This window comes from Triticum urartu, chromosome 6A, assembly GCF_056163025.1.
Source record: "Triticum urartu cultivar PI428250 chromosome 6A, HENAU_Tu73, whole genome shotgun sequence".
NCBI classification, from domain to species: domain Eukaryota; kingdom Viridiplantae; phylum Streptophyta; class Magnoliopsida; order Poales; family Poaceae; genus Triticum; species Triticum urartu.
The window spans coordinates 502,860,549-502,928,661 of NC_141878.1; the positions used below are offsets into that span (position 1 = coordinate 502,860,549).

The 68,113-nt window shown below is 46.2% G+C and overlaps 1 protein-coding gene across 10 annotated transcripts; it reads left to right on the forward strand.

The window, feature by feature from the left end:
• The first annotated feature begins 25,389 nt into the window (after positions 1 to 25,389).
• Positions 25,390 to 40,100, forward strand: LOC125514415 (putative amino acid permease 7). Of its 10 annotated transcripts, none has more exons than XM_048679730.2 (8): positions 25,397 to 25,547; positions 26,401 to 26,455; positions 27,486 to 27,728; positions 28,146 to 28,239; positions 38,719 to 38,948; positions 39,024 to 39,157; positions 39,251 to 39,472; positions 39,558 to 40,100. In XM_048679730.2, exons 2-8 carry the CDS (start codon positions 26,425 to 26,427, stop codon positions 39,939 to 39,941), a joined length of 1,338 nt encoding a protein of 445 aa, XP_048535687.1. In that variant the 5' UTR covers positions 25,397 to 25,547; positions 26,401 to 26,424; the 3' UTR covers positions 39,942 to 40,100. The 10 variants fall into 10 exon arrangements, with proteins under 10 accessions (XP_048535686.1, XP_048535687.1, XP_048535690.1 ...); XM_048679733.2 differs by having other exon boundaries at positions 25,415 to 25,547; positions 26,401 to 26,864; XM_087528489.1 differs by lacking the exon at positions 26,401 to 26,455 and adding an exon at positions 26,613 to 26,864 and having other exon boundaries at positions 25,416 to 25,547.
• Positions 40,101 to 68,113: the final 28,013 nt, after the last annotated feature.

Genomic DNA, 68,113 nt, shown 5'->3' on the forward strand with positions numbered 1-68,113 from the left:
CAAGCGTCACGAAGAATTGTCCGGTGGCGCCTGTGGTTCATGGCACTCTCCACCTCAGAGTTGGTGGCCGACAACCCGTCCGCATCCTCCGTCGGAGGAGCGTCTGGCACGCGCCTTGCGTTTGCCTCCACCTCGGACCAGGCTTTGGAGCCTGGCTGGTGGAGGCGCGATTGGCAGCCTCTCCGGATATAGTCCGGCGAGGTCTCTTTGTCCTAAAGAAAGCACAAGTGTCAAATGTTCCTTGAAGGTATAATACCTAGGATAGGGGGGCGCGCCATACCTTTGCGCTGATGCCTCGGTCCGGACTGCACTTCTTTTCTGCCCACGGGGCCCTGCGGCCCCTCGTTGGCTTGTCGCCGCAGGTTCGACCTTCCGCCTCAGAAACCTCCCCTGCAAAGTTCGGTTGTAATCCGGAAACTGAAAACACGAGAGGGCGGACACCTATTCAGGGTACTGGGACTTCGATCTCAGTTACCTGGGAGGCCGGAATTAGCCCTGGGTAATCAGCCGTAATGGCCACCAAGGCGTTGTCCATACTCAATTGATGGAACACTCCATCAATTAGCTCCACAGATATGTCCGGATCCTCTTGAGAGGCCGGGTCGAGGGACCGTCCTGGGTCCTTGGGTTGTGGAGGAGGGCTGCTTATTTCCTTAACAGCCCGGTGCAGTTCCTGCGTTGAAGTCGTTAAACTGAATATTTAACAATGGGAATACGAAACGGATGAGCAAGTAAATGCGACCACTTACCCAGCTTGGGGGATTGTGCATAGAGAATCCACCCCGTGGGTTGACGCGGAGAAAGTCCTCCTCTTCTCCCTTATACAAAGTGGACAAGATCTTTAGTAGAGCGGCAGCCGAATCTGGCCCCTTACGGCCGTAGCGGGTGGCGTCGTCCTCCCCGTTGAAGTCCCACATGGGGTGGCTTCTATACTGAAGCGGCTGCACCCCCCGCATGATGCATTCGGCCATAACCCCGATCATGGTTAGTCCGGAATGGGCCAACAATCTTATTCAGCCCATCAGGTAAATGATGTCCCTGTCACTTTCCCTCTAAGGGCTCCGCGGACGCCAGCTTTGACGCTTCTTTAAGGGAGCACCGTCGAATTCAGGGAGGCCGACCCGGACAGGATCCGGCAGCAGGACGTCTTCTATATAGAACCATTCCAAGGGCCAGTCTTCGGACGCCTTCTTTGGGGTTCCGGGCAGATATCCGGTCCCGGCGATGCGCCATACTTCGGCTCCGCCCACTTGATACATTGACCCCTCCTTAGAGCGGGGCACAAGGCAGAATAAACTTTTCCATAGCCCGAAATGAGCCTCGATGCCTAAAAACAGCTCGTAGAGGGCTACGTAGCCCGCGATATGCAATACGGAGGCTGGCGTGAGATTGTGTAGCTGGAGGCCGTAGAACTCCAGCAGCCCCCAGAGGAATGGATGGATTGGAAACCCGAGCCCCCTTATTAAATAAGGGACAAGGCACACCCGCTCTCCTTTGGAGGGATTGGGGGCACTCTCCACTTGCTTTCCGCCGTTATAGATGGCAAGACCGGCTCGAACCGGGACCATGTAGGCCGGGGGGAGAAATCCCTTGGTCTGGAGCTTCACCAGCTCACTCTGCGGGATGGAGCATCTCTCCCAATACCCGGGCTAAGGTCTGGAAGGGCGAGGGGAGGAGTTGTGACGACTGGCCATGGTGGAATGGACCTTCGTCGGATGCGCTCTGATGAACACTCACGAAGGGGGGAAGATGTGGTTTGGATCTAAATCCTCGTCCCCTTAAATAGGGCAGCTCATTTACGCGGCTAGGGGTGTGAATGTAAAAGCACTCAGACTTTTCATATTCATTTGACACGTGGGAAGCGGCCATTATTGGGCGTAGAAGCCAAGGAGCGCAACATCTACAAGAAACCAGACTTTATTCAACAGGTACACGGAATTTGGGGTAGAACCCGCCTTGCAATGCCGAAGACAATCTACGCGCCGGACTCATCGTCATTGAAGCCTGGTTCGGGGGCTACTGAGGGAGTCCTGGATTAGGGGGTGTTCGGATAGCTGAACTATACCTTCAGCCGGACTCCTGGACTATGAAGATACAAGATTAAAGACTTCATCCCGTGTCCGGAAAGGACTTTCCTTGGCATGGAAGGCAAGCTTGGCGATACGGATATACAGATCTCCTACCATTGTAACCGACTTTGTGTAACCCTAACCCTCTCCAGTGTCTATATAAACCGGAGGGTTTTAGTCCGTAGGACAACATAGACAACAACAATCATACCATAGGCTAGCTTCTAGGGTTTAGCCTCTCCGATCTCGTGGTAGATCCACTCTTGTACTACCCATGTCATCAATATTAATCAAGCGGGACGTAGGGTTTTACCTCCATCAAGAGGGCCCGAACCTGGGTAAAACTTCGTGTCCCTTGCCTCCTGTTACCATCCAGCCTAGGCACACAGTTCGGGACCCCCTACCCGAGATCCGCCGGTTTTGACACCAACAATCATGTTTTGTAACCAAGTTATCGGCAACTGGCAGGAGCCATATGGTTGTCGCTTTATTGTATGCAATGCAATTGCGCTGTAATGCTTTACTTTATCACTAAGCGGTTGCGATAGTCGTGGAAGCATAAGATTGGCGAGACGACAATGATGCTACGATGGTGATCAAGGTGTTGCGCCGGTGACGCTGGTAATCATGACGGTGCTTCAGAGATGGAGATCACAAGCACAAGATGATGATGACCATATCATATCACTTATATTGATTGCATGTGATGTTTATCTTTTATGCATCTTATCTTGCTTTGATTGACGGTAGCATTATAAGATGATCTCTCACTAAATTTCAAGATAAAAGTGTTCTCCCTGAGTATGCACCGTTGCCAAAGTTCATCGTGCCCAGACACCACGTGATGATCGGGTGTGATAAGCTCTATGTCCATCTACAACGGGTGCAAGCCAGTTTTGCACACGCAGAATACTCAGGTTAAACTTGACGAGCCTAGCATATGAAGATATGGCCTCGGAACACTGAGACCGAAAGGTCGAGCGTGAATCATATAGTAGATATGATCAACATATTGATGTTCACCATTGAAGGCTACTCCATTTCACGTGATGATCGGTTATGGTTTAGTTGATTTGGATCACGTGATCACTTAGAAGATTAGAGGGATGTCTTTCTAAGTGGGAGTTCCTAAGTAATATGATTAATTGAACTTAAATTTATCATGAACTTAGTACCTGATAGTATCTTGCTTGTCTATGTTTGATTGTAGATAGATGGCCCGTGCTGTTGTTCCATTGAATTTTAGTGCGTTCCTTGAGAAAGCAAAGTTGAAAGATGATGGTAGCAATTACACGGACTGGGTCCGTAACTTGAGGATTAACCTCATTGCTGCACAGAAGAATTACGTCCTGGAAGCACCGCTAGGTGCCAGGTCTGCTGCTGGAGCAACACCAGATGTTATGAACGTCTGGCAGAGCAAAGCTGATGACTACTCGATAGTTCAGTGTGCCATGCTTTATGGCTTAGAATCGGGACTTCAACGACGTTTTGAACGTCATGGAGCATATGAGATGTTGCAGGAGTTGAAGTTAATATTTCAAGCAAATGCCCGGATTGAGAGATATGAAGTCTCCAATAAATTCTATAGCTGCAAGATGGAGGAGAATAGTTCTGTCAGTGAACATATACTCAAAATGTCTGGGCATCATAATCACTTGACTCAACTAGGAGTTAATCTTCCTGTTGATAGTGTCATTGACAGAGTTCTTCAATCACTGCCACCAAGCTACAAGAGCTTCGTGATGAACTATAACATGCAAGTGATGGATAATACAATTCCCGAGCTCTTCGCAATGCTAAAGGCTGCGGAGTTAGAAATCAAGAAGGAGCATCAAGTGTTGATGGTCAACAAGACTGCCAGTTTCAAGAAAAAGGGCAAAGGGAAGAAGAAGGGGAACTTCAAGAAGAACAGTAAGCAAGTTACTGCTCAGGAGAAGAAACCCAAATCTGGACCTAAGCCTGAAACTGAGTGCTTCTACTGCAAGCAGACTGGACACTGGAAGCGGAACTGCCCCATGTATTTGGCGGATAATAAGGATGGCAAGGTGAACAAAGGTATATGTGATATACATGTTATTGATGTGTACCTTACTAGAGCTCGCAGTAGCACCTGGGTATTTGATACTGGTTCTGTTGCTAACATTTGCAACTCGAAACAGGGACTACAGATTAAGCGAACACTGGCAAAGGACGAGGTGACGATGCGCGTGGGAAATGGTTCCAAAGTCGATGTGATCTCGGTCGGCACGCTACCTCTACATCTACCTTCGGGATTAGTTTTAGACCTAAATAATTGTTATTTGGTGCCAGCGTTGAGCATGAACATTATATCTGGATCTTGTTTGATGCGAGACGGTTATTCATTTAAATCAGAGAATAATGGTTGTTCTATTTATATGAGTAATATCTTTTATGGTCATGCACCCTTGAAGAGTGGTCTATTTTTGATGAATCTTGATAGTAGTGATACACATATTCATAATGTTGAAGCCAAAAGATGCAGAGTTGATAATGATAGTGCAACTTATTTGTGGCACTGCCATTTAGGTCATATCGGTGTAAAGCGCATGAAGAAACTCCATACTGATGGACTTTTGGAATCACTTGATTATGAATCACTTGGTACTTGCGAACCGTGCCTCATGGGCAAGATGACTAAAACGCCGTTCTCCGGTACTATGGAGAGAGCAACGGATTTGTTGGAAATCATACATACAGATGTATGTGGTCTGATGAATATTGAGGCTCGTGGCGGATATCGTTATTTTCTCACCTTCACAGATGATTTAAGCAGATATGGGTATATCTACTTAATGAAACATAAGTTTGAAACATTTGAAAAGTTCAAAGAATTTCAGAGTGAAGTTGAAAATCATTGTAACAAGAAAATAAAGTTTCTACGATCTGATCGTGGAGGAGAATATTTGAGTTACGAGTTTGGTCTACATTTGAAACAATGTGGAATAGTTTCGCAACTCACGCCACCCGGAACACCACAACGTAATGGTGTGTCCGAACATCGAAATAGTACTTTACTAGATATGGTGCGATCTATGATGTCTCTTACATATTTACCGCTATCATTTTGGGGTTATGCTTTAGAGACGGCTGCATTCACGTTAAATAGGGCACCATCGAAATCCGTTGAGACGACACCTTATGAACTGTGGTTTGGCAAGAAACCAAAGTTGTCGTTTCTGAAAGTTTGGGGCTGCGATGCTTATGTGAAAAAGCTTCAACCTGATAAGCTCGAACCCAAATCGAAGAAATGTGTCTTCATAGGATACCCAAAGGAAACTGTTGGGTACACCTTCTATCACAGATCCGAAGGCAAGACTTTCGTTGCTAAGAATGGATCCTTTCTAGAGAAGGAGTTTCTCTCGAAAGAAGTGAGTGGGAGAAAAGTAGAACTTGATGAGGTAACTGTACCTGCTCCCTTATTGGAAAGTAGTACATCACAGAAACCGGTTTCTGTGACACCTACACCAATTAGTGAGGAAGCTAATGATAATGATCATGAAACTTCAGATCAAGTTACTACCGAACCTCGTATATCAACCAGAGTAAGATCCGCACCAGACTGGTACGGTAATCCTGTTCTGGAAGTCATGCTACTAGATCATGATGAACCTACGAACGAAGCGATGGTGAGCCCAGATTCCGCAAAGTGGCTAGAAGCCATGAAATCTGAGATGGGATCCATGTATGAGAACAAAGTGTGGACTTTGGTTGACTCGCCCGTTGATCGGCAAGCAATTGAGAATAAATGGATCTTCAAGAAGAAGACTGACGCCGATGGTAATGTTACAGTCTACAAAGCTCGACTTGTTGCGAAAGGTTTTCGACAAGTTCAAGGGATTGACTACGATGAGACCTTCTCACCCGCAGTGATGCTTAAGTCTGTCCGAATCATGTTAGCAATTGCCGCATTTTATGATTATGAAATTTGGCAAATGGATGTCAAAACTGCATTCCTGAATGGATTTCTGGAAGAAGAGTTGTATATGATGCAACCAGAAGGTTTTGTCGATCCAAAGGGAGCTAACAAAGTGTGCAAGCTCCAGCGATCCATTTATGGACTGGTGCAAGCCTCTCGGAGTTGGAATAAACGCTTTGATAGTGTGATCAAAGCATTTGGTTTTGTACAGACTTTTGGAGAAGCCTGTATTTACAAGAAAGTGAGTGGGAGCTCTGTAGCATTTCTGATATTATATGTGGATGACATATTATTGATTGGAAATGATATAGAATTTCTGGATAGCATAAAGGGATACTTTAATAAGAGTTTTTCAATGAAAGACCTCGGTGAAGCTGCTTACATATTGGGCATTAAGATCTATAGAGATAGATCAAGACGCTTAATTGGACTTTCACAAAGCACATACCTTGACAAGGTTTTGAAGAACTTCAAAATGGATCAAGCAAAGAAAGGGTTCTTGCCTGTGTTACAAGGTGTGAAGTTGAGTAAGACTCAATGTCCGACCACCGCAGAAGATAGAGAGAAAATGAAAGATGTTCCCTATGCTTCAGCCATAGGTTCTATCATGTATGCAATGCTGTGTACCAGACCTGATGTGTGCCTTGCTATAAGTCTAGCAGGGAGGTACCAAAGTAATCCAGGAGTGATTCACTGGACAGCGGTCAAGAACATCCTAAAATACCTGAAAAGGACTAAGGATATGTTTCTCGTATATGGAGGCGACAAAGAGCTCATCGTAAATGTTTACGTTGATGCAAGCTTTGACACTGATCCGGATGATTCTAAATCGCAAACCGGATACGTCTTTATACTGAACGGTGGAGCTGTCAGTTGGTGCAGTTCTAAACAAAGCGTCGTGGAGGGATCTACATGTGAAGCGGAGTACATAGCTGCTTGGGAAGCAGCAAATGAAGGAGTCTGGATGAAGGAATTCATATCCAATCTAGGTGTCATACCTAGTGCATCGGGTCCAATGAAAATCTTTTGTGACAATACTGGTGGAATTGCCTTGGCGAAGGAATCCAGATTTCACAAGAGAACCAAGCACATCAAGAGACGCTTCAATTCCATTCAGGATTTAGTCCAAGTGGGAGACATAGAAATTTGCAAGATACATACGGATCTGAATGTTGCAGACCCACTGACTAAGCCTCTTCCACGAGCAAAACATGATCAGCACCAAGGCTCCATGGGTGTTAGAATCATTACTGTGTAATCTAGATTATTGACTCTAGTGCAAGTGGGAGACTGAAGGAAATATGCCCTAGACGCAATAATAAAGTTATTGTTTATTTCCTTATATCATGATAAATGTTTATTATTCATGCTAGAATTGTATTAACCGGAGACATAATACATGTGTGAATACATAGACAAACAGAGTGTCACTAGTATGCCTCTACTTGACTAGCTCGTTGATCGAAGATGGTTATGTTTCCTAACCATAGACATGAGTTGTCATTTGATTAACGGGATCACATCATTAGGAGAATGATGTGATTGACTTGACCCATTCCATTAGCTTAGCACTTGATCGTTTAGTTTGTTGCTATTGCTATCTTCATAACTTATACATGTTCCTATGACTATGAGATTATGCAACTCCCATTTACCGAAGGAACACTTTGTGTGCTACCAAACGTCACAACATAACTGGGTGATTATAAAGGTGCTCTACAGGTGTCTCCGAAGGTACTTGTTGGGTTGGCGTATTTCGAGATTAGGATTTGTCACTCCGATTGTGGGAGAGGTATCTCTGGGCCCTCTCGGTAATGCACATCACTCAAGCCTTGCAAGCATTGCAACTAACAAGTTAGTTGCGGGATGATGTATTACGGAACGAGTAAAGAGACTTGCCGGTAACGAGATTGGACTAGGTATTGAGATACCGACGATCGAATCTCGGGCAAGTAACATACCGATGACAAAGGGAACAACGTATGTTGTTATGCGGTCTGACCGATAAAGATCTTCGTAGAATATGTAGGAGCCAATATGAGCATCGAGGTTCCGCTATTGGTTATTGACCGGAGACATGTCTCGGTCATGTCTACATAGTTCTCGAACCCGTAGGGTCCGCACGCTTAAAGTTCGGTGACGATCGTAATTAGGGTTTTTGTGTTTTGATGTACCGAAGGTTGTTCGGAGTCCTGGATGTGATCACGGACATGACGAGGAGTCTCAAAATGGTCGAGACATAAAGATTGATATATTGGAAGCCTATATTTGGATATCGGAAACGTTCCGGGTGAAATCGGGATTTTACCGAAGTACCGGGGGGTTACCGGAACCCCCCCAGGGGTTATTGGGCCTACATGGGCCATAAGGGAGAAGAGGAGAGCCAGCCAGTGCAGGCCGCGCACCCCCTCCCCCCTAGTCCGAATAGGACAAGGAAGGGGGGCGGCGCCCCCCTTTCCTCTTTCTCCCTTCCTCCTTCCTTTTCCAACAAGGCAAGAGGGGGGAGTCCTACTCCCGGTTGGAGTAGGACTCCTCCAGGCGCACCCATAGGGCCGGCCGCACCTCCCCCTCTCCCTCCTTTATATACTGAGGCAAGGGGGCACCCCATGACACACACATTGATCCTCGTGATCGTTCCTTAGCCGTGTGCGGTGCCCCCTTCCACCATATTCCACCTCGGTCATATCGTAGCGGTGCTTAGGCGAAGCCCTGCGTCGGTAGAACATCATCACCGTCATCATGCCGTTGTGCTAACGGAACTCTCCCTCAACGTTTTGCTGGATCGGAGCTCGAGGGACGTCACCGAATTGAACGTGTGCAGAACTCGGAGGTGCCATACGTTCGGTACTTGGATCGGTCGGATCGGGAAGACGTACGACTACTTCCTCTATGTTGTGTCAATGCTTCCGTTGCCGGTCTACGAGGGTACGTAGACAACACTCACCCCTCTTGTTGCTATGCATCACCATGATCTTGCGTGTGTGTAGGAAAATTTTGAAATTACTACTTTCCCCAATAGGGGCCTCCGAGCCTAGGTTTTATGCGTTGATGTTGTGCACGAGTAGAACACAAGTGAGTTGTGGGCGATATAAGTCATACTGCTTACCAGCATGTCATACTTTGGTTTGACGGTATTGTTGGATGAAGCGGCCCGGACCGACATTACGCGTATGCTTACGCGAGACTGGTTCTACCGACGTGCTTTGCACATAGGTGGCTGGCGGGTGTCAGTTTCTCCAACTTTAGTTGAACCAAGTGTGGCTACGCCCGGTCCTTGCGAAGGTTAAAACAGCACCAACTTGACAAACTATCGTTGTGGTTTTGATGCGTAGGTAAGAACGGTTCTTGCTAAGCCCGTAGCATCCACGTAAAACTTGCAACAACAAAGTAGAGGACGGCTAACTTGTTTTTGCAGGGCATGTGGTGATGTGATATGGTCAAGACATGATGCTAAATTTTATTGTATGACATGATCATGTTTTGTAACCGAGTTATCGGCAACTGGCAGGAGCCATATGGTTGTCGCTTTATTGTATGCAATGCAATTGTGCTGTAATGCTTTACTTTATCACTAAGTGGTAGCGATAGTCGTGGAAGCATAAGATTGGCGAGACGACAACGATGCTACACTGGTGATCAAGGTGTCGCGCCGGTGACGATGGTGATCATGAAGGTGCTTCGGAGATGGAGATCACAAGCACAAGATGATGATGGCCATATCATATCACTTATATTGATTGCATGTGATGTTTATCTTTTATGCATCTTATCTTGCTTTGATTGACGGTAGCATTATAAGATGATCCCTCACTAAATTATCAAAGTATAAGTGTTCTCCCTGAGTATGCACCGTTGCGAAAGTTCTTCGTGCTGAGACACCACTTGATGATCGGGTGTGATAGGCTCTACATTCAAATACAATGGGTGCAAAACAGTTGCACACGCGGGATACTCAGGTTTAACTTGACGAGCATAGCATATAACAGATATGGCCTCGGAACACGGAGACCAAAAGGTCGAGCGTGAATCATATAGTAGATATGATCAACATATTGATGTTCACCATTGATACTACTCCATCTCACGTGATGATCGGACATGGTTTAGTTGATTTGGATCACGTGATCACTTAGAGGATTAGAAGGATATCTTTCTAAGTGGGAGTTCTTAAGTAATATGATTAATTGAACTTAAATTTATCATGAACTTAGTACCTGATAGTATCTTGCTTGTCTATGTTTGATTGTAGATAGATGGCGCGTGATGTTGTTCCGTTGAATTTTAATGCGTTCCTTGAGAAAGCAAAGTTGAAATATGATGGTAGCAATTACACGGACTGGGTCCGTAACTTGGGGATTATCCTCATTGCTGCACAGAAGAATTACGTCCTGGAAGCACCGCTAAGTGCCAAGCCTGTTGCAGGAGCAACACCAGATGTTATGAATGTCTGGCAGAGCAAAGCTGATGACTACTCGATAGTTCAGTGTGCCATGCTTTACGGCTTATAACCGGGTCTTCAACGATGTTTTGAATGTCATGGAGCATATGAGATGTTCCAGGAGTTGAAGTTAATATTTCAAGCAAATGCCCGGATTGAGAGATATGAAGTCTCCAATAAGTTCTATAGCTGCAAGATGGAGGAGAATAGTTCTGTCAGTGAACATATACTCAAAATGTCTGGGTATCATAATCACTTGACTCAACTAGGGGTTAATCTTCCTGTTGATAGTGTCATTGACAGAGTTCTTCAATCACTGCCATGAAGCTACAAAAGCTTCGTGATGAACTATAATATGCAAGGGATGAATAAAACTATTCCTGAGCTCTTCGCGATGCTAAAAGCCACGGAGGTAGAAATCAAGAAGGAGCATCAAGTGTTGATGGTCAATAAGACCACCAGTTTCAAGAAAAAAGGCAGAGGGAAGAAGAAAGGGAACTTCAAGAAGAACAGCAAACAAGTTGCTGCTCAAGAGAAGAAACCCAAGTGTGGACCTAAGCCTGAGACTGAGTGCTTCTACTGCAAGCAGACTGGTCACTAGAAGCGGCACTGCCACAAGTATTTGGCGGATAAGAAAGATGGCAAAGTGAACAAAGGTATATGTGATATACATGTTATTGATGTGTACCTTACTAATGCTCGCAGTAGCACCTGGGTATTTGATACTGGTTCTGTTGCTAACATTTGCAACTCGAAACAGGGGCTACGGATTAAGCGAAGATTGGCTAAGGACGAGGTGACGATGCGCGTGGGAAATGGTTCCAAAGTCGATGTGATCGCGGTCGGCACGCTACCTCTACATCTACATTTGGGATTAGTATTAGACCTAAATAATTGTTATTTGGTGCCAGCGTTGAGCATGAACATTATATCTGGATCTTGTTTGATGCGAGACGGTTATTCATTTAAATCAGAGAATAATGGTTGTTCTATTTATATGAGTAATATCTTTTATGGTCATGCACCCTTGAAGAGTGCTCTATTTTTGATGAATCTCGATAGTAGTGATACACATATTCATAATGTTGAAATCAAAAGATGCAGAGTTGATAATGATAGTGCAACTTATTTGTGGCACTGCTGTTTAGGTCATATCGGTGTAAAGCGCATGAAGAAACTCCATACTGATGGACTTTTGGAACCACTTGATTATGAATCACTTGGTACTTGCGAACCGTGCCTCATGGGTAAGATGACTAAAACGCCGTTCTCCGGTACTATGGAGAGAGCAACGGATTTGTTGGAAATCATACATATAGATGTATGTGGTCCAATGAATGTTGAGGCTCGTGGCGGATATTGTTATTTTCTTACCTTCACAGATGATTTAAGCAGATATGGGTATATCTACTTAATGAAACATAAGTCTGAAACATTTGAAAAGTTCAAAGAATTTCAGAGTGAAGTTGAAAATCATCGTAACAAGAAAATAAAGTTTCTACGATCTGATCGTGAGGAGAATATTTGAGTTACGAGTTTGGTCTACATTTGAAACAATGCGGAATAGTTTCACAACTCACGCCACCCGAAACACCACAGCGTAATGGTGTGTCCAAACGTCATAATCATACTTTATTAGATATGGTGTGATCTATGATGTCTCTTACTGATTTACTGTTATCGTTTTGGGGTTATGCTTTAGAGACGGCTGCATTCACGTTAAATAGGACACCATCGAAATCCGTTGAGACGACGCCTTATGAACTGTGGTTTGGCAAGAAACGAAAGTTGTCGTTTCTGAAAGTTTGGGGCTGCGATGCTTATGTGAAAAGCTTCAACCTGATAAGCTTAAACCCAAATCAGAGAAATGTGTCTTCATAGGATACCCAAAGGAGACTGTTGGGTACACCTTCTATCACAGATCCGAAGGCAAGACTTTTGTTGCTAAATTCAGATTTTTTCTAGAGAAGGAGTTTCTCTCGAAAGAAGTGAGTGGGAGAAAAGTAGAACTTGATGAGGTAACTGTACCTGCTCCCTTATTGGAAAGTAGTACATCACAGAAACCGGTTTCTGTGACACCTACACCAATTAGTGATGAAGCTAATGATAATGATCATGAAACTTCAGATCAAGTTACTACCGAACCTCGTAGATCAACTAGAGTAAGATCCGCACCAGAGTGGTACGGTAATCCTGTTCTGGAAGTCATGCTACTAGATCATGATGAACCTACGAACTATGAAGAAGCGATGGTGAGCCCAGATTCCGCAAAATGGTTAGAAGCCATGAAATCTGAGATGGGGTCCATGTATGAGAACAAAGTCTGGACTTTGGTTGACTTGCCCGTTGATCGGCAAGCAATTGAGAATAAATGGATCTTCAAGAAGAAGACTGACGCTGACGGTAATGTTACTGTCTACAAAGCTCGACTTGTTGCAAAAGGTTTTCGACAAGTTCAAGGGATTGACTACGATGAGACCTTCTCACCCGTAGCGATGCTTAAGTCTGTCCAAATCATGTTAGCAATTGCCGCATTTTATGATTATGAAATTTGGCAAATGGATGTCAAAACTGCATTCCTGAATGGATTTCTGGAAGAAGAGTTGTATATGATGCAACCATAAGGTTTTGTCGATCCAAAGGGAGCTAACAAAGTGTGCAAGCTCCAGCGATCCATTTATGGACTGGTGCAAGCCTCTCGGAGTTGGAATAAACGCTTCGATAGTGTGATCAAAGCATTTGGTTTTGTACAGTCTTTTGGAGAAGCTTGTATTTACAAGAAAGTGAGTGGGAGCTCTGTAGCATTTCTGATATTATATGTGGATGACATATTATTGATTGGAAATGATATAGAATTTCTGGATAGCATAAAGGGATACTTTAATAAGAGTTTTTCAATGAAAGACCTCGGCGAAGCTGCTTACATATTGGGCATTAAGATCTATAGAGATAGATCAAGACGCTTAATTGGACTTTCACAAAGCACATACCTTGACAAGGTTTTGAAGAAGTTCAAAATGGATCAAGCAAAGAAAGGGTTCTTGCCTGTGTTACAAGGTATGAAGTTGAGTAAGACTCAATGTCCGACCACCGCAAAAGATAGAGAGAAAATGAAAGATGTTCCCTATGCTTCAGCCATAGGCTCTATCATGTATGCAATGCTGTGTACCAGACCTGATGTGTGCCTTGCTATAAGTCTAGCAGGGAGGTACCAAAGTAATCCAGGAGTGGATCACTGGACAGCGGTCAAGAACATCCTGAAATACCTGAAAAGGACTAAGGATATGTTTCTCGTATATGGAGGTGAAAAAGAGCTCATCGTAAATGGTTACGTTGATGCAATCTTTGACACTGATCTGGACGATTCTAAATCGCAAACTGGATACGTGTTTTACTGAACGGTGGAGCTGTCAGTTGGTGCAATTCTAAACAAAGCGTCGTGCAGGATCTACATGTGAAGCGGAGTACATAGTTGCTTCAGAAGCAGCAAATGAAGGAGTCTGGATGAAGGAGTTCATATCCGATCTAGGTGTCATACCTAGTGCATCGGGTCCAATGAAAATCTTTTGTGACAATACTGGTGCAATTGCCTTGACAAAGGAATCCAGATTTCACAAGAGAACCAAGCACATCAAGAGACGCTTCAATTCCATTCGGGATTTAGTCCAAGTGGGAGACATAGAAATTTGCAAGATACATACGGATCTGAATGTTGCAGACCAGCTGACTAAGCCTCTTCCACGATCAAAACATGATCAGCACCAAGGCTCCATGGGTGTTAGAATCATTACTGTGTAATCTAGATTATTGACTCTAGTGCAAGTGGGAGACTGAAGGAAATATGCCCTAGAGGCAATAATAAAGTCATTATTTATTTCCTTATATCATGATAAATGTTTATTATTCATGCTAGAATTGTATTAACCGGAAACGTAATACATGTGTGAATACATAGACAAACAGAGTGTCACTAGTATGCCTCTACTTGACTAGCTCGTTGATCAAAGATGGTTATGTTTCCTAACCATATACATGAGTTGTCATTTGATTAACGGGATCACATCATTAGGAGAATGATGTGATTGACTTGACCCATTCCGTTAGCTTAGCACTTGATCGTTTAGTTTGTTGCTATTGCTATCTTCATAACTTATACATGTTCCTATGACTATGAGATTATGCAACTCCCATTTACCGGAGGAACACTTTGTGTGCTACCAAACGTCACAACGTAACTGGGTGATTATAAAGGTGCTCTACAGGTGTCTCCGAAGGTACTTGTTGGGTTGGCGTATTTCGAGATTAGGATTTGTCACTCCGATTGTGGGAGAGGTATCTCTGGGCCCTCTCGGTAATGCACATCACTCAAGCCTTGCAAGCATTGCAACTAACAAGTTAGTTGCGGGATGATGTATTACGGTACGAGTACAGAGACTTGCCGGTAACGAGATTGGACTAGGTATTGAGATACCGACGATCGAATCTCGGGCAAGTAACATACCGATGACAAAGGGAACAACGTATGTTGTTATGCGGTCTGACCGATAAAGATCTTCGTAGAATATGTAGGAGCCAATATGAGCATCGAGGTTCCGCTATTGGTTATTGACCGGAGACATGTCTCGGTCATGTCTACATAGTTCTCGAACCCGTAGGGTCCGCACGCTTAAAGTTCGGTGACGATCGTAATTAGGGTTTTTGTGTTTTGATGTACCGAAGGTTGTCCGGAGTCCCGGATGTGATCACGGACATGATGAGGAGTCTCGAAATGGTCGAGACATAAAGATTGATATATTGGAAGCCTATATTTGGATATCGGAAACGTTCCGGGTGAAATCGGGATTTTACCGGAGTACCGGGGGGTTACCGGAACCCCCCCGGGTGGTTATTGGGCCTACATGGGCCATAAGGGAGAAGCGGAGGGCCGGCCAGGGCAGGCCGCGCGCCCCCTCCCCCCCCCCCTAGTCCGTATAGGACAAGGAAGGGGGGCAGCGCCCCCCTTTCCTCTTTCTCCCTTCCTCCTTCCTTTTCCAACAAGGCAAGAGGGGGGAGTCCTACTCCCGGTTGGAGTAGGACTCCTCCAGGCGCACCCATAGGGCCGGCCGCACCTCCCCCTCTCCCTCCTTATATACTGATGCAAGGGGGCACCCCATGACACACAAGTTGATCCTCGTGATCGTTCCTTAGCCGTGTGCGGTGTCCCCTTCCACCATATTCCACCTCGGTCATATCGTAGCGGTGCTTAGGCGAAACCCTACGTTGGTAGAACATCATCCCGTCATCACGCCGTCGTGCTGACGAAACTCTCCCTCAATGTTTTTCTGGATCGGAGCTCGAGGGACGTCACCGAGTTGAACGTGTGCAGAACTCGGAGGTGCCGTACTTTCGGTACTTGGATCGGTCGGATCGGGAAGACGTACGACTACTTCCTCTACGTTGTGTCAACGCTTCCGTTGCTGGTCTACGAGGGTACGTAGACAACACTCTCCCCTCTCGTTGCTATGCATCACCATGATCTTGCGTGTGTGTAGGAAAATTTTGAAATTACTACGTTCCCCAACAGTAGTTGACATAGTATTTGTGGCAAAGCCACCGTTCATAATTCTTTCATACATGTCACTCTTGGTTCATTGCATATCCCGGTACACCGCCAGAGGCATTCATATAGAGTCATCTTTGTTCTAGTATCGAGTTGTAATCATTGAGTTGTAAATAAATAGAAGTGTGATGATCATCATTATTAGAGCATTGTCCCAAGTGAGGAATAAAAAAAGAAAGGCCATAAAAAAGAGAAGGCCCCCAAAAAAGAGAAAGGCCATAAAAAAGAAAAGGCCCAAAAAATGAGAGAAAAAGAGAGAAGGGACAATGTTACTATCCTTTTACCACACTTGTGCTTCAAAGTAGCACCATGATCTTCATAGTAGAGAGTCTCTCATGTTATCACTTTCATATACTAGTGGAAAATTTTCATTATAGAAATTGGCTTGTATATTCCAACAATAGGCCTCCTCAAGTGCCCTTGGTCTTCGTGAGCAAGCAAGTTGGATGCGCACCCACTAGTTTATTTTGTTGAGCTTTCATACATTTATAGCTCTAGTGCATCTGTTGCATGGCAATCCCTACTCCTTGCATTAACATCAATCGGTGGGCATCTCCATAGCCCATTGATTAGCCTCGTTGATGTGAGACTTTCTCCTTTTTTGTCTTCTCCACATAACCCCCCTTATTATATTCTATTCCACCCATAGTACTATGTCCATGGCTCGCGCTCATATATTGCGTGAAAGTTTATAGGTTTGAGATTACTAAAGTATGAAACAATTGCTTAGCTTGTCATCGGGGTTGTGCATGATGAGAGCATTCTTGTGTGACGAAAATGAAACATGACTAAACTATATGATTTTGTAGGGATGAACTTTCTTTGGCCATGTTATTTTGAGAAGACATAATTGCTTAGTTAGTATGCTTGAAGTATTATCATTTTTATGTCAATATGAACTTTTGTCTTGAATCTTTCGGATCTGAATATTCATACCACAATTAAGAATAATTACATTAAAATTGTGCCAAGTAGCACTCCGCATCAAAAAAATCTATTTTTATCATTTACCTACTCGAGGACGAGCAGGAATTAAGCTTGGGGATGCTTGATACATCTCCAACGTATCTATAATTTTTGATTGCTCCATGCTATATTATCTACTGTTTTGGACTATATTGGGCTTTGTTTTCCACTTTTATATTGTTTTTGGGACTAACCTATTAATCGGAGGCCCAGTCCAGAATTGCTGTTTTTTTGCATGTTTTAGGGTTTCGAAGAAAAGGACTATCAAACGGAGTCCAAACGTAATGAAACCTTCGGGAACGTGATTTTCTCATCAGATAAGACCCAGGAGACTTGGACCCTCTGTCAAGAAAGCCATGAGGCGGTCACGAGGGTGGAGGGCACCCCCCTAGGGCGCGCCCCCCTGCCTCGTGGGCCCCTCGAAGCTCCACCGACGTACTTCTTCCTCCTATATATATCCACGTACCCCCAAACGATCAGAACAGGAGCCAAAAACCTAATTCCACCGCCGCAACTTTCTGTATCCACGAGATCCCATCTTGGGGCCTGTCCCGGAGCTCCGCCGGAGGAGGCATCGATCACGGAGGGCTTCTACATCATCATCCAAGCCTCTCCTATGAAGTGTGAGTAGTTTACTTCAGACCTACGGGTCCATAGTTAGTAGCTAGATGGCTTCTTCTCTCTTTTTGGATCTCAATACAATGTTCTCCCCCTCTCTTGTGGAGATCTATTCGATGTAATCTTCTTTTTGCGGTGTGTTTGTTGAGACCGATGAATTGTGGGTTTATGACCCAGTCTATCTATGAATAATATTTGAATCTTCTCTGAATTCTTTTATGTATGATTGGTTATCTTTGCAAGTCTCTTCGAATTATCAATTTGGTTTGGCCTACTAGATTGGTTGTTCTTGCCATGGGAGAAGTGCTTAAATTTGGGTTCGATCTTACGGTGTCCTTTCCCAGTGACAGAAGGGGCAGCAAGGCACGTATTGTATCATTGCCATCGAGGATAACAAGATGGTTTTTTTATCATATTGCATGAAACTATCCCTCTACATCATGTCATCTTGCTTAAGGCGTTACTCTGTTTTAACTTAATACTCTAGATGCATGTTGGATAGCGGTCGATGAGTGGAGTAATAGTAGTAGATGCAGAATCGTTTCGGTCTACTTGTCTCGGACGTGATGCCTATATACATGATCATACCTAGATATTCTCATAACTATGCTCAGTTCTGTCAATTGCTCAACAGTAGTTTGTTCACCCACCTTAGAATACTTATGCTCTTGAGAGAAGCCACTAGTGAAACCTATGGCCCCCGCGTCTCTTTATCATCATATCAATCTCCATCACTTTATTATTGCTTTGCTTTTACTTTGCTTTTACTTTTTACTTTGCATCTCTATACCAAAAATACCAAAAATATTATTTATCATCTCTATCAGATCTCACTTTCGTAAGTGACCGTGAAGGGATTGACAACCCCTAAGCGTGTTGGTTGCGTTGAGCTATTGTTTTTGTGTAGGTACGAGGGACTCGAGCGTAGCCTCCTACTGTATTGATACCTTGGTTCTCAAAAACTGAGGGAAATACTTACGCTACTTTGCTGCATCATCCTCTCCTCTTCGGGGAAATCCAACGCAGTGCTCAAGAGGTAGCACCCTCATGTCTGTATTTTATTTTTATCGACACATCTATCTCTAAACATGTGGACATATTTTTCGATTTCGGCTTTCGCTTGAGGACAAGCGGGGTCTAAGCTTGGGGGAGTTGATACGTCCATTTTGCTTCATGCTTTTATATCAATATTTATTGCATTATGGGCTGTTATTACACATTATGTCACAATACTTATGCATATTCTATCTTATTTTACAAGGTTTACATAAAGAGGGAGAATGCCGGTAGCTGGGATTCTGGGCTGGAAAAGGAGCAAATATTAGAGAGCTATTCTGCATAGCTCCAAAAGTCCCGAACCTTCACGGGAGTTATTTCCATAATATATAAAAAATACTGAGCGCAAGAAGTACCAGAGGGGGGCCACCCACCAGCCACGAGGGTGGGGGCGCGCCCTACCCCCTTGGGCGCGCTCCCTGCCTCGTGGGCCCCCTGGTGGCCCTCCGATGCCCATTTTTGTCTATATGGAGTCTTTCGTTGAGAAAAAAACAATAAGCAAGCTTTCGGGACGAGACTCCGCCGCCACGAGGCGGAACCTTGGCGAAACCAATCTAGGGCTCCAGCGGAGCTGTTCTGCCGGGAAACTTCCCTCCAGGAGGGGGAAATCATCACCATCGTCATCACCAACGATCCTCTCATCGGGAGGGGGTCAATCTCCATCAACATCTTCACCAGCACCATCTCCTCTCAAACCCTAGTTCATCTCTTGTATCCAATCTTTGTATCCAAACCTCAGATTGGTACCTGTGGGTTGCTTGTAGTGTTGATTACTCCTTGTAGTTGATGCTAGTTGGTTTACTTGGCGGAAGATCATATGTTCAGATCCATTATGCATATTAATACCCCTCTGATTATGAACATGAATATGCTTTGTGAGTAGTTACGTTTGTTCCTGAGGACATGGGAGAAGTCTTGCTATTAGTAGTCATGTGAATTTGGTATTCGTTCGATATTTTGATGAGATGTATGTTGTCATCCCTCTTGGTGTCATGTGAAAGTCGATTACATGACACTTCACCATTGTTTGGGCCTAGAGGGAGGCATTGGGAAGTAATAAGTAGATGATGGGTTGCTAGAGTGACAGAAACTTAAACCCTAGTTTATGCATTGCTTCATAAGGGGTGGATTTGGATCCATATGTTTCATGCTATGGTTAGGTTTACCTTAATACTTTTGTTGTAGTTGCGGATGCTTGCAATAGGGGTTAATCATAAGTGGGATGCTTGTCCAAGTAAGGACAGTACCCAAGCACCGATCCACCCACATATCAGATTATGAAAGTACCGAACGCGAATCATATGATCGTGATGAAAACTAGCTTGACGATAATTCTCATGTGTCCTCGGGAGCGCTTTACATCATATAAGAGTTTGTTCAGGCTTGTCCTTTGCTACAAAAAGGATTGGGCCATCTTGCTGCACCTTATTCACTTTTATTACTTGCTACTCGTTACCAATTACCTTATCACAAAACTATCTGTTACGGATAATTTCAGTGCTTCCAGAGAATACCTTGCTGAAAACCGCTTATCATTTCCTTCTGCTCCTCGTTGGGTTCGACACTCTTACTTATCGAAAGGACTACGATAGATCCCCTATACTTGTGCGTCATCATCCACCGCCCCGCAGCCACAGCAGCCCCACCGCACGCCAGGCGCCGCCGCCTCCCGCGCCACAACACGACTCCTTGCCGAGTGGCCGCTTCCCGTGTCGCGAACCGCACTAGGAGGAGGAAGAGGAGACCTTGCCGCTGCCTATGCCGATCGGCCTTTGCTCGGGGGCGCCTCCGGGCGGCGGCGGGGGGGGGGGGGGGGGTACGGGAGGGGAGGGGGCCCGAGAGGTGGCGGCTAGGGTTCGGCTGGCCTCTCACGGGAGAGGCACGAGGCGAACGAGGAAAGGGGGGCAATTAGCATCATGATTCAAAGCTAGGCCGCACCATTTCATGCACTCCATGGTCGTAGGTGGCTAAACAGAAGCAGAATGGCTTCAATTTCGATCTAGAACATAAATTCCCCTTCTCCCTCGAACCCTAACCCTAGAAGTGTGAGAAAGGAGCATATGCTAACCTAGCTTGTCACAAAATCGTTGTCAGACGAGGTTGGCAGATCATCCCAAGAAACCATGTACCTCCCATTGGTGGTGCAGTTCGGAGGCGGCGACGGCAGCTGCGGCGCCGGAGGGGAAGGAGTTGAGGAAAGAGAAAGAGCGGCTGGATGAAATTCCCCTCCCACACGCGCCGTTGATTTAACGAGACAACGGTAACGACTGTCTGGCCATGGCCGTTTGTCCGAGCCACATGGCTCTCGGCATGTGGGCCCGGGATGTTGTTTTTCACTTAGTCGCGGCGCGAAGCTGGTTTAGTGCATTTCGTTATTCACTTGACACGGAAGTGATGGTATTTTGTGATTTTTTTGGCAAAAGCGATAGTCATGGAGTACCCTAGCCACAAATGTGATGGTTTCAAGGAATTTACTCAGGTTTGCGGGGAAAAATATGTCCAGACCACTCGCCGGATCGATAGATGCCCGCGTTGGATGGCACAACACGTTTGAACCACATGGTCGGCATATATGCGGATCGTTTGAGCCTTTGAGGGTCGGGCGTTAGAGATGCCCTTAGACATAACCTTGCATGTATACATAGGCGTAGCCCAGAAGGAAGCAAATGTGCATCTAGTTGCTACATTTACTAGTACAATGTAAATTCAAAATAAATAAGTTTCCCTCTATTCACTTTTGTAAGTCGTTTAGAACAGCTGAAATTAAACTGTTTTAGATGCTGTCTTATAAATGTCTAAAAGGCCTTATAAAAATAAACGGAGGGAGTAGTACAATGAAGACTGGCCAATTTACTGTCAGCTTGCCAAGTCGTCGTCAACTCGGTCAAACCGGCCTAGATTCTTTTTTTCGCCAAGGAAACCTCCCTAGATTCACCTTGAGCCGATCCGCTTGACATAAAAGAAATACCACTAGGTCAGGCATGCAGGTCGATCGGCTTCTCCCCACCGCTAGCAATAGCATTTGCAAGATCACCTCAGCCCTATAAAAACCCACGCATTCCCTTCATCTACCATCAACCGATCCCATCTACTACTAGCACTTAGCTACGATCTCATAATAGCTTCCATTAAGCTTGTCTCACTGAGCTTGGTTGTGCTACTGAGCATTGGGCTAGCCAGCGCACAGGGCACACGAGATGGAGGAGCCGGGACTGTCTACGTGACTGCCGAGGGTGGCAGCAGTGGATCCGATGCAAGTGCCCGGGGTGGTGCATCCCAGATAGGCCGCACTGCGTTCGCTGGGTCTGGCTTTGCCACCGCTGGCTCAAGCTCTAGCTGGGAAGACGAACCGTGCGGCAACTGGTTTCCAGGTCCTCGACCTGGTTATGGTTATCCTCCTAAGGGTGGATGCACCGGAGGTGGTCAGAATATCGGTATCGATAGTGCCGCGCATCCTTAATTTTTCTCAGTGTGATAAATCTGAAGGCGGAACCCAAAGTTTTATGTTTTTCCCTTTTGCACCTTGGCCTCGTTAGTTTGCTGCGTTTTACTTTCATATATACTTTCATCATGTACTATGGAGGAATCAATAAAGGGCCCCATCATATTAAAGGATGTATCAGCTTATGTTATTACTAATAGTCTTCCCCACTTTGCCTTACGCTCATATTTCTTACCTCAGAATTCCATGTCATATTTGTTGTCTTCGTAATTTAGATTGGCAAGAAATATAGCTAGCGTTTCGAAAAACGACTAAATATGGAAAGGAAAGCAGTTATTCCTAATGGCTGGGTAGACTCGCCCTAATTAATTCAGTTCTTAGCAGCAGTTTGCCGATGTACAAGCTCTTTTTTTTTTCCTAATATCTAAGGGGGTGGTACTGGTACGCCTAGGTTTACTTTTGCTGTGGTATAGAAGATGCAGATCTACTCGTTAACGATCGTCGAAACAGAAAACGTGCACACGAAAGTTGGGTAAAACAACGAAATGAAGCTAGTGGTCAAATAAAATTTCAAAGACTGGGTGCGAATTTTTGCCAAAATTCATCGGTTTTCATAACATGCACGCATGAACATGTCTGTGCTGTATAATAGAGGATGTAGATTTACTCGTTAACGATCGTCGAAATAGAAAACGTGCATACAACGGTTGTGTGAAACAACAAAAGAAGCTAGTGGTCAAAGAAAATTTCAAATGGTCGACCGGGTGCGAAGATTTGCCAACATTCATTGGTTTTCATAACATGCACACATAAACATGTTTGTGTGGGCATAATTGGAGACGTAGACCTACTCGTCAACCATCGTCGAAACAGAAAACGTGCACACGACAGTCGTGTGAAACAACAAAAGAAGTTAGTGGTCAAAGAAAATTCAAACGGTCTACCGAATGCGATGATTTTGCTGAAATTTGTATAAAACCCTGCAAAGATTAGCACGAAATTCAAGATATACATTCAATGAAATTAGGACCGACCGTCTGAATGGAACATAACGCTGATGTGCATCTTTTTCGTGCAGAACTTATTTCGAATCGAAGCACCATGTGTAGAATAGAAGGGATCATGTCTAGGTGATTAGGGAGGTGAGTGGCATGACCTAAGCTCGAGGTGTATCGCTCGTGCCTGGCTCTAGAAATAAACGGTTGATTTAAGTGTTTCCCCGAGTCAGGTCCAGAGGTGTTTTTCCCCAGAGCCAGGCCGAAAGGTGCTTTTCTCCAGAGCTGTAGACTACCAAACGCCCAAAATCCTATTCAGCGCTTATGGCAATAGTTACAAGCTTATTCCGTCACTGTTGCCTACGCTTGATCTCCTGTTGAGCGTAACAGGCCGGCCCAAAAGTGTCTCATCCTAGGACCGGGCCGTTTTATTTCGTTGTTTTCGCTTGGTTTTTTGTTTAATTTTATTTGCTTTTTTCCTTTGCTTTTTCTTTCCCAAATTTGTGTGTTTTTTCAAATTCAAAAATATCTTTTTGATTCATAAAATATTTTCAAATCCGTGAACTTTTTCTTGAATTTGTGATCTTCTATATGTATTTTCTAAAACTCATGAACTTTTTCGAATTTATGATTTTTTTTTCAAATGTACGCACTTTTTTTTTGAAATGGAGGCAAAATTTTTACCTCATCGATTAATTAAGAAGAAGAGAATTGCCCAACTAATTTATGAAAAACCTGGCGAAAGTCAATACAAACGAAGAAGCACGAAGAAACTACTCCCACAACATGAAACCCCACAACCGCACAGGCGGGCTGCCAAACTCTCCAAATACACAACATCCACAAACCCCGACACTGCTACTACGTCAACTGACTCCCCACGAGAACACCTCGACAAAAGATATCAAACACCTCCCAACCCACAACGACAACCCAAACAAAGAGGACAAGCCGAGAGACCAAAAATCATCCATCAAGCAGCCATAGACACCTTGCTTTTGGCATCATTTTTGCCTTTGCCCATCTTCTTTTGTTTGCTCTTTATTGACGTCCCCATCAGGAGGCAAGCAATCGATCTGCCCAAACCAGGTCTAGCAACCTTCACGCTGACTAGCAAATCACAAAGTTCCTTCACGAAAAGAGCATTTGGATTTGGAGTAGGTGCCACCACAAGTAGCTCAATGGTCATGTCACTCACAGGCATCACCTGCCCGTCGGTCGCGGGCGAGGGAAGGGCAACAACATCAGAAACTCCGTATGCACCTTTTTCTTTTCAAATGTACGGTAATGACGTGACGAAGTCCGAACTCAAGTGGGTGGCCACTCGGATCGCTTTGGCGCAGAGGCTTCCATGCAGAGCGGGAAACTGCGGACACAAAAGTATACAAACCGACAAAAAAAATATTCGGGAGCAGTCAATTTATGCGAGGCAAATAACTGGAAAAACTGCACTTGACAATTTGTTCGGGGAGCAGACGACGCAACAACTAGAGGCTTGATTGCTTCACAACGAATCGATCTTATTGTTCCAGCGCCAACGTCATCAACGTTTCGCAGGTTTCTTTAAGAAAAAGAGTTAGTAATTCTATTGTTTACCGGCATGATTCAGGCATGATTCAGGCTTGTGACACAATTGACACATATGTGCATTAGCTCGGACGGTTCTCGCATAGGATAGTTGGTTCACTATCCGTCAATCAACATAGATGTGCAGGGGAGGTGCATAGCCTAAAATATGGCACAAGTGTGATCAATCGGGATTATAAATTGAGGCTTTTCTCAAATTGTGGTCAATTCTGTCGTAAGCGTGAACCACGGGTGTAAGAAATGAAATTAATTCTAAGAAAAATGGTTGATCGGTGCAGGTAGACCTAGCACTATGTTTGAACACCTGCACGCACGTTGCCCGTGAGTACCGCACGATGCAACCGCCATTTTATTTTGAGTGGAACACCAGTTCCTCTGCTGTTTTTCAGTAGACAGAGTCCAGTAGATCGATTTTGACATGCTCACAGAGCAGCCACTGCACGGAACGGTAGAGGACACGACTGACGATCAAATGCCACAAATGCCTTTGCACTATCTGCCTGCGGTCCACGAGATGATGTGGTGGACTCTGGATCGGGAGCGCCGAAGCAGAGCAACTTTTTGATGTTTGATTTGTAGGGTTCTGTTCTATTCTATTCTACTGCCAGACCAACCATCGCGAGGGATTTGGTGACAGCGGAATCTTTCTTTTCTTTATACTCCTATATGAGTAGCTGACATTCACTGGCACTAATGTCCCGGACAAACATTCCAAAGAGAAAACAGGAGAAAGAGAAGCCATGGGAGGAAGGGGTGGCGACCCCCAAACAGGGCCGCTGCTGGAGAAGCTCCCGGAGTCCTCTCGCAGTTCATCCGAGGAGCATCCGGTCAAAAGAACCGGTAGGCCCTCTTGTCTAATCAGCTGCTCCGTCACAAGATTACATATCTTGATTTCACCCGTTCGTTAGAAATCCCCATGCCTGAAACCTCTGGGATGAACTTCGTTGTGTTCATGGTAGTACCACTCTGGCAGACGGCGCCTGGTTTATTCATGCATGTGAAATCGTATACGGCAAACCATCTGCCATGGGGTGTATAATCCACCGGCTAGCTCCGTTGAGAGCATCCATGTCCGCCACATACCCGCATAATCGCTCGCTGGAGATTGGCCAAACTGCCAGCAGACGGGTCACCACTCACCACCAGGGCCGGCCCTGGGTAGGGGCAAGAAGGGCGACGCCCTAGGGCCCCAGCCTGATGGGGGGTCGATCCTGGGCATCTATATACACTAGGTATACTAGACAGCCCAACATTTATTAAACAAATGCACCGAGCAAGTCACCAGAGTAACAGAAAAAGGCCATCATTCTTAAAGCCTATAGCCTAATCTAACTTACTAATGTTATATAGGTGAATCGTGAGGAGGCAGCCAGCTTCTGTTCCATCTAGCCGCCACCGCCGTTTCTTCTCTCTAGACTGAATTCTTTGTCTGTCTTCTCGTTCCTCATCCCGCTCCAGCGCTCCTACTCCCAAAGCACACATCATGGCTAGTAAATAAGTAGCCGATTTCTTTGACCCACTATTAATTTCTCTATCTCACTTCCCTATGGTTTTCCCTATAAATATGCCCATCGAGTGTGCGGCATCAGGCAACACTTCATCCGCTAGTCTCTTTGCAAAGAGCGCTGCTACACACACGACAGTGCTCAGCCGATTCTTGCATGATCCTACTAATCTAACCATGCATTCCTAGGACAAACTGAAGTAGAACCGCTGGATGAAGCATCGTCCATCGATCGGCCAGTTAAGTATCGTCTGCATAGTACTTTCGCTTTGCAAATTGTAATTTTCTTGGGTCAACAGCTCACAAAGTTCCTGCAATCTCCCAGTCCTTTTGCGCTTCATCTTTGTACTGTTTTTTTGGGTTTTCCAGCGATTCCCTGACCGATCTTCTCTTCATTTGAGGATATGAGGATCATACCAAGATCTAATATGATTGGGATTGGATAGCTGGATTTCTTCCATTTCACCTTTGACAAATTCAGGTGTTCCCGCTCCTTTCCTGTAAAATTGTTGCCTCAAAAGTATTTATCTTGTTTTCTCCGGTGTTAGGAATCCTATCCTCATTGGTATATAAGAATTAAGACTTTGTTGGTTGTTGCCAAGACAAGCATGTGCATTCCTGTTTACCCATGGTGTATTATGAGACGTTATTTGGTAATGCAATCTTCTAGAACTTTCAATCCAAAAGAAAAGTTATGCTTTATATTAATATATAATTGATTTTTCCCACTAGTGGGCCCACTTTTTACGTTCGCCCCGGGCCTTTGAAAAGTCAGGACCGGCCCTGCTCACCACCACTCGATAGGATTGTTGTAATATCGCATTCACTTGACAGCGCCATTTGCACTCTGGACACGGCCGGCAGCAACAACGACCGACGCGAGACGAACAGCCACAATTCCCCAACATGCAATTGCTTGCTCGTGTGCACTCTGGATTCTAGTCTAAGGCCTTGTTTATTTGGACTTTTGCTTCTGTTTTTGTAACTTTTTCACTTTGGCCCTAAAAAACCATAAAAGCTCCTAAATATGTGCTTTTAGAATTTTTCTAGCTTTTGAAGCTAAATGTTGTTATATCGATTCATCAAAAGCCATAAAAGCTTTAAAAGCATCTATTTAGGAGCTTTTGTGGGTTTTTTTGTCAAAGTGGAAAAACTTCAAAAGCAGAAGTAAACACCCAAACAAATAGGGCCTAAATTACTACGGCCGAATTTTTTTTTTGAGGAATATCATCGGAAATTTTGATTGATTGATTATTTGAGTTTTGGATGGACAGGCACGGTATGGACGGCGTCCGCGCACATCATCACGGCGGTGGTCGGCTCCGGCGTGCTGTCGCTGGCGTGGAGCGTGGCCCAACTCGGCTGGGTCGGCGGGCCGACGGCCATCGTGTTCTTCGCGGGGGTCACCGTGGTGCAGTCCTCCCTGCTCGCCGAATGCTACGTTTCTCGAGGAGATCCGGAGCGTGGCAGCGGCGTCAGGAACAAGTCTTACATGGACGCCGTGAAGTTTTACCTAGGTGATGTGATGATAACCATAACTAGCTACTTCCTCTGTCGAGTTTATTAGTCTTATCGTATTTTATGCCAAACTTTGATAGTAAATTTAACTAATAAAACATAAGTTTTATTGCATTAAAAATAATACCATTCGAAACTTCTTTCGAATAGAAAGCCAATGGTATAAATTTTATGGTGTGTAACTTATATTTTGATAGTAAAAAGTCAGTGATCAAAGTTTGACCAAAAATACAATGAGGACTTTTCATGAGAAACAATATATTGGTCCCAGCTGTGAGTTGTGTTTAATGACATCAATTGTCTATAAATGCTGTTAGTTTCCAGGGCAAAATTAAAGATCGCTAGCTTTGTGAACACTACAGATTATGCACAGATAGCGACTGAGTTTTGATATGCATAATATTACATCGGCGCAGGTGAGAAGAGACAGATGTTGAGCGGATTTTTCCTTAGCATCAGCCTGTTTGGGAGTGGCGTGGTGTACACTCTCACCACAGCCACTAGTATGAGGTAAAATATATCTAAACATAGTACTTGACATATATATGATCTCAGTGCTGTGTGACAACCACACGAGTTTATTGGTTGTAATGTAGAACCATGCCATGCTAAGAAATAATGATGTCAAACAAAGACAAAAAGATAAACTAGTGTGAAGAGCTTAATGATGGCCTTTTTCATGCCGTCTATGACATGCTAACAAATAAATATGTCATACAAGGCTGAAAAGATAAACTAGTTTCAAGGGCTTAGTAATGGCCTTTTTCATGCCGTCTATGACATGCTAAGAAATAATAATGTCAAAAAAGTGCGAAAAGGTAAACTAGTGCAATGGCTTAGTGATGGTCTTTTTCATGACATCTTTGACATGGCAAGAAATAATGATGTTAAACAAGGCCGAAAAGGTAAGCTAGTGTCAAGTGCTTAGTGATGGCCTTTTTCATACCGTCTATGACTTGCTAAGAAATAATGATGCCAAACAAGTGTGAAAAGGTAAACTAGTGTCAATGGCTTAGTGATGGCCTTTTTCATGCCGTCTTTGACATGGCAAGAAATAATAATGTCAAACAAGGCCGAAAAGGTAAACTAGTGTCAAGGGCTTAGTGATGGCCTTTTTTCATGCCGTCTGTGACATGGTATGAAATAATGATGTCAAACAAGGTTGAAAAGGTAAAGTAGTGTCAAGGGCTTAGTGATGGCCTTTTTCATGTCGTCTAGGACATGGTAAGGAATAATGATGTCAAACAAGGCCGAAAAGGTAAACTAGTGTCAAAGGCTTAGTGATGGACTTTTTCATGAGTCTAGAGGTCATCCACTAGTGGCTAGTGTAATATAACCAATAATGTAGTGGGTGAATGAGCGCTTAACCAAAAAGAGTTTAAAGCAAAGTGCTTTGCATAAGATAAAATGTGTATGCAATTTAATCTAGAGCTAGACTATGCCACACATTGTCATTACTTGTTTCGGCACCCAAAAAACACTTTTTTTTTCTATTTCATTGGCACACTGTCTGGTCATGTCGTGTTCCAATCATCTTCAAAATGTTTGGATTTTCAGACCAAAATGAATGGCCATTCAGGTTCCTAGCAACCTTTTGATCCTGTGCAAATTAAAATAATCATTTTGCACTAAATTTATATTTGTAGAACTTAGTTTTATTACTTAGTCCACATAATTAACGACATAATAGTTTAAATAAATAAATTATGTTTTATTTTACTATTCAGTTATAATGTATACCACTAAAGCATTTGTTACTTCTAAATTTATATTGTATGGATGACAACATTCTTATTGAATCAATTTATGACAATTGTGTACAGTATATAGTGTACACATATATATACTGCTTGTATATGCATGTGTCCTAGTATATTTCACTGTAACTCTTCTAAAAAACCGAGTTGGTGATGAGGGTGTGCCTGCCATCCTGCAATATAAACCGTCCGATCTATATCTGACAGATAGAAAGCAAACTATGACAATTTTGTAAAAAGATACCTGCATCCCTCTTCACATTTGTAGATAAGGCCTTCCCTCATTCCTCTTCGTCTCCCACGAGATAAACAGCTCGTATAAATGCATCTTGATGTTCCGTGCAACGCATGAGCCTCTAGCTAGTCACTATAAATATCATGCTAGAGATCTCCAAAGCTTATTGTCTAAGAAATAATCTAATAGTGATTTCTAGTGTATTATTAGACAAGTGTATTTTTAGAAACTTCAGAGTATAATTTAAAGTTAGATTCAACGATTAGTTGTACTTGTACTTGGCACTTGGTATTGAGATAGCATCATTTATAGTAATTACTGATAGACACAATAATGACACTAGTTGTACATTTGCCTACATACAGTTTAATATTTGATTTGCACTTCCGAAATGCCCTTGGTTTTATCTAGCGTATTCAAGAGCTCATGCCAGTCTCTCACAGCCCAAGTCACCACCCACCAAATCAGATTAGTTCGTTCTTAGGTGGTACATGCTCCATTTTTTGTGTTCCCCCAACAAGCACGCTACCAAAATGCATTACATACCTTTTCCACATCTTTCAATCAACAGTGAGCCAATGATAGTTTTTTTGGTTGGTGAAGGCAAAGCCCATATTGGTAGAAAAAAAACACAACCCGGGGTATCATACGCTTGGAAGTAGAACTAGGAAAAAAAAGGATATTTGACGTAGAAAGTAAATACATCTATTTCAACCTTTCTATTAAAAATTAAAATAGGAGAAAGGTGAGTTTGTTGTCGAAGGGAAAACCGTTCGAGCTATTTCTGAATAGCTTCCTTCAAAGGGATTTCCACTTGCCCAGTGGATGTCTTCTCGTCTTTTTTTTCCATGCTCCATTTTCACTCAATGATTTATTCGAACTTCGTGACCAATACTTTTGAGGCTTTGATTTTTTCCGCATATTTAATAATGTTTGGGATGTATTGGATAATAATTTAGTGTTTACTAGTATAATTTGGAGTCAATTGTACCACTGGTGCTAAAACTTGACGGAAATGGACACTTTAGTGGTAAAACTTGCGGTATACAACGACTACCACAACTTGGTTTGAGCATGCAAATACAGTGCTAATCACGGCCGGATACAAAATCGACGCTGACTAGGTGCGCTAGCATGGCATGGGGCCCCCTGTCAGCCACCGAATGACAGAGGCAGGACGTGTGGCCTGTTATTTTACAAAAAATGCTTTAGAGTTTTTTCCTCACAAAAAAGCCCCCAAAACATATCAATATGAATAGTACTAGGCCGCATGGGCACACCTGTCAGCAACTCACAAATAATTGAAAAAGAAGGGTGCGACACTAGTGCAAAAACTTGTGGCACAATGAGTTGGTGCAACAACCTGGATCAGGCGTGCAAATGCAAGCTAATCATGGTCGGGTGCGTGCAAATGCAAGCTAATCGTGGTCGGGTACATCAACGATTACTAGGTGCGCCAGCATGATGTGGGGCCCGCTGTGATCCACCAAACGGTGGAGGCAGGGTGTGTGGCCTGCTATTTTGCGAAAACACCTCGAACGTTTTCCCTAAAGGCTTGTTCGGTTAATCCCTCCCACAAAAGGATTGGAGAGGATTGGAGAGGATTGAGGTGGATTTTGACTTGTGGGGGATTTAATCCCTCTCAATCCCCTCCAAACCCCTTCAAATCTGAAGGAACCGAACAAGGCCTAACGAAGAAACCCGGTCAATATGAATAGTAGTTGGCTGCATGGGTGCACCTTTAAGTGACTCACAAATAATTAAAAAATGGGTTCGTGCAGCTAACCACCCGACCCAGGAGCATTTCATGTCCTATGTGGATATGTCTTTTTTTTAGGGGCTATGTGGATATGTCTATTATGTATTCTTTGAATCTTAAGTCGGTTGTAGTTTGCACACATTCTGTAATATATTTTTTAGAAATTATTAAATATATGTCAATTATAATCATGTGTTATAATAATATACATATAAATTAAATAAATTATATATAAAATAATGACATATTAATTTATGATTTATCCATATAATTAAATTATAAATTACAAAACTATTCATGTAGTAATACAAATATTTAATAAAAATATCAAAGTAATTTATATGTTTCTGTATATTTCAATAAATGCTTATATAAGCTTAATACTGTTTACGGTTTTAACAAATATTCATGCAGTATATAAAAGCGTTCATGCTTTAAGAAAGTTCAAATTTTTCTATATACTTTAATAAATGCTTTTATAAGTTTTAAAATGTTCACAGTTTTAACAAAATATCCATGTAGTATATAAAAGTGTTCATGCTTTAAGAAAGTTTTTATTATTCTCTGTATTTGAATATGTGCTAATATAATTTGAAAAAGGTTCATAGTTTTAACAGAATATTAATGTACTATATAAAAATATTCATGCTTTAAAAAACATTCTTATAATGTAAAAATAGTTGGCTGGGATTTGATCCATCGACATGCAGTCATCAGGTGCACGTGCCCACCACCCCACACAGCTGCGTTAGTTTTGTAGAAATTTATAAATATATGTAATTTATAATCTTATGTTATAAATAATATATATTACATTAAAAATATATTCATGTATTAATTCAAAAATTATCCATATAATTAAATTGTAAATTGTAAAATTATTCCCGTATTAGTTTTCATACTTAATAAAAGTATCAAAGTAATTTCATACTGTTCTATATAATTAAATGCTAATATAAGTTATAAATGTTCATGCTTTTAATAAAATAATTATGTAGTATTTAAAGGTGTTCATTTCTATTTTGCATTTTATTTTATTTTTATTATAACTTGCATATCTTTTGTATTTTTTTAAAAGAATAGTGCAAAATGGTCCATAGGGACTGTAGCCCGCTTAAGTGGTTGTTTGGATACAGGGAATTAGTTGAAAGATTTTAGAAAATGAGTTTTCCTAAAAGCTGGCCTTTTAGACTTTTATACGGTATGTCTAAGGCACATAAGGCACATCTAGATGTGCCCTAGTTATTGCACATCTAAGTGACTCAATTAAGCATAAAAAGGAAACGAAAAAGAATACCCAAACGAATCTCTGCGCAAGATCAATGACATAGGACTTAGATGTGCAATACTTATGGCACATCTAGATCTACTTTAGCAAAACTGTTTATAAAACTCAATTGTGCATATCCACGTTTTAGTTAGGTGATCCAAACAAGTTTTTAGGTGGTCACAACAGAAATCACGTTTAAAAAGACCTAGTTCTCTATAATCCTCTTATTTAAACAACCCGCAAGACTCAATGGATATATAGGAGACATATCCACTTAGAACATGAAACATTATGTGTGAATTGGCTTGGTACACACACCTGCTGGCCACAACTCACCACTTTTGCACATTATTTGTGGGCCCTTGACAACATGACCCACCCATACCAGGGGCTTTTCCATGAGAAAAATAATTATGAGGTTTTTTTTACAAAATAAGGGATCACACATCCTGTTTTTGTCGTCCGGTGGCTGACAGCAGGCCCATGCCATGTCGGCATGCCTAGTTAGCATCGATTTTGTATATGACGGCAATAAGCGTTGTATTTGCACGCCCGAACCAAGGTGTTGCATGAGTTCGATGTATGCCGGTTTCCGTGAAGTTTTAGCACTACTCGTCTAATTGACTATAGAATTTTGTATTTTGGTCTCTCCTCCTCCAAGGACCTAGGTTGGTCGCCCCATTTGTCTTGACTATGGGTTGTATCTGTCAATGTTGGGTATGGCTTGAAAAATCCAAACATTCGAGAAGTGCAAATGGGGCTCTACAAAGTTTTGGAATGCTTTTTTTTTTGCAGAAAGGACCAGAGTTTATATTGAAAATTCCAAAGTAGTTTAGAGTACCCCAGAAGTAAATAAAATTACAGCAAGGTCTGCAGACCACACAACAACCACAGCTTCCGCCGAAGCGAGTTGAAGGCGCGTCATCACCGCCGCCGTCGCCCCATTGCCGGAGCCAGCACCTTGTAAAGACGACCATGGAGACCGGGAAGTCTTCAAACTTCGGCCATAAGACTAGCACCCCGAGAAAACCATCGTTGCCAAGGAATCTTCGTCGGAAACCACATATCCACCCCCTACACACTAGGACCCCACCTCCTTGCCGCCAATGGAGGATTCGTTTGCGCAACAATGAAGAGGAGGGGAAGAATGATAATCATAAGGCCAATTCGTCCTTGCAGCAATGCCAACCAGCCCAAAGCTCAATAACATGCCACAATGCGTTGGAGCCATCGATGCACCTGGAATACAAACCACCACTCGATACATAAATCAATGGGAGAGCAATGCCGCCCTCATGTCGGCACCACCAGCACCAGCAAGGAGGAAAAGAGGCGGTAGAATTATTCCTGCAGAGTGACAGCGATCTCAACCACAAATCAGCGCCACACAACCTAAAGCTACCCTATCTACACGCCCGATGCAGAGGAACGAGATCCCCACCTCCCCCCATTGCCAAAGCGAGCGGAGGAGGCCAGGATCCGCGCTCTCACTGGCGGGTAAAGGGGATCTCCTGGCACCACCTTTTTCACCTTTGCACTCAAGTGGAATGTTTTAGCTAAAGTATCTCACCGAGATAATGCATGACAAGAAATCTCATGGATATGTGAGATATTCTACAAAAAATCTAAAATTTATGACAATGCTAATACTGAGGTGGTTGCTTCCTTTTTGCTCACGGTCTATTCTTTCGAGAAAAAAATCTTCTCTTCCTCTCTATTTCTTCTAGCCAGGGAATCTAGAGTCAGAGGTGGGCTAGGTGGAATGATGTGGATGCTCACCAGAAGATTAAGGGTTAGGACGAGCGATATAGGAGTAGGTTAGAGAGATTGCTTGATCTGGCAACCATGTTCAAGAAATTTCTGACTATTGGCCAAATGAAAAAATCTCATAAATTAATGCTTTTATTTACTTATAATGTTGCATCAACTGGACACAAAGCATAATGTGAATATAACCAGTCTCTACATGACTAGGATGCACACAACAAAACTCTAATTCACCCACATGATAATAATAAAAATGGCAGCAACAACAAAGTCATACTAGACCAAAATCATGCTTATGCGAAGCGGGTGGAGGACCTATCGGTACGTAGACTATGCATCTACTTGTGTGGGGTAAATAAAATCCTTGGCCACCCGCTTCAAATGTGTACACACTGTCGTGAAGAATGGTTAGTGCTCCAGTAGTTGGAGAGTAGACGATAACGGGGCCAATGTGTACATATAACCTGCATTTGTGATAAGTTTATATTTTACCATTGAAAACCATGTCTTTTTCTACATAGCCATAGCGGCCATAATAAGGCAGACACTCTCACCGTTATAAGCGCATCAAACTTGTGTGGTATACCATCAAGCCACCGACCATACATATTGGCAACATTGCAAGGCAAATACAAGTTGGATGCGACCTTGGTGACATACCATATAGAAAACGAAAAGGCGCATTGAAAGAGGGGTTTAATTGTCTCTCAGGTGGACAAAAATAACACTTCCTACTTCTCTGCCAATTACCCAGGTTGTCCTTTGTAAGAAACACGCCTCGGTGAAAATACCAAATAAGAAAAAATGAATGATTAATTGATTGATGACCAATATTTCAATTCAAAGCTAACACACTGACTCGTTCTTTGACTCTGCCGGAGGCAATCTTCGTCCTACGCAATATTTATTCTATAATTTTCCTAGCCTTGCCTCTTCTCTCCCTCGCAAATACAATTGGTTTGATCATGGGGTCAGTTGGTCCTTCCACCTAGCCTTGGTGTCACATGGAGGGTCTAGGATTTGGTTGAATCTTGATTGTCACATTGGCCATGTTATGTCGGCGAGTGCATCAAGGGTTGCGGCCATTGGTTCCTCGGGATCTTCTGTGACACTTGATGGCATGATGAAGAATCTGGACCTGGACAACAATGAACTCGAGAATGTTTGTGTCATTGAGGAATATCTGAACAGCCTATGCAAGAGGGTGGAGTGATCAGCGGTGGTGCGCATGCATATGTTGCATCCTTTTGGTGTGCATTCCTTCATTGAGGCGATGAAGGCCGCATGGAGCATGTCATGTAGACTCAAACACCACATGGCTAGGAAGAATTTCATCTTCATATATCTTTACTTTTTGGGTGACTAGTGGTGACTCAAGGAGGCTAGTCCCATGATGTTCCACCCCATGGCTTCCCAAGATCGACAACTGAAAAATCTAATGGTCTGGTTACACATCATTTGCCATCTGGGATTAATACTAGATAGAGGAACTAGTGATGTAGAAGGACAAACAGATCAATATGTGCTCCGTGTGGATGGCATCGACTATGTAAAAGTGAACGAAAATCTTGATTTTTACAAAATCATTGACATACATTCCTTCACGGTGAAATACGAGAGGGCGCCCTAGTTCTGTGACATGGTGTGGTCTTCTAGGGAACATGCATGAAGATTGTAAGCTGGGGGAACATGCACAAGTCACAATTCAATTATGGAGGTTGGATGTGGGACGAGTTTATTAGCACGTAGCCCCCCTTTGATACACACTGCTTCATTTCTAGGAAGGGACATGAAAAGGTGGTAGGGGCCAGAGAGAATGCCATAAGCACTTGTGCATGCAAAAGGACTTTGAAGGAAGCACCATAGATGAATGATTACTCCCACCGTACTGGTGCATAAGTTACATTATGAAAACCAAGTAACCCAAAACACTTAGCTGAGGTGCATTAACTACCCACCTCGTTCCCTGTTTTTTGCCTTGAAAAAAGAAATCAGCCAATAGGAGACATGGGACGTGTATGCATCCAATGACTTGTGACTACTTAGCATAACATGCAGTGGTCAATTCTCTGCATGCAATAGTATTAATTATCAAATAAACATCAAGTTTCCCCCACCTTGATCGCGGTGGAGAACCTAAGATGACTAATACACCGGTACAAAGGGAGTAGGAGGAAGACACCACACCTAGTCCCGTGAAGGTAGTAGGAAGGGATGGCCCACTTCGTCTTATGATGAGAAGAAATGGCTCAATTGCAAGTCTAGGGACCGACAATGAGAACTAGGTTGCATCAACTAGTAAGGAGGCCCCATCCCACCCCCATACATCACGTACTTCCTGCGTATTAGTCATCTTAGGTTGTGCACCACGACCAAGGTGGGGGGGGGAGGGAACGAGAGAACTTGATGTTTATTTGCTAATTAATACTATTGCATGCAGAGAATTGACCACCGCATATTATGATAAGTAGTCGCAAGTCATTGGATGCATACACGTCCCACGTCTCCTATTGGTTGATTTCTTTTTCCAAGACAAAAAACAGGGAACAAAGTTGGTAGTTAATGCACCGCGCCTAAGTGTTTTAAGATTATTTGGTTTTCATAATGTGACTTATGCACCGGTACGGAGGGAGTACAGTTTTTGAGCTGAAGCACAAAGTAATCTAGATGAGCTCAAATCCCCATACTACATCGAGATATCAATGAGCTCCGAAGAGAAGTGCCTCCTAGAGCAATGAATATGTTGTGCTAGAACTGTCGCCCTTTCCCCACCTTCTGATCTAAGAGCTTTGGGCTTGAGTTGAAATTCACGGAGAAACCACCGATAACTCAATTACCAATGCAAGTGCAGGAAGAAATGAATAGGCGGGGCTACGGGTACCATGAAGCTAAATGTTGCTGGTGAAGTATCAAAATCGTCTGTTGGGAGAGCCATTTGTGTGGCTTTCCATAATCGGGGATTGTTTCCTATCACTCGACGACCATGGCGACGTCGGAGAGGATGGCGCCAGCGGCCGACCTGCACTTGGTGGCATCTGACCGCTTGAGCATTGTCAACAATATTCAGACTAGCTCAATGGACCTATACAAAGTAATCATCCAAGAAACTGAACTGGGAGATTGCAGTTTGAGGATGCGTTTTCTTCGAAACAATCACCAGGAGGGGAGGGAGACTTCCTACCTAAATATATTTCAAATATAGAGAGTATTTAGATCATCATGACAAGCATGAGGAGAGTAAGTCACGCCATCTTCCTATTTTTTCAGAGAATCAGGAAGATGATGAAGGGCTATAAAGAGGCCGACAACTCAACGGTAGTGCGGACTACCAGAGGTGTTCGATGGGTTGGTAGTCATGCTACATCCCCAACAAATCTGCTAGCAGCCCATTCGAGTTCCGCTTGAAAATAAGAATCTCTTCTTTATTTTCGTTTTATTGCCCAAGATAAGCCCATTTTATAGAGCCAAGCCTATTATAATAGTTCAACTGCCATATTCGGGATAGGACTGCTGGGGTCTCTAAACCCATTTGCGCCCCTAGATTTCGTCTCTCAGTGTCAGTGTCGGCTCAGCAGAGTGATTTCGCCGTTGGTGTTCTTTCCGATTTGAATGCATTTCACCGATTTCTCAAAAAAAAATTGCATTTCACTGCTCCACCAGAAATCCCCTCTGCCCCTAGAGTACTCCAGCTTGGTTGTTTCCACCGCCTGTCCAGGGTTGAGATGGACATTACGCGTCACACGCGACGAGCAACATGACATTTGAAGAATAGGTGCATTTCAGACCTTCCACTGCATGTTGCATCTTGGGCAACTCGTAGAGCTTAGCAGAGTTTTTCAGTGTAGATATTGCCTACTATTGTGGTGATCCAGGTAGAATAGCCAGTCGAAGACCCTAGAACAATTCGTGGTAGTCATGCAAAAAAATTAGCAGTCCTAAATGTTTTTAAAACTAGCATTTTTGGAGCATTGATTTGGTTTTCTTGCCACGACTTCCACGAATGTTATTCGTGCTGAATTTTTGCAAGCATATATACAAAACATTTGTCAAAGTTTTTCCCAAAGGAAATTCAGAATTCTTTGATTTTTAACTATTTTTTATTGTACTGCTCATGAGTGAGCATTTGAGCTCGGGAGCAGATACTCCACATCCCTCCCTTATAGATTGTTGCTAACTATTGTAACAATCTCTGGTTTATCAGGGCGATTCATGAAGCGAATCGCTACGGCCGGGAAGGCCGAGGCGCACCGTTCTCCACCGCCGCCGCCGGGGGCTCAGACGTCTACTACATGCTCCTGTTCGGCCTCGCGCAGGCAGTGCTGTCGCAGATACCGGACTTCCACAACATGGCTTGGCTCTCCGTCTTCGCCGCAGTCATGTCCTTCTTCTACTCCTTCGTCGGCTTCGGCCTCGGCGCCGCCAAGGTGATCGGTACGTGCGTAACAGTAACAGATAGCACGACGCACTCGCACACATGATCGGCCATGTGACGATTCCTTTCTTCAGAGAATGGGGTGATCATGGGGGGAATCGGAGGCATTCCCCTGGTATCCCCGATGCAGAAGGTGTGGCGCGTCGCACAGTCCCTAGGCGACATCGCCTTCGCCTACCCTTACACCTTGGTGCTGCTGGAAATAGAGGTAGGTCAGAATGCATTTGCATATGCACAAAATGCCAGTGCGATTGCATGCGCTCGGCGTAAGGGACCGAGCTGACACGGTATGATCAAGCAGGACACGCTGAGGTCGCCGCCGGCGGAGAGCAAGACGATGAAGAAGGCTTCGAGGGCCAGCATCGCGATCACCACCTTCTTCTACCTCGGCTGCGGGTGCTTCGGCTACGCGGCGTTCGGCGACGGCACGCCGGGGAACCTCCTCACCGGCTTCGGCGAGCCCTACTGGCTCATCGACCTCGCCAACCTCTCCGTCGTCCTCCACCTCCTCGGCGGCTACCAGGCAAGCACCTACTACTATCCTATGTATGTGCCGCGTGCAACCGCGACCTGACCTGACGCCGCTCGTGAATTACGTATGTGTTCAGCTGTACAGCCAGCCGGCGTTCGCGCTCGTGGAACGACGCTTCGGAGCCGAGGCCTGGGCCGTCGAGGTGGAGCTGCCGCTGCTCCGCTGGCGGCGCAGCGTCAACGTATTCAGGCTGTGCTTCCGCACGGCGTACGTTGTGGCCGTGACGGCGATGGCCGTGTGGTACCCCTACTTCAACCAGGTGGTGGGGCTCATCGGCGCCTTCACCTTCTGGCCGCTGGACATCCACTTCCCCGTCGAGATGTACCTTGCGCAGAACAAGGTGGCGCCGTGGACGACGCGGTGGCTCGCCATTCAGGCCTTCCGCGCCACCTGCCTGCTCGTCGCCGCCTTCGCCTCGGTTGGCTCCGCCGTGGGGGTGTTCGGCCCCAACAAAGGCTAGCTAGTAGCCTAGTACATATGCGGTTCGATCACTTGACTTTCTTCAGGTGGCAACTCTGGCAACCCTGATTTTTGCGTAGCTACGAATGTGTTAATTTGTTTTAGAAAAACAAAGTAAATCCTGCCCTATGAAAAGCAAAAAATATACACTTACGATCTATTCATCAAACAGCATGACAATACAAAGAACACAAAAGTAACAACGATAATGTTCATTTTCATAGCCCACCTAACGACAACTACAAACACTCGATCCGAAGGTGCATTGCCATCATTACCGCAGCTCTAACAGACTCTAAGAGCATCTCGTAGCAGATCCCTATCCCATATCTTTTTTTAGGGAACCACTGTTGCTCATCTAGTAGATCCCCTATCCTAAAAATTAGTTGATTTTTCAGTGTTGTCTTTGGTGCAAACTAGGGATCAAGTTTCTCTGCAGATTTTGCAATGGTGTTGGAAAAATACTGACACACGTGGAATCGGCTCCAAAAATAGCAAAGGTGATATACTTAATTCGCCGCAAAATAATCCCTCACTAAACCATCATTACACATGGCGGTCTCGAAAAACCATCCTTAAAACTAATTGAGAACCATGTCGCGGCCTCTTAAAATCCTCCTGCATATCAACCACGTGACCCACCAACTCAAATTCATCGTCTTCGTCCTTATCCGGCGACGAATTGACGAAGATCGTCTCCCACGACCTCTTCATCTAAACATAAGGAAATTTAATAGTCAATTTGAGACCTTTTGTTATAAAATGTTTTTTTTGGAAAAATAAATACCATAGAGGCAAATATCTTCTGTGCGGAGGCGGTCGGAGCGCCAGCAGCAGAGCTCTGGTTTGCGCTCCAAGGCGGCAGCAGAGATTGCCAAGGCTGCCAAGGTGGCGGCACAAGCGGTTCACGAGCGATGATGCGTTGAATGCAATTTGGAAGTAGCGCGACAACGTTGACGACGCCAATGACAGACTACTTCTCTGGTTCTGGCTGTGCCGGCCAGCTCTGGCCTGCGCTCCAGCTTGCTATCGTATTTCCGAGGTCGGTTGGTCTAATTCCAGAGAAAACTGACCTCGGCAGCGACCAGGCAGAGCTTAGTGACGACGGGCTCGTCATCAGCGGCGGAAAAGGCAATTCTAGCCACCTCGACTGACGAGAAGGGGCGGGGAGAGGTCGACATGGTTACGGGATGGCGGTGTCGGTCGATTCTGACAGCATGAAGTCGACAGAGGCAACTGTGGTGGCGGTGTCAAGGGCCAGGTCAGTGCAGTGAGGTGGGTGGAGTGGTTGGGTAAGTATGGTGAGAGTCGCATGTCCAGACTAGAGCATATCCAGCAAATAACGATAAGTTATATTTTAGAAGAAATTGTCTGCTTTAGGAGGATTAACACCTATCTACTAGATCCCACAAACTGTATTTTCCCTAAAGTTTCAACTTTTGTACACCTAAGACTCTCCTCACTGGCCTACTTTTGTTCCAAAGGGAGGACGCCTTGGCGGCGGTTGGTCACCCGTATGTCCTTCAGAAAAGCGTGTGATTCGCCGGTGCCAATCGTGCAATCGTCATTGCCCTGGCCGACGCAGTTGCATCCATCATACTATTACACCGCCCCGCATCTCGCTCCGCAGCAACATTTCGTGTCCACCATCATCGTCGGCCACCATGTGTGATACAATGCCGATCACAACGCGGAGCACACCTTCACGGAGTCGCAATTGCCAACGCCTGTCCGTTCGCGGATGCCGGCTCCCACGCCCTTCAATGCCCTGCCTCTGTTTGCCAAAATGTTTCAATCGGGCGTGGTGGTGTGATTGTGATTTTTTTGCCGCCATAACACCGTTGTTTAATCCAAATAATCCTAGAATTTTCGAGAAATCACTTTGATATTGCCACTAATGACTAATGAACGCGGGAGATCATGAAACCCTTTTGTTTAATGTGTTCCCATGGAAAGAATTAATCTCCAACACGAGAGATCATAAATCTCCAACTGCCGCATCCGTCCGGGCCGCGCGGTCTAGACGTTTTCTGCCATACAACGCGATCTTGTATCCATCTGATGCCCGGTTCACACAAACCGGGGCTTTGCGGGCGTCCCGACAGCCCGCTTCCGACAACCCTGGCCCACACAAAACCTTCTCCCTCGCCCGTGCCCTTTCTCGCCTGAGGAGGTCAGCGCCGCTCAGGAGCATCAGCGTCGTATTCATGCTGGCCCAAAGCGTACACGACCTCTCACTGGAGCCGGCATTAAAGCGGCGCACCGACCGAAAGCTCCGCCCACTGCACGCGTCTTCCCTCCACATTGAAACGACATTCGTCCGCCTACCCTCTGAAAGTGCTAGTTATCGACTAGAGGGGGTGAATAGGCGATTTTTATGAATGTCTTCAAAACAGGAGGTCTTTGAAGACAAACGATAGAAATGAACCTATTCATATGCATTGGAAGGAAGACTACACTAGACAAGCCATAGTCAAGTAAGTAATGAAGTGAAAGCACGAAGACTATCAGTAGCTAGGTAGTATGGATCAGGATGGAAGACAGTATGAAGCCAAACAGTAAACAATCTTCACACAGTGAAGACAATCAAATCATACAAGCAGGCAATGACTTCACGAAGACAAACTGTAAAGTAAAGGGAAGTGGAGGATTGAACCAGTTGCTCGGTGAAGACAAGGATTTGGTAGACCAGTTCCAGTTGCTGTGACAACTATACGTCTGGTTAGGGAGGTGGAGATTTGACTCAGAAGACCGCGTCTTCACCTTATTCCCCTTGAGCCAAGGACACACAGTCCTCGTCCAATCACTCTGGTAAGTCTTCAAGGTAGACTTTCAAACCTTCACAGACTTCGTTCACTGGCAATTAACAATGGCTCTTGGATGCTTAGAACGCGACGCCTAACCGACTGAAGGATTCACAATCCTCAGGTGTAACAAGTCTTCAGGTCACGCAGACAGAAAGACTTCAGTGATGCCTAACACTCTTTGGCTTTGGGTGTTTTGGGCTTTGTCCTCACAAGGATCTCTCTCTCAAATGCTTTTGAGGTGGGTTGCTCTCAAACGACAAAAGCCGTGCACTAACTCTGAGCAGCCACCAATTTATGGTGTAGCGGGTGGGCTATTTATAGCCAAGAGGCAACCCGACCTGATTTGTCCGAAATGACCCTGGGTCATTAAGGAACCGACACGTGTCCAACGGTCGGATCTCAAACACACGCGGCAACTTGACTTGGGCTACAAGTAAAGCTGACCCATCCAGCTCTGGATAAGATTTGCTCTCATTGTCTTCGCTCGAAGACATAGGATTTGGTTGAGCATCACTTCAGTCACTCTGACTTTGTTCACTTGGACCCCACTTAATAGTACAGTGGTTCCTATGACTCAATAAAGAAAAAAAGGAAACTACGAAACAACTATGTCTTCGTACTCCATAGTCTTCACGTGAATGTCTTCTCATGTCATGATCTTCACTATGAATATCTTCACAAACCACCATTGTCTTCAATGTCTCCACACATTTTTAGGGGTCATATCTGGTAGATAAACCGAATCAATATGGGACTACTACCTGTGTTATCCTGCAATTCTCACAAACACATTAGTCCCTCAACCAAGTTTGTCGTCGATACTCCAAAACCAACTAGGGGTGGCACTAGATGCACTTACACCCTCATTAAACTAGTGTGTCTGTCGAGGAACCTACACTAGCTCCCCGAGCGCCATACGTTCGTCCGCATGCCGACCGGCATTAAACACCTCACCGCTTGGCGCCTAGCATCCACCTATTATTTAAATGTGGCTAGGCGTTGGGCAATTGCCACAACACACATCCGCTCTTCATCTCCTCCTTGCACCACACCCGTCATGGCCTTGAGCTCCAAAGCCCTATGGGACGGCGTCTCCAGCGAGTAGAAGAAGGAACTCTCCCGCATTGCAGTCGGCTGGGTGACCCGTCGAGACAGCATGATACAGGCTGGCTTGTCAGCGAGCTCTCCAGAGGGTAGAAACGCGGACAAGCCGGTGCCACTGCCCTCGTCGATCTAGGCCGCCATCACCATTGGCAAGGCATGGGAACATTGCACCGACTTAGTGTTGGAAGAACGAGAGGCCGCGTTTTGGCAGGTGCACGCTGACTAGATATACAACCTCCGCATCCTCGACGAGCACTGGCACGCAGAAGAGCAAATCATCTGCACGTGCATCGTAGCGAATGTGGACGAGCAGAAGACGATGCTCCTGTCCTACGCAGCGGCCAGTGAAACCTGCCATGAGCGATCGCGGCACATGTCCCTGCAGGTGGAGAAAAGTCATGTTCATGAAGATTGACGCGACGGCGAAGAATTTGACTGGAGCACACAGATGACATCGCCAGCTCTACGTTGGCCGCACCCCGCCGCCACGACGACGAAGCTAGCATGTCCGTGGTTGCGGCCGATAGCAAGGAAAAGTACACCATGGGAGGCCATCGCTTCTTGTGTCCTAGGAAGGCCACTGCCACCGTCTTGTCGGGCGTCACAATCGGTGACTTGCCCGCTTCGCGGGGGCGTAGGCCACCATAACTGTCTTCCCTCACCCAAAAACCAACCGTTCATCTGTGCTTCATGGAGGTAGAGGCTATTCTTCCACTCGCGCTGAAGCATTTAGCTCTGGGGCTGGCGACGGTCCAGTGAGCTTGTTGCCGGACATGGGAAATACATGTCGTGGGAAACAGACTATGCCGTGGCCGGTGAGGGAGTCCTGGATTAGGGGGTCCTCGGACAGCCGGACTATATACTTTGGCCGGACTGTTGGACTATGAAGATACAAGATTGAAGACTTCGGCCCGTGTCCGGGTGGGACTCTCCTTTGCGTGGAAGGCAAGCTTAGCAATTCGGATATGTAGATCTCCTCCCTTGTAACCGACTCTGTGTAACCCTAGCCCCCTCCGGTGTCTATATTGAAGGAAATATGCCCTAGAGGCAATAATAAAGTTATTATTTATTTCCTTATTTCATGCTAAATGTTTATTATTCATGCTAGAATTGTATTAACCGGAAACATAATACATGTGTGAATACATAGACAAACATAGTGTCACTAGTATGCCTTTACTAGACTAGCTCATTGATCAAAGATGGTTAAGTTTCCTAACCATAGACATTAGTTGTTATTTGATCAATGGGATCACATCATTAGGAGAATGATGTGATTGACTTGACCCATTTCGTTAGCTTAGCACTTGATCGTTTGTTTACTGCTATTGCTTTCTTCATGACTTATACATGTTCTTATGACTATGAGATTATGCAACTCCCGAATACTAGAGGAACACTTTGTGTGCTACCAAACGTCACAACGTAACTTGGTGATTATAAAGGTGCTCTACAGGTGTCTCCAATGGTACTTGTTGAGTTGGCATAGATCAAGATTAGGATTTGTCACTCCGATTGTCGGAGAGGTATATCTGGGCCCTCTCGGTAATACACATCACTATAAGCCTTGCAAGCATGATAACTAATGAGTTAGTTACAGGATGATGTACTATGGAACGAGTAAAGGGACTTGCCGGTAATGAGATTGAACTAGGTATTGAGATACCGACGATCGAATCTCAGGCAAGTAACATACCGATGACAAAGAGAACAACGTATAGTGTTGTGCGGTTTGACCGATAAAGACCTTCACAGAATATGTAGGAACCGATATGAGCATCCAGGTTCCGCTATTGGTTATTGACAGGAGACGTGTCTCGGTCATGTCTACATAGTTCTTGAACCCGTAGGGTCCGCACGCTTAAAGTTCTGTGACGATCGGTTTTATGAGTTTATATGTTTTGATGTACCGAAGGTAGTTCGGAGTCCCGGATTTGATAACGGACATGACGAGGAGTCTCGAAATGGTCGAGACATAAAGATTGATATATTGGAAGCCTACATTTGGACATCGGAATAGTTCCGGATGAAATCGGGATTTTACCGGAGTACCGGAGGGGTTACCGGAACCCCCCGGGGGCTAATGGGCCTTGTTGGGCCATAAGGGAAAGAGAGAGGGGCCGGCCTAGGGCAGGTAGCGTGCCCCTTCCCCCTGTCCGAATTGGACTAGGAGAAGGGGGGCGGCGCCCCCCTTTCCTTCTCTTTCTCTCCCTGCCTTTCCCCCTCCTAGTAGGAGTAGGAAAGGGAGGAATCCTACTCCTACTAGGAGGAGGATTCCTCCTCCTAGGCGCGCCAACAAGGGCCGGCCGGCCTCCCCCTTGCTCCTTTATATACAGGGGTAGGGTGCACCTCTAGACACACAAGTTGATCATAAAGATCTCTCCCAGCTGTGTGCGGTGCCCCCTCCACCATAATCCACCTCGGTCATACTGTAGCGGTGTTTAGGCGAAGCCCTGCTGCGGTAGCTTCATCAACATCGTCACCACGCCGTCGTGCTGGCGAAACTCTTCCCCGAGCTCTACTGGATCGTCAGTTCGCGGGACGTCACCGAGCTGAACGTGTGCTGAACGCGGAGGTGACGTATGTTCGGTACTGAGGATCGGTCGATCGTGAAGACGTACGACTACATCAATCGTGTTGTCATAACGCTTCCGCTTAACGGTCTACGAGGGTACGTGGACGACACTCTCCCATCTCGTTGCTATGCATCACCATGATCCTGCGTGTGCGTAGGAATTTATTTGAAATTACTACGTTCCTCAACAGTGGTATCATAGCCGGTTTTTATGCGTAGATGTTATATGCACGAGTAGAACACAAGTGAGTTGTGGGCGATACAAGTCATACTGCTTACCAGCATGTCATACTTTGGTTCGGCGGTATTGTTGGATGAAGCGGCCCGGACCGACATTACGCGTACGTTTACGCGAGACTGGTTCTACCGACGTGCTTTGCACATAGGTGGCTGGCGGGTGTCAGTTTCTCCAACTTTAGTTGAACCGAGTGTGGTTATGCCCGATCCTTGAGAAGGTTAAAACAGCACCAACTTGACGAACTATCGTTGTGGTTTTGATGCATAGGTAAGAACGGTTCTTGCTCAGCCCGTAGCAGCCACGTAAAACTTGCAACAACAAAGTAGAGGACGTCTAACTTTCTTTTGCAGGGCATGTTGTGATGTGATATGGTCAAGACATGATGCTATATTTATTATATGAGATGATCATGTTTTTTAACGGAGTTATCGGCAACTGGCAGGAGCCATATGGTTGTCGCTTTATTGTATGCAATGCAATCACCCTGTAATTGCTTTACTTTATCACTAAGTGGTAGCGATAATCATAGAAGCAATAGTTGGCGAGACGACAATGATGCTACGATGGAGATCAAGGTGTCGCGCCGGTGACGATGGTGATCATGACGGTGCTTCGAAGATGGAGATCACAAGCACAAGATGATGATGGCCATATCATATCACTTATATTGATTTCATGTGATGTTTATCCTTTATGCATCTTATTCTGCTTTGTTTGACGGTAGCATTATAAGAAGATCTCTCACTAAATTTCAAGATAAAAGTGTTCTCCCTGAGTATGCACCATTGCCAAAGTTCGTCGTGCTGAGACACCACGTGATGATCGGGTGTGATAAGCTCTACGTCCATCTAGAACGGGTGCAAGCCAGTTTTGCACATGCAGAATACTCGGGTTAAACTTGACGAGCCTAGCATATGCAGATATGGCCTCGGAACACTGAGATGAAAGGTCGAGCATGAATCATATAGTAGATATGATCAACATAGTGATGTTCACCATTGAAAACTACTCCATTTCACGTGATGATCGGTTATGGTTTAGTTGATATGGATCACGTGATCACTTAGAAGACTAGAGGGATGTCTATCTAAGTGGGAGTTCTTAAGTAATATGATTAATTGAACTTAAATTTATCATGAACTTAGTACCTGATAGTATTTTGCTTATCTATGTTGTTGTAGATAGATGGCCCGTGTTGTTGTTCCGTTGAATTTTAATGCGTTCCTTGAGAAAGCAAAGTTGAAAGATGATGGTAGCAATTACACGGACTGGGTCCGTAACTTGAGGATTATCCTTATTGCTGCACAGAATAATTACGTCCTGGAAGCACCGCTGGGTGCCAGGCCTGCTGCAGATGCTACTGACAATGTTAAGAACGTTTGGTAGAGTAAAGCTGATGACTACTCGATAGTTCAGTGTGCCATGCTTTACGGCTTAGAATCGGGACTTCAACGACGTTTTGAACATCATGGAGCATATGAGATGTTCCACGAGTTGAAGTTAATATTTCAAGCAAATGCCCGGATTGAGAGATATGAAGTCTCCAATAAGTTCTATAGCTGCAAGATGGAGCAGAATAGTTCTGTCAGTGAGCATATACTCAAAATTTCTGGGTATCATAATCACTTGACTCAACTGGGAGTTAATCTTCCTGTTGATAGTGTCATCGACAGAGTTCTTCAATCACTGCCACCAAGCTACAAAAGCTTCGTGATGAACTATAATATGCAAGGGATGAATAAGACAATTCCCGAGCTCTTCGCAATGCTAAAGGCTGCAGAGGTAGAAATCAAGAAGGAGCATCAAGTGTTGATGGTCAATAAAACCACCAGTTTGAAAAAGGGCAAAGGGAAGAAGAAGGGGAACTTCAAGAAGAACGGCAAACAAGTTGCTGCTCAGGAGAAGAAACCAAAGTCTGGACCTAAGCCTGAGACTGAGTGCTTCTACTGCAAACAGACTGGTCACTGGAAGCGGAACTGCCCCAAGTATTTGGCAGATAAGAAGCATGGCAAGGTGAACAAAGGTATATGTGATATACATGTTATTGATGTGTACCTTACCAGAGCTCGCAGTAGCACCTGGGTATTTGATACTGGTTCTGTTGCTAATATTTGCAACTCGAAACAGGGACTACGGATTAAGCGAAGACTGGCTAAGGACGAGGTGACGATGCGCGTGGGAAATGGTTCCAAAGTCGATGTGATCGCCGTCGGCACGCTACCTCTACATCTACCTTCGAGATTAGTTTTAGACTTAAATAATTGTTATTTGGTGCCAGCGTTAAGCATGAACATTATATCTGGATCTTGTTTGATGCGAGACGGTTATTCATTTAAATCTGAGAATAATGGTTGTTCTATTTATATGAGTAATATCTTTTATGGTCATGCACCCTTAAAGAGTGGTCTATTCTTGTTGAATCTCGATAGTAGTGATACACATATTCATAATGTTGAAGCCAAAAGATGCAGAGTTGATAATGATAGTGCAACTTATTTGTGGCACTGCCATTTGGGTCATATTGGTATAAAGGGCATGAAGAAACTCCATACTGTTGGACTTTTGGAATCACTTGATTATGAATCACTTGGTACTTGCGAACCATGCTTTATGGGAAAGATGACTAAAACACTATTCTCCGGAACTATGGAGCGAGCAACAGATTTATTGGAAATCATACATACTGATGTATGTGGTCCGATGAATATTGAGGCTCGCGGTGGGTATCGTTATTTTCTCACCTTCACAGATGATTTAAGCAGATATGGGTATATCTACTTAATGAAACATAAGTCTGAAACATTTGAAAAGTTCAAAGAATTTCAGAGTGAAGTGGAAAATCATTGTAAAAAGAAAATAAAGTTTCAACGATCTGATCGTGGAGGAGAGTATTTGAGTTACGAGTTTGGCATACATTTGAAACAATGCGGAATAGTTTCACAACTCACGCCACCCGGAACACCACAACGTAATGGTGTGTCCGAACGTCGTAATCGTACTTTACTAGATATGGTGCGATCTATGATGTCTCTTACTGATTTACCGCTATCGTTTTGGGGTTATGCTTTAGAGACGGCTGCATTCACGTTAAACAGGGCACCATCAAAATCTGTTGAGACGACGTCTTATGAACTATGGTTTGGCAAGAAACCAAAGTTATCGTTTCTTAAAGTTTGGGGCTGCGATGCTTATGTGAAAAAGCTTCAACCTGATAAGCTCGAACCCAAATCAGAGAAATGTGACTTCATAGGATACCCAAAGGAAACTATTGGGTACACCTTCTATCACAGATCCGAAGGCAAGATATTCGTTGCTAAGAATGGATCCTTTCTAGAGAAGGAGTTTCTCTCGAAAGAAGTGAGTGGGAGGAAAGTAGAACTTGATGAGGTAACTGTACCTGCTCCCTTATTGGAAAGTAGTTCATCACAGAAACTGGTTCCTGTGACATCTACACCAACTAGTGAGGAAGCTAATGATGATGATCATGAAACTTTAGATCAAGTTACTACCGAACCTCGTAGGTCGACCAGAGCAAGATCCGCACCAGAGTGGTACGGTAATCCAGTTCTGGAGACCATGTTACTTGACCATGACGAACCTACGAACTATGAGGAAGCGATGACGAGCCCAGATTCCGCAAAATGGCTTGAGGCCATGAAATCTGAGATGGGATCCATGTATGAGAACAAAGTGTGGACTTTGGTTGACTTGCCCGATGATCGACAAGCCATCAAGAACAAATGGATCTTCAAGAAGAAGACGGACGCTGACGGTAATGTTACTGTCTACAAAGCTCAACTTGTTGCAAAAGGTTTTCGACAAGTTCAAGGAGTTGACTACGATGAGACCTTCTCACCTGTAGCGATGCTTAAGTCCGTGCGAATCATGTTAGCTATTGCCGCATTTTATGATTATGAAATTTGGCAAATGGATGTAAAGACTGCATTCCTGAATGGATTTCTGGAAGAAGAGTTGTATATGATGCAACCTAAAGGTTTTATCGATTCAAAGGGAGCTAACAAAGTGTGCAAGCTCCAGCGATCCATTTATGGACTGGTGCAAGCCTCTCGGAGTTGGAATAAACGTTTTGTTAGTGTGATCAAAGCATATGGTTTTATACAGACTTTTGGAGAAGCCTGTATTTACAAGAAAGTGAGTGGGAGCTCTGTAGCATTTCTAATATTATATGTGGAGCAGATCGAGAGCTATGCCCCTGGCCATCAGTTCAGGTTTGGAAGCTTGAACTATACTGCCGACATCCGCGGAGACTTGATCTTTGACGGATTCGAGCCCAGGTCAGGTGCGCCGCATAGTCACGATGAGCATGACTTAGCTCTGCCGTCGGACGGTGTTCGGGAGATCACACCTGTGGCTACTCCGGCCCTCAATCTGGAGCAGATCATACCGTCCGAGGACGGGTGGTTGGACCCCGCCACGGAAGCCGCACACTCATCGGCGATAGAGCCGAATACTGACTTCACCTTATCATGAGACCCTCGGCCGAACTATGTCCAATCAGGAGACCCTCGGCCGAACTATGAGACCTGTGTTACCGGACCCTTGGATTCATCCCCGGCCACAGGCTCCGAACTACCTACGTCCGTGCCTATCCAATCTGATTGGGCACTGATCATGGAGTTTACATCCGTAGATATTTTTCAGCACTCGCCCTTGGGTGATGTGCTAGATTCATTGAGGTCTCTCTCCTTATCAGGAGACCCTCGGCCGAACTATGTACGACTCGAGTGGGAAGCGGACAACGGAGGAATTCGTTCCCCACCCACCACCCACTTAATAGCCACTATCGATGATTTAACCGACATGCTTGATTTCGACTCCGAAGACATTGACGGTATGGACGACGATGCAGGAGAGAAACAGGAACCACTGCCCACAGGGCGCTGGACAGCCACTTCATCACACGATATATACATGGTGGATACACCCACAGAAAACAATGACGAGGAACGGGAGGATGCAGCGAAGGATAGTCCCCTTGAGAAGCAACCAAAGCGACGACGTAGGCGCCGCTCCAAATCCCGCCTCAACAAAAACAGCGATAATAGCGCAAGAAAGAATAATACCCCGGTTGACTCCAAGGGAAACGATGGCCACACGGACCCAGCGATGGAGCAGGGTGAGCCAGTGGACGGCGAACATAGTATAGAGCCGCTGTCCGATCACAGCAACGCCGAGGGTAAAGCTCGTCAACCTGTCTCCGGAGAGGAGAACAGTCCGGACAACGATGCACACATCATCCCGGAAAGGCACTTGGAACAAGAGAACCTCCATAGAAGGCTTATCGCCACCGTGAGGAGCCTGAAGAAACAGAAGCAAAGGCTTAAGGCTGCGCAGAATACGCTCAACAGCAGATGGAACAAAGTGCTTGACACTGAAGAAAAGTATGGCGGCAGTCACCACACAAAGAGCTATCCGAAGCGCAAGCTGCTACCTGAATTCGATGACGAGGCTTTAGAGCCCATTCAGCCGAAAAATAAAATGGCTGATCAGCCGGATCGACCACCCCGTGGCCGCGACAGAGCGGCTAACGACGCCGCACACAAGTCAGCACACGATTTACGTGAAGACCCGCACAAAAAAGGCGGTATGACCAGGTCCATCTATGGATCTAGGAAGCGCACTCTGGCACAGGATCATGGCCGCCCAAACGACTATACTGACCGAATAGCATCTCGGAATCAAAACCAAACGCTACAACCGTCCGAAGAATGCCATGACACATCAAAATAAAGGGGTGCCGCGCACCCCCTATGCTTCACCGATGAGGTGCTGGACCATGAATTTCCAGAGGGATTCAAACCCGTGAACTTAGAGGCATATGACGGAACGACAGACCCTGGAGTCTGGATTGAGGACTTTGTCCTTCACATCCACATGGCTCGCGGAGATGATCTCCACACCATCAAATACCTGCCCCTCAAGTTGAAAGGACTAGCTCGACACTGGCTGAAAAGCCTCCCCGAAAACTCAATTGGAAAATGGGAGGAGCTCGAGGTTGCTTTTAGGGCCAATTTTCAAGGGATCTATGTCCGACCTCCGGACGCAGACGATTTAAGTCACATAATTCAACAGCCCGGAGAGTCAGCCCGAAAGCTTTGGAACAGATTTCTCACGAAGAAGAATCAAATCGTCGACTGCTCGGATGCCGAAGCCTTAGCGGCTTTCAAGCATAGTGTCCGGGACGAATGGCTCGCTAGACACCTCGGCCAGGAAAAACCGAGGAGAATGACAACCCTAACAAGCCTTATGACCCGCTTTTGTGCGGGCGAAGACAGTTGGCTAGCCCGTAGCGGCACCAGCAACCCAGGCACATCCGAAGTCAGGGATGGCAACGGGAAACCACGACTGTCGGTGTCAAAACCGGCGGATCTCGGGTAGGGGGTCCCGAACTGTGCGTCTAAGGTGGATGGTCACAGGAGGCAGGGGACACGATGTTTACCCAGGTTCGGGCCCTCTTGATGGAGGTAAAACCCTACGTCCCGCTTGATTGTTCTTGATAATATGAGTAGTACAAGAGTTGATCTACCACGAGATCGAAGAGGCTAAACCCTAGAAGCTAGCCTATGGTATGATTGGTGTTGTCCTACGGACTAAAACCCTCCGGTTTATATAGACACCCGAGGGGCCTAGGGTTACATAGAGTCGGTTACAAGGAAGGAGATCTACATATCCGTATTGCCAAGCTTGCCTCCCACGCCAAGGAGAGTCCCATCCGGACACGGGACGGAGTCTTCAATCTTGTATCTTCATAGTCCAACAGTCCAGCCAAAGGATATAATCTGGCTATCCAGATACCCCCTAATCCAGGACTCCCTCAGTAGCCCCTGAGCCAGGCTTCAATGACGATGAGTCCGGCGCGCAGATTGTCTTCGGCATTGCAAGGCGGGTTCCTCCTCCGAATACTTCATAGAAGATTTTGAACACGAGGATCGTGTCCGGATCTGCAAAACAAGTTCCACATACCACCGTAGAGAGAATAATATTTCCACAAATCTAATCTGCTGACGTACCCCGTAGCGTGACATCCCACCACAGCCAGGTCTTTATTCGAATCGTTTTTCATAACCCATCTCAGGGTGTTTCACGAAGCGGTTTCCTTGGCACATCTTGTCGAAGCAGAGACCGTGTCCCGTTATTACGGGATTCCCATCAATACGGACGTGGGTAACCCAACCGCGCCATCAATTACGGTGCTTGGGTGATAAGCGAGTTTTACTAGGCTGGTGGGGGCGCATAGTTTCGTCCACCCTTATAAAGGGATAAGGTTTCACCTTTTTCTACCCACGCCTTCTTCCTCCTTGCTCATCCATTCTCGCGCACTCGAGCTCCAGTGCCCAAGTCCACATCCTTCTCCTCAACTCTCTCCAAACATGTCCGGAGCGGGAGGCAAGTGGATGGTCTCCTCTGTCACGGAGGGACACATCAAAAAACTACGTGGGGCCGGATACTTAGCCGCGGATATCGCGCACCGGCTGCCAGCCGCGGGGCAGATCGTCCCTACACCTGAACCTTACGAAAGGGTGGTTTTCCTCCCCCACTTCGTCCGCGAACTAGGGTTTCCCCTCCATCCATTCGTCCGCGGCCTTATGTTCTATTATGGGCTGGACTTTCATGATCTGGCCCCGAATTTCATCCTCAACATCTCGGCGTTTATCATCGTGTGCGAGGCTTTCCTACGCATCCGACCCCACTTCGGCCTGTGGCTGAAGACCTTCAATGTCAAGCCGAAGGTAGTAGGCGGCCAACAAGCGGAATGCGGCGGAGCCATGGTGGGAAAAATGCCCAACGTTACATGGCTCGAGGGCTCCTTCGTGGGGACCATAAAGGGGTGGCAATCGGGGTGGTTCTACATCACCGAGCCGCACGACACCAACTAGGTGGCGACCCCCGAGTTTCGATCTGGAATCCCCATTCGGCTTACTTCCTGGAAGGATAAGGGCCTATCCTGGGGCTCATCGGTGGAGCTAGACGGACTCCAGAAGTGTATCCGGAACATGATAAGCAAGAAACTCAAGCTTGTCAACATAGTCCAGGTCATGCTATTCCGCCGGATCCTCCCGTGTCAACAACGGGCTTTCAACTTATGGGAGTTCGACCCGGCCCAGCACCAGACTCTACGTGAGCTCTTCGACACGACGCATCAGGACGTCTGGAAGGTGTTGTTCAAGGCCGCCAAGGTCCCCCCAACTTACCGAGGACCGTGGGCTAAGCGTGACGCGCCCTGCGAATCTGGTAAGTTCTGTACATCTCGTAGGGTATTTATTTCCCATAGCTTAACCATATGCGGGGTCTGAACTCCCATGCCTTTGATAGGACTGGATGGAGACATCGGAGCAGATTAACTATCCGGCCCCTCTGCCCGAAGACCCTGCAGACGCTCTCCTGACGGAGATGCGGACTCCGGCTCCTTATGAGGTGCCCGAGAAGAAGATCAAGAAGAAGGCCATGGGAACCCAAAAGAGTTCCCGACGCTAGGTGGTATCGGACTCATCGTCCGATAACTCCGGGACGCACTCCTCCCATAAATACGAGGAGGAGGAAGATGAAGATTCTCCCCCTCCAGCTGGGGGAGACAAGAAAAGGAAGGCTGCCCCAACCGGGGAGGCCGAAAGGTCCAAGAAGGGAAGGATTCTCCTTCCGGACTGTTCCACCACCGCCGCCGACAGCGAAGGCGAGTGGTTACTCAGGGCCAAGCCCCTGGCGAAGTCGTAAGTATTCGGATACCAGAGTAACTCGTAGCATACTTTTATTGCACTGCTTCTCCTAACGTCGAATATGAACATGCAATCCACCCCGAGCCCGTATCGACGTATCCTCGTCGGACGGTTCCTTGGACTCATCGGATATGAATAGTGATACACTTCCAACTGCCTCCTCTCCTCGCCCTACGGACAATGTCGAGGTATTGTCTCAAGAGGCACCGATCCGGGGGAGATAGTCCCGGAGGCACCTCAAAGCGACCTTTCGGACTCCAGGTGCAAAGGGAGCAAGATTCCCAAGGGCTCCAAGTTCGGCCCTCAGCCAAACACCGCGCCGGAACCTCCAGTGGTTCCGGACTCCGGCAGGCGGCCCCCTTCCAAGGGGGGCAAGCCGCCTGTGCCGGTGACCTCTGTCCATCCAGAGGCACCGGACAACCTGTTGGGAGCGCTTCGCGGTGCTTCCATCGACGAAGAGCACCGCACTATTATGAGTGCGGTGATCAAGAAGGTTCAGTCCGCCAAGAGCGGACTAACTGAAGCCTGTGCCAGCCTTCTAACAGGCTTTGAGGTAAGTATTTAAAATATAGGAAAATATTACCGCATAGACAGTAGCCCCTGATGCTCTGTTTGGTGTTCACAAAGAAAAGCTGAATAGAGGATCAAATAATATCTGCAGGAGTCTAATGTAAGTATGTCTGTATGCGTATGCAGGCTTTGCTGCTGACCTCTGTCGCACTGACTGCAGAGGTCGCCGCACTGAAGCAGAACCTCGAGCGGTCCGAGAAAGAGCTCGGCCTTTCCAAGAGTCAGCTCGAGGAGAACAAAGGTAAGTAATACCTTGTCTATATAAAAAAGATGTGGTTGCAAAATGACAGGATCATCATGGATGTGCCAGGGGCCACGACCGAAGTGGCGACCCTGAAGCAAGCGCTGTCCGAGGCCGAAAACAAAGCGGCCAAGGAGCGCACCGAGCGGGAGAAACAAGAGGCATGGGTGGGCGAGGTACAGCAAGAGCTCCAGGCTCTCGTGAAGAAGCACAAGACTTTGGAGCTTGACTCGAAGACGCGAGGGTCCGAGCTTGCCGCGGCCCTCGAGAGCACAAAGCATGCCAAGGCTGAAGCCCAAAAGGCCCTCGGGGAAATGGAGGCGATGAGGAAGATAGCGGCGGGTAAGGCATTCATTATGCAAAGCAAACATGTGAAAGTAAATTACTTATTACTTGCCCAAGTTCGGAGCTCTCCAGGAGCATTCGCAGATTTGCCCCGCAGCGTGTTGGATGCCGCAAAGTACTATCGGGCCAAGGAGGGATGCTCGACGGAGAAGTTGTTTTGGTCTCAGTATACTGGGACCGAACACCCGATGCCTGTGAGCGACCAGCTGAAGCAACTGGTCGAGCTGCACAAGGCGGCCGAACAAGCCATGAGGGGCCTCATAGTCCGGATGTGGCCTGGAGACTCCCTTCCCAACAGCTACTTCGGCCTGGTGAGGCGGCTTGTGGATCCCTGCCCACGGCTAGAAGTCATAAAGCGGTCCGTCTGCATCGAAGGTGCATGCCGGGCCTTTACCCGTGCGAAGGTGCACTGGGCCAAGATGGACGCCGAGAAGCTGGTGAAGGAGGGGCCGCCGCAGGGCAAGGAGCATCGCCACCCTGAGATGTATTATGAGGGTGTCCTGAAGGGTGCCCGTCTTGTGGCGGACGAGTGTGCGAAGGATGTAATTTTTGAATGAACTTGCTCGTGTGATCCTGTATTATGAAAACTTGTTCATGTGCGCTATGCAACGCTTGTTTGGATTTAAAATATTACCTTCTGTGCGGCTGTTTATCAAATCTGAGGGATGGCCAGTCGTCGGCTTCTGCCCCCATGCCACGAGTGCTGGGGTGTTCGGGATAAACCTGAGCACTCTTTTTCCCATTGTTGGGTCCTTCGAGGGAGGTGCTCAGCACAACGAACAAGGCAATTGGACTATAATGCTTTATCACTCTCACTTAGCCATAGAAGTCTACAATTTTAAATTTTGGTGAAGCCCCTAGTATTCGGAAGGCCGAATTCGGGGCGCTATACACGCCTAAGCCGGACAAAGCCGAGTCCTCGCCCTAAGCGGCATAAGTCTTTAGGGACTCAAGACCTCTCGAACAGCGACCAGCTCTCGCCTTATCATAACAGTCAGTTTTAGCTTTCTCTACTGAGGTGCTTGCCTAGATGAACCGGGGCACAATCGCAGTAGTTCTCCCAGTGCTACCTTAGCCGATATAGCGAAACGTAAGGTACCAAAACATGGGAGTCGGGCAAACCCGACTATTGACCCAAGACATGATTCAGAGCTGATGCATATAATGTTATAAGTTCGGGGTGCCGCACTGTCAAAAGTGTTCAGACTTCTCACGCCGTATTATGGGGTATGCTTAAGCCCCTGGCGTATTGGCCGTACCAGAGTGTGCGGGTGCTGAATGTCATGAATGAACATATATATATATATATATAAGAATAGAGAATGCGGTAATAGTCTAGTGCTATGCATTGTTTACTCAAAAAGGTGCGTCGAAGCAGAATGATACAAGTAGTGCAATAAGCAAAAAGTAGGACTATTTGACATGTCCCCTCCAAGGGCAAGCTGAGGAATGGTATTTAAAGCAGGTATTTTACTCGTTATCAGAGACCACCTGGGAGTTCCATGGTGCGACGTAGCTTTCTGCCTCCTTGGTTGTTGTATCGTGTGTCCGACAATCGTACTACCGGACGGGGTTTCCAGAGAGTAAAGTCCTGAAAAAGAGAAAAAATAATAAGGCGGGAAGCCCCTAGTGCGGTTGAGCCGCGTTTTGGGGTGTGCCGTAGTCGTGCCCCCACCTATGCCCATGGTATTTTCAATGCATAATTATGTGCGTGTGGCACGGATTTCGCCGTTTGGCGGGGACTGGGGTGGGGGCGCATTGCTATGCGAGCTCAGAGCGTGTCAGGCGGTCTTGTTGCAGATTACTCCGGGCGTGCTTGATGGTGTCCGGGTGTTTAATCACCGAACTGGTGGATTGCCTGAAGAGGCTACTTTGTGCTTCTGTTGCGAGGGCCGTAGTGTGCTCCTCCGTGCGGAGAGAGCGCTCTGTGTTTCCATTGACTGTGATGACCCCCCGAGGTCCTGGCATCTTGAGCTTGAGGTATGCATAATGTGGTACCGCATTGAATCTCGCAAATGCGGTTCGCCCGAGCAATGCATGATAACCACTGCTGAACAGGACTATATAGAAGATTAACTCCTCGCTTCAGAAGTTATCCGGGGATCCGAAGACCACTTCCAGTGTGACTGAGCCTATGCAATGGGCCTCTACACCTGGTATGACGCCTTTGAAGGTCGTTTCTGTGGGTTTGATCCTTGAGGGGTCTATACCCATTTTGCGCATTGTGTCCTGATAAAGCAGGTTCAGGCTGCTGCCGTTGTCTATAAGGACTCGAGTGAGGTGAAATCCGTCTATGATTGGGTCTAGGACCAGTGCGGCGAATCCGCCATGATGGATACTAGTGGGGTGGTCCCTGCGATCGAAGGTGATCGGACAGGAGGACCATGGGTTGAACTTTGGGGCGACTGGCTCCAACGCATATACGTCCCTTAGCGCACGCTTCCGCTCCCTCTTGGGGATTTGGGTTGCGTATATCATGTTCACCATCCGCACTTGTGGGGGGAACCTCTTCTGTCCTCCGGTGTTCGGCGGCCGGGGCTCTTCCTCATCATCGCTATGTAACCCCTTATCTTTGTTTTCGGCATTTAACTTGCTGGCCTGCTTGAACACCCAACATTCCCTGTTGGTGTGGTTGGCTGGCTTGTCGGGGGTGCCATGTATTTGGCACGAGCGATCGAGTATACGGTCCAAACTGGACGGGCCCGGAGTGCTTCTTTTGAATGGCTTTTTCCGCTGACCGGGTTTAGAGCCTCTGAATCTGGCATTGACTGCCGTATCCTTGGTATTGTCGTTGTTGATGTGGCGCTTGTGTTTGTTGCGACATGACCTGCCGTTGCTATCCTTGGTATCCGAAGTACCATGGTTCTTTGATATGTTATTGCTTCGAGCCAGCCAGCTGTCCTCTCCCGCGCGAAAGCGGGTCATGAGTGTTGTGAGGGCTGCCATAGATTTCGTCTTTTCCTGGCCAAGGTGCCGGGCGAGCCACTCGTCGCGGATGTTGTGCTTAAAAGCTGCTAGGGCCTCTGCATCTGGACAGTCGACGATTTGATTTTTCTTTGTCAGGAACCGTGTCCAGAATTGCCTGGCTGATTCCTCTGGCTGCTGAATTATGCTGCTCAAGTCATCGGCATCTGGTGGTCACACATAAGTGCCCTGGAAGTTGTCGAGGAATGCGGCTTCCAGATCCTCCCAACAGCCAATGGATTCTGCTGGTAGGCTATTGAGCCAATGCCGAGCTGGTCCTTTGAGTTTGAGTGGGAGGTATTTGATGGCGTGTAGATCGTCACCGCGGGCCATGTGGATGTGTAGGAGGAAGTCCTCGATCCATACCGTAGGATCTGTTGTGCCGTCGTATGATTCGATATTTACGGGTTTGAAACCCTCTGGGATTTGGTGATCCATTACTTCGTCTGTGAAGCATAGGGGGTGTGCGGTGCCTCTGTACTGGGCTATATCACGACGCTGCTCAAATGAGTCTTGTCCGCTGTGTTCGGCCCGGCCGGATTTACTTTTACTGTATTCGGCGTGACGGTTATCGTCTTGCATAGTGGCGCGCCCTCGTGATCCGTAGATTGATCTTGCGTGTTTTGCGTTGTCCTCCAATACGTCTCGTAGGTCTAGCGTGTTTCCCCATGCCTTGACATTTTTATGTGAGTGGCGTCGGGTTGCGGGCTGAGCTTTTGGCTGAAATGCCTCTCTGTCGCGGCCACGAGGTGGCCGATCAGCCGCGCCATACACTAGAGATGTAGGTTTTAATGCTTCCTCCTCTAGTCAGGGTAGCAACCTGCGCTTTGGGTAACTCATGGAGGGGCGTTCGAGTTCATATTCCTTGGCCGCAAGGACTTCAGTCCATCTGCCAGCTAGCAAATCTTGATCAGCTTGAAGCTGCTATTGCTTTTTCTTAAGGCTATTTGCCATGGCTATAAGGCACGACAAATTCGTCATCGTCGAGGCTTGCCTCGTCTTCGGAAGGAGGCATGTAATTATCATCCTCCGCCTCTCCATCAGCCGATCTCTCGGGAGGGCTGGCTTCTCCATCCTCCTGCTCTAAATCTTGCTGGAGGGGATTGTCGTCATCTTTGGCACTGTCCGGAGTGCTATTATCTCTTGTGCCAGTATCACCGCTTTTGCCTTGGCGAGACTTAGATCGGCGCCGCTGACGTCGGCGCTTGGGTTGCTTCTTGGAGGGGTCATCCTTCGTTGTCCCGACGCCATTGCCTTCTTTGGGTGTGTCCACCATATATATATCATATGATGAGGTGGCTGTCTAGTGCCCTGTGGGCAGTGGTTCTTGTTCGTCTCCTGCATCGTCGTCCATACCATCGATGTCTTCGGAGTCGAAGTCGAGCATGTCGGTCAAATTGTCGACAGTGGCTACTAAGTGGGTGGTGGGTGGGCGGCGAATTTCTTCGTCATCCGCATCCCAATCCTGCCGGACATAGTTCGGCCAGGGCTCTCCTGACAAGGAGAGAGACCTTAATGAGTTCAGTATGTCGCCAAAGGGTGAGTGCTGAAAGATATCCGCAGAGGTGAACTCCATGATCGGCGCCCAGTTGGATTCGATACGCACGGGCGCAGGCGGTTCGGAGTCCGTGGCCGGGGAAGAATCTGGCAGTTTGGCGTCACGGCTCTCGTGAAGGGTAAGGTCGATACTTGGCTCGGTCGCACTGAGAATGCGGCCCCCATGGCAGGGTCTATCCACCCGTCCGTGGATGGCGCAATTGGCTCCGAATTGAGGGTCGGAGCGGTTGCCGGTGCGATCTCCTGAACACTGTCTGATGGTAGAGCTAAATCATGCTCATCGTGACCGTGTGGCGCACTCGGCAGGGGCTCGAATCCGTCGAAGATCAAGTCTCCGTGGATATCGGCTGTGTAGTTTAAGCTTCCAAACCTGACCTGGTGGCCAAGGGCGTAACTCTCGATCTGCTCCAGATGGCCAAGAGAGTTGGCCCGCAGTGCGAAGCCGCCGAATATAAAGATCTATCCGGTGAGAAAAGTCTCACCCTGGACTGTATCGCTATCGATGATTGAAGGAGCCCTCAAGCCTAATGATGACGACACAGAGGAACTCTCAATGAAAGCACCAATGTCGGTGTCAAAACCGGCGAATCTCGGGTAGGGGGTACCGAACTGTGCGTCTAAGGCAGATGGTAACAGGAGGCAGGGGACACGATGTTTACCCAGGTTCGGGCCCTCTTGATGGAGGTAAAACCCTACGTCCTTCTTGATTGTTCTTGATAATATGAGTAGTACAAGAGTTGATCTACCACGAGATCGAAGAGGCTAAACCCTAGAAGCTAGCCTATGGTATGATTGTTGTTGTCCTACAAACTAAAACCCTCCGGTTTATATAGACACCAGAGGGGGCTAGGGTTACACAGAGTCGGTTACAAGGAAGGAGATCTACATATCCGTATTGCCAAGCTTGCCTCCCACGCCAAGGAGAGTCCCATCCGGACACGGGACGAAGTCTTCAATCTTGTATCTTCATAGTCCAACAGTCCGGCCAAAGGATATAATCCGGCTGTCCGGATACCCCCTAATCCAGGACTCCCTAAGCGATGCAATAAAAGCAAGCATCAAAACAATGAAGACATCCCAGACAACACGACGGTAAATGCCGGATTCAGGGGCTCTCGACCTGGTCAACCGAAAAAGCCATTTAAAGGCAGCAGAGATGGACCGTCCAGCCTAAACAAGATTCTAGATAGATTATGTCAGATTCATGGCACCTCCGACAAACCGGCAAACCACACCAACAAAGAATGCTGGGTCTTCAAGCAAGCCGGCAAGCTAAACGCCGAGCACAAGGGGAGGGAGACACCAAGCGAAGACGAGGATGAGCCTCGCCAGCCGAACACTGGGCGGCAGAAAAAATTCCCACCAGAGGTTAAAACAGTGAACATGATTTACGCAACCCACATACCGAAGAGGAGGCGCCAGCGCGCACCCCGAGACGTATACGCCGTGGAGCCCGTCACCCCCAAGTTCAACCCTTGGCCGGCCTGCCCGATCACTTTTGATCGCAGGGATCACCCGACTAGTATCCGGCATGGAGGATCGGCCGCCTTGGTGCAAAATGGAGGATCACCCGACTAGTATCCGGCATGGAGGATCGACCCAATAGTTAACGGATATCATCTCACCCGAGTCCTTATGGATGGCGGTAGTAGTCTTAATCTGATATATGAGGACACCGTCCGCAAAATGGGGATAGACCCGACAAGAATCAGCGAAAGTAATACTACCTTTAAAGGAGTAATACCAGGCCTAGAGGCCCACTGTATGGGCTCTCTAGTACTAGAGGTTGTATTCGGTTCTTCCGACAACTTCCAAAGCGAAGATTAACCTTCGACATCGCTCCATTCCGAAGCGGCCATCACACACTACTTGGGAGAACGGCCTTCGCTCGTCTTAATGCAGTACCGCATTACGCTTATCTTAAGCTTAAGATGCCCGGTCCACGTGGCATCATCATAGTTAGCGGAAACACAGAGCATTCCTCATGTAGGGAGGAATATGTGGCGGCTCTAGCAGCCAACCACTGAACATTCTCTCCAACCAGAAGAAACGATCGGTCGTCAAGACCGCGGACATGGTTAGACGAGTTCGGTGCACCACTAGCTGTAACAGCTCAGATAAACCTGAGATTGGGTCGATGGATATACCCCCATAGGTGGTGCTAGGGGCTTCCCACATGTAAAAAGGGCTATAGTTCGGCCTGACCCTATTTAGATTGCATTTTAATGGTTCATTAAGAATAACCAATTTTTCACACGAAGACTTTCACCTATGTTTTTCTCTTTTACAGATGATCATCATGCTACACCCTTCTAGAATACGGCACAATGGAGACACATGCGCATATGTGCAGCAGGGGCCCGCTCAAAGGCTTCTTTTTAGATTAAGACCCTGTGTAAACCTTTTTTACTGTCTCTTGTTTCTTCACTCCCTTCGGATACTCAACACAACCGAAAGGGACGCTGGCGTTATTGACATTTCGTCACGTCAGACTAATGCAAGTACCTGGAAATTAAGGGCTCATAATCGAGGGCGTTTCTCAGCCCAGTATATGATGCAAAGTCCGAACACCTTAGGGAGTGTTCGGCGTCGCGAGTTTGGCCTTATATGCATCAGCTCTGAATCATGTCTTTGGTCAATAGTTGGGTTTGCCCGGCTCCCGTGTTTTGCTACCTTACGTTCCGCTTGTTAAGGCATATCTCTCTCGATGTAGTTTTGGTGATTGATGACAACATATTTGCGGACTAACCTTGTGCTTTGAGCATTTCAGACATTCATCCTTTGGCTCGAGACGATTTCTTTCCCCTCAGAGTGTTTTTCAAGACGGTGTAGCTCTTTCGTTTCTTGTTGGTGGATTAGTTTTGTAGGAGTCACCGTACTATCAACAGGGGGTCCACTTTGGTATGGCTAGGGTGGAATCATCACGTACACTTTCGTTTCACACCCTCTGGTCCTTCCTGCGTCGTTGGAGGTCTTATTCCCTGCTGTTTGGGCAGTCTTTAGCCCCAGTGGTAGTACTGCGGTGCCCAGCGGTAGTACCGCTTGTGTGTCCTCAGCGGCAGTACTGCTGCGGTACCAGGCCACTACCGCCTCGACTCGAGGGGGGCACTTCTCGTGTCGGATTGAGCGGCACTTGCAGCGGTTGTAGGTGCAGTAGTACCACTCGAGAGCGGTAGTACCGCCCTGCCACCGCGGCAGTACCACGCTAGGCCTGTCCGGCAGTACCGCGCTGGGCCAGTCCCTCCTGTATCTTCAAGCCCTCTCTGGCTGGGCGGTAGTACCGTATGTGGGAGCGGTAGTACCGCTGGGTCCAGCGGTAGTACCGCTGCCCACTGCGGTAGTACCGCCCTCTGCAGGGCTGTTTAGTGGGGTAACGGTTGGATTGTTCCCCCCACTATAAAAGGGGTCCCCTTCTTCTTCATTGACTTAGCTCTTCACCCAAAAGCTCCATTATTTCTCCAAGCTCCATTTTCGCCCGATCTCTCTCTCTAGCCAACCAAACTTGTTGATTTGCTCGGGAGTAGTTGAGAAGGCCCCGATCTACACTTCCACCAAGAGATATTTGATTGCCCCACTAATCCCTAGCGGATCTTGTTACTCTTGGGTGTTTGAGGACCCTAGACGGTTGAGGTCACCATGGAGCCATAGTCCATTGTGGTGAAGCTTCATGGTGTTGTTGGGAGCCTCCGATTGAGTAGTGGAGTTTGCCCCAACCTTGTTTGTAAAGGTCCGGTCGCCGCCTCCAAGGGCACCAATAGTGGAATCACGACATCTCGCATTGTGTGAGGGCGTGAGGAGAATACGGTGGCCCTAGTGGCTTCTTGGGGAGCATTGTGCCTCCACACTGCTCTAACGGAGACGTACTTCCCCTTAAAAGGAAGGAACTTCGGTAACACATCCTCGTCTTCACTGGGTCCACTCTTGGTTATCTCTTACCTTTACTTGTGCAAGCTTATTAGTGTTACTTATCTTGCTTGCGTGTATGTTCGTTGTTGTTGCATCATATAGGTTGTTCACCTAGTTACACATCTAGACAACCTACTTTGATGCAAAGTTTAATTTGGTAAAGAAAAGTTGAAAATTGTTAGTTGCCTATTCACCCCCCTCTAGTCAACCATATCGATCCTTTCAATTGGTATCAGAGCCTCGTCTCTTTACTAAGGACTTTGCCGTCCGAAGAGTATCGTTGAAACCGTAGACGGTGTGGAGGAGCACTCCGGTGTAAATCCGATCTCGTCTACGGGTGATGGGGGAACCTCAGTCTCCCGTGAGGAATTCAATGTAGCCTTGGAGATATTGAAAACCTCAATGACGACCGAGATTGAAAGCATGTTTACTAAATTCATTGAAGGGCTTAAACTATCCACCGCATCGTTGAAAGTGGGTGATACCGACAAGGTGACGAATGCTATCTCCGACAAGGAGGAAGCTAGTAGTGAAAAGGCTCCTTCTTCTAGTGGTAAAAATGGGACCGGCATCTTTGCCCATGTGGAACCACCACTTGTTTATGGTGGACCGATTCCTTCCACTCATTTGAATCATGCCGGTCCTCCCCCTAAGTTTGTGAAAAATGAGGACTTTGATTCTTGGGTTTATCGCTTTAAGCGTCATTTAAATCATGTGAACACTAATCTTTGGAGAATCATTGAAGAAGGTTTCCATCCGCATGATCCAAGCAACTTCATTCCTGAGAAGCCACAGATAATCAATTCAATGAGAATGCTCTCTTCATCATTCAATATGCAATTCCACCCGAAGATCTACCTCATCTTAGGCCCTTCGTCTTGGCCAAAGATGCATGGCTTTGTGTTGTCTCTCTCTACCGGGGAAGCGCAAGCATTCAACGCTCCAACTATGAAGTAGTGCAAGATGAAGCCGATGAGTTTGCAATGAAAGAAGATGAAGAACCTCGTGAGCTCTATCGGAGAGTAACCAAACTCGCGGTCTCACTCCGAGATCACGGGAGCAAGGACACGGATGACAATTCGATCAAGCGCAAATTCCTCAAGGCAATGATGCCTCACCACAAGGCCATGTCCTCCTTCATTCGTCAAAGGCCGGACTTCCACACTCTGAGCTCAAGTGAAGTGTTGGATGAGTTTGTGGCTATGAACATCTTGGACAAGACCGCCGACAATGCGGTGCTTCGCTCTCAAAGGGCAAAGAAGCCCAACCTTGCATTGAAGGCCAAGGTTTGCATTGAAGAAGAAGAAGAGGAAGAAGAGGAAAGCAACCCCGAAGATACAAAGTATGCCTATCATGAACACATGGCACTTGCTTCAAGGCAATTTTGGATCAAGAAAAACTCAAGGCCAAACTTCAACAAGAACAACTCAAGTGGCACGAAGAGCAAGCAATGTGTAAGGACTTGCTAAAATTGTGGCAATGTGAGTCATTTTGTTGCGGAGTGCCCGTATGAGAAGAGGGAAGACAATGGTGGCAAGCTCATTCGAAAGGACAAAGCCAAGTCTTTCCCCAACAAGAGAAACTTCACCAAGAAAACCCCTCACAAGGCGTTGGTCGTTCAAGAAGAGTACCATGAGGATGATGATGATGAAGATGGCGAGTCGGTTGCCATGGCCTCCGTTGCCATTTCAAAAACTCCATGAATATCTCTCTTCAACTTACCCAATGAGAACATCACCGCCAAGTGCCTCATGGCTAAAGCCACCAACAAGGTAACTCACAACATCAAAGCTACCATCATTAATAATCCTTCCTTGACGGATTGCATTGATGAATGTGAGGGACCTAATGTGGAGGAAAATGAGTTTGAGTCCTTTATGGGTAAACTCAAGGGTAAAACCAAGAAGCATTTTGTTGCTCTATTGGAACAACTTGGTGAAGCCAATGACGTGATCGAGGCTCGCGAAGATACTATCTCCAAGATGGAGGGGCATAGTCGTGACTATGCGATGAGATTTCGGATCTTTCCAATGCTCTTGAGAAAGAGCGTGGTCTTCGTTTGGCTCTTGAGGAGTCACACAACGTTGATCATGCTAAGTTAAAGAAAGATTTGGATCATGTTCTTGTTGTTTCTCGTGTGCTAAACTCTGAGAAGGCCAAACTTGAGGTTGGACTTGCTAGACTCAAAGAGGAGTTTGATCTACTTGACAAGGCTCACAAGGTCTTGAAGGGTGCTCATGATAGCCTCAAAGAGTCTCATGATCAACTTCAAGTAAAGCTAACCAAGGAGAAAGCGACTTTTCCTTGTATGATGTTAATTGATAATGCAAATGCTACTAACCCGTGTTGTGAGCATGTGCATCTTGTTGAGGAGAACGCTAAGCTAAAGGTGCAACTTGAGAAAGGTCTTGTGTCTTGCATACAAGGCGAGAAGAGCCTCAACGACCTCTTGACCAACCAAAAGGGAGTTGTGGGCAAGGAAGGGATTGGGTACGTGCCCAAGTCCAAGAACAAGAAGAAGAATGACAAGGCCAAACGACCTCCTCCTCTCAAGCAATCCTTTGTGAAGGAGGGTGAGGGTGCTACTAAGGAGAAGGAGAAAAACTTCATGAGGGGTAGTGATGCCAAGGAGGGAAATGCTCCCCTTCCCAACAAAGTCGGTGACTATAATCCTTCCTATGTGTTGTGCCGCGCTAGAGATGGGCATGTTTATGCCAAATTTGTTGGTTCTCCTTATGAGTATATTGAATGGTCTATTTGGGTTCCTAAGACCCTTGTTACTAACATCAAAGGACCCATTACAAAATGGGTACCTAAAACCAAGCATTGATCTCTTGTAGGTGTTTTCTTCCGGTGGGGGATCATGGTTGCTCGATAGTGGAGCTACTAATCATATGACCGGAAGCAAGGACTTGGTGGTGGATGTGCAAAAGATTCCATCCATGCCCACCAATGTCGAGTGGGGTGATGCCTCATCTTCTAAGGTATTGGGACTCGGCAAAGTTGTCATTTCTCATGATCTTACGATCGAGAAGGTCATGCTTGTTGAGTCCCTTGCATACAATTTACTTTCCGTTCGTCAACTAGCACTCATGGGCTTTGCCACTTTCTTTGATGTTGATTCCGTGGCC

Coding starts and splice junctions, on each gene's coding strand:
- LOC125514415 (XM_048679729.2), top strand. CDS start 25,448: ATGGGAGGAAGGGGTGGCGACCCCCAAACAGGGCCGCTGCTGGAGAAG. Junction 25,548..27,485: donor GCATCCGGTCAAAAGAACCG/GTAGGCCCTCTT, acceptor TTGGATGGACAG/GCACGGTATGGACGGCGTCC. Junction 39,473..39,557: donor ACCTCCTCGGCGGCTACCAG/GCAAGCACCTAC, acceptor GTATGTGTTCAG/CTGTACAGCCAGCCGGCGTT.